Raw genomic sequence first — 70,404 nt, forward strand, 5'->3', positions numbered from 1 at the left:
CATTTGTCCCTGTCTCTCAGGAATGACTGTCCTTCGTTGCCAGGTGCCCAGTGTCTTGAAAGCTGTTGTTTCACATATTTTATATGTTTGTTTTTTGGTTGTTTCAGCTAGAAGGCAGGAGAGTAAATCCAACCCCTATTACTCCATGTTGGCCAGACTTAAAGTCAAAGCTAGTGAACTCTGAAAGCTCTTTAAAAATTGCCTTTCCTTTTTCTCGTTAGCCTCTGATATTTCTCTGAAGCTTCCAGGAAGAGTCTGTGGGGGAGATAAAATGAAATTTGGAGGGGTGGGATGTTTACCAGCTGGCTTTAACACTGGGGAATAGCCATGACTTTGCTAACACAGCCCTGGTCAGACACCCAGGAAAGGCCCAGACATTCCAGTGCCAGATGTGCAGTGAGCTTGGGGAGCCATGGGCTGCGTGTCCTGTGTCTGAACCTCCCTCTGGCCCGGTCTCTGAGTGGCAACTCTTGTCCAGAGAGCCTGACTCCTGACTTCGGGGGCCAGAAGCTAGAAGCAGTGGCCAGGAATGGCCAGTACAAAGAAGATTTTCTTGGCATGAGAGGGAGACTTGGTTTTCTGAGCCTGCTTCTTTTAAAATCTTGACCCTTTTCAGAATGGACAGTGACCCCTCGGAGCAGATTGAGAGCATGTCATCCTAGGAGTGAGGGGGTGGGTAGTGGAGAGAGCTGAGCCAGCCTGGCTCAGGACCCTTGCTCAGAGACTAGGGGACTCTCTGATGTCTGACGCTGGTCCCATCCTTCTCTGGACCCTGGCAACACTCCCAGCCTGGGACACGTGTATGTGCAGGGTTCTCAGGGTATATGGCCATGTACTATTCTCCAAACAATAATTTTAATTCTCTCATAATTGTCCTTCAAACATTAATTATAATACTAATAGTACTGAGGCTTCACAAAGCCCTCTTTTTTTCCAATGATACAATATATTTTGTGTTTGTGGTAAAATACACATAAAATTTTCTATTGTAACCATTTTAAATTGCACAACTCAGTGACATTAAGTACATTCACAGTGTTATGCAACTATCACCACCAGTTACACTTTTTCATCACCCCAAACGGAAGCCCAGTACCCATCTGCCTCTCTTGATGCCCTGCAGGGAGGCCCCCGCAGTCATTCCTTCTAGCAGGTGGAATTGTGGCTGTCTGTGTGGCATGAGTTTGAGCACCCTTGGCACAAAATGCTCTCCTCCACTGCTGTTGGTGCCAGAAGTCCCCCCGCCGATCTTCAGTCAAATGTTGCTCCTTTCCTGTTTCTTCCGTGAGGGCTCTAGGCCCTTGGAGGGGGCTCTGGAAGATAAGGCACGAGGGATCTTCACTGAGGCATGCAGGATCTTCTGCTGCGGCACGCGGCCTTCTCTCTAGTTGTGGCACACAGGTTCCAGAGTGCATGGGGTATGTAGCTTGTGGCACACAGTCTCTCTAGTTGAGGCATGTGGGCTCAGCAGTTGTGGTGCAAGGGTTTAGTTGCCCCGGGGGCATGTGGGATCTTAGTTCCCCGACAAGGGTGACAAGAGTTCGACCAGGGATGGAACCCGAGTCCCTTGCATTGCAGAACGGATTCTTTACCACTGGACCACCAGGAAGGTCCCGCACCTCCCCACTACTTGAGCACACTCTCTTCTTGGTGTCCAAGACAACAGATGCCTGTTCAGAACATCTGGGTCTCCTCTTGCTCTGAGACAGGCTGGGACCTGGGACCCTTTGCTGCAGTGCTGCAATGCTCGCAGTTGGACCAACAAAATACAAAGAAACTGTATGGGACTAAACATAACTGCCAGCATGCGCAGCTGGGGCAAATTATGGACAAAAAGATACAAAAGACCAAAAAACCCCCCTACTGCCACTTTTGAAGAGGCCGGAGCAAAAACAGGGTGTTGGGAGCAAAAGCAGGGTACAGCACATGCCCCCTGTACTCAACACCACCAGAGGACTGGGCAAAACACCTAAGCCACCCCTCCGGCCTGATCCCTGGATACACGCCTACCCTCACCCCACGTAAGGAACAAGCTCAACACCCCCTCCACTCAGGGAGCCAGAGAGCAAGGGAACCTGCTGCTTGTTCTCCATCCTCCGCCCTACCTCGAGGCCCCAGTAAAGCTTTGCCTGAATTTCTTGTCTGGCGTATAGTCAATTTCTATCGCTTGGGGAAGATCAAGAACCCTGGTTCATATCAGCTCTTCTCTGGGTGAACTCTTCCTCTGTCTTCTCACTCCTCACCTCACCTTCCCCAAGGGCTGCAGCTCCCAGGCAAGCCCATGACTCCCACCGGCTCTGCGCAGCCTCAGCTGTAGGCCACACCTGCATGGCCAGATGCCCATCAGTCTTCACATCTGGATGTTGCAGTGGCCCTTTAAGTACCCAGGTTCTAAAATGAACTCACTGGTCAGCCTGTAGGAGCATCAGCCACCATCTATCTACCCAGCCTCTCAGCACCGTGGGTGGGGACTCCCAGAGTCCTTCCGCCCTCCCCGCAGGCATCCCGTTTCTGAAGAGTCCCCCTCTGGAATGTCCCTGCCCTTTCTGCCTTCCCCTCTCCTGCCTCCTTTCAGCCCACCTCCACCAGTCTTTTCCCAACGACTCCAAATCCCACGCTGATACCTACCCCTCAAAGCCCTTCACTGGCCCCGGTCGCCTACGAAGTAAGTTCCCACTCCTTAAGCCGAGCTGCAACGTGATTCACAAATCTGGGGAAAGGAAGAATGGGTTTCTCTGGTTTTGACCCCTTGGAGGATAAATGGCCCAGTGCCCGTGGGACCCTATTATGGGGTTTTCTTTCGGAGTTTGGACATGCTCAACCATTAGGAGAAGGTCCGGTTGTCGTGATGAGGGCTGGCTTTCCAAAGCCACCTTGCTCCCCTCCCCCCACCCCCGCCCGCCAAACACACACAAACCCGATCTGAGATTGCCCGGCTAGCTTCTCTAAGGAGCCCTGGAGAGTTCAGGGAAATCCTGCTACCTTTAGGACCTGGAGGATCCCAGTGGGGGGGCGCCCCTCCCCGCCCCCCGCGGAGCCGGCACCGGAACTGCCTAATGGGAACCCGCCGAGCCGCGCTCCAGGAGGGCTCGCGGCCGGGGGCGTGGGATTCCTGCAGAGACCTCGGGGGACCGTCAGAGGCGCGCGCCAAGCCTGGGGGCGCGGGGCGCTCCCCCTCCCCCTGCGGGACTCCTTTAGGATTCGGGGTGTGCACGTGATTCCCCCGCGAGGGCGGACTAAGGGCGCTCTCCAACAAGGAGGACCGACCCCAAGTCCCCCGAGAGTCCCTCTGGCAGGGTCCTTAGGAGTGGGAGCCTGGAAGGGGCCGACCTGCCGCGGGCCCGAGTGAGTTCCCAGCGTGCGCGTCCCCCCAGCCCGGACCCTGCCGTCCACCTCCCCCTCCTCCTCCTCCTCGTCCCGGCCTTTGGTCCTGGCGCGGGTGGCAGAGGGCGGGAACCCAGAGGCGCAGGCCGGGCCGCCGCGGAGCCTCGCGCACCCAGCGGTCCGCAGCATCCCCGGGGCGGGCGCGGGGACCGTGGGCTGAGGTCGGTCCCGAGAGACCCGGGGCGGGGTGGGGGTGGGGCTGCGGGAGCGCAGGCCCGAAAAGTGGGAGGGGACAGATTGGGGGGTGGTCTCTGAGGAGGAGCCAGGCGGGACTGTATTGTTCGCCGCTCCGCCGCCGGGAGCGCGGAGCGCTCCCCCTCCCGGTTTCCCCCGGTTCCCGGCGCTCGGCGAAGAGATCGGCTTTCCCGCGCGCCCCGAGACGCCTCTGCTCAGGCGGGGTGCGGGTCTTCCCCGGGGGCGCGGTGGAGGGAGGCGTTCCGCGCCGGGGGGGCTGGGACTGCTGCACCCGGGGCCGGGGAGCCCCGAGGGGCCGCCCCCCGCGGCGCAGCCCCCGCGGCGTCGGCGGGCGGGAAGGCCGGGTGGGCGCCTGGGAGCGAGGGTCCCCCGCCTCACCCGCGCCCCGTGCCTCCACAGGAGCCGGGCGCCGGGGCCCCCGCGATGGCCGCGGGACGCAGCCGCAGGGAGCCGCCGCGAGGATACCGGGGCGCCCCTCGCTAGCGGGGCGCAGCCTCCTCCTCGTCCCCCGCCCCACCGGCGGGATGGGGGGCGGAGGGTCTGCCCTGAGGGTCTGCGCCGACCACCGCGGCGGCATCAACTGGCTCAGCCTGAGCCCCGACGGGCAGCGCCTGCTGACGGGCAGCGAGGACGGCACGGCCCGGCTCTGGAGCACCGCGGACGGCCAGTGCTGCGCCCTCCTGCAAGGTAGACCCTCCTGCAAAGGTAGACCCTCCTGCAATAGACCCGCCTGGCCGCGTCCTCCGACCTCTCGCTCTGTCCTCCTCTCCGCCGCTCGCCAGCCTGAGACGTGGGCGCTTCTCCGCACACCCCTTGCCCGAAGCCCAGCCCGCACCCACCGCGGACCCTCGTGGAAGAGCGCGGGGTGGGGTGGGCGTGCAGAGAGGGCTGCGATCGGGGCCAGTGAGCCGAGGGGCGCCGCTGCGAGGGCGCAGATCACCTGTCAACCGCTGCGTGAAATTAATTCCTTCACAGCAGTTTTAACAAACAAAAAGAAATCGCACCTTGCAGCTAAGCAGCGCCGTCCCTCCCCTCTCACTGGCTTTGTGACCTGTGGCCGGACATTTCCTCTCCCTCGGGGCCATTGTGTTTGCAACGGGGGCTTGTGACGCAGCCTGGGCAGTACGGTGTGCAGTCCTCACGCTGTAGGACTGTTATCCCACTCGTGCAGGCAGGGAAACTGAGGCATGGAGTTAAGTAGCTTGCCAGAGGTTTACCCGGGGTGTGTGGGGGGGCAGCGTTGAAAACCCCCTTCTGCATTCGCCCACCCTGCCCTGCTCTCTCCCTGCCTCATTTCCTCTGCAATTTGGCACATTTGGAAACTCCGTGAAATAGCAGGAGGTACACATAGGCGTAAATATTGTTTTATAAAAGAGTCCTACCAATACACCCGTACTGATTTATTTGTGTGTACTTACTCATGGGGAGGTGGGTGTTTTCCTTACCCTGTGTCCCTGTCACGTGCCTGCAGCGCAGGACGGTGAGGTCCCTCTGTTGCCTGAGTGGCCCCGCAGCCCCTTGTGGAGGCACCAGTCTGCCTGCGCTGTGTGCACAGTTGTTTGTCACTGCCGGGTTTTCCACCATAATCAGCAAATCCTGGGTGGCCTGCCCCAGGCCTCCCAGCTCATGTAGGCACGGCGAGTAAATTAGCTTCAGTATTGGCTGATCCTGACCCTGTTGGTTTTAAATAAAATCCGTGAGAGTAGATATTTCAGAGCTCAGCAGGGATGCATTTTGGACTGATCGTGGGGAGTTGGCCCCCTCTCACAGATTGTCACACACGCTGCCAGGCATAGATCTGTTCGAACATGTAAATCCAGTGTGTATTGCTTCCCAAACATGACACTTGTATCTGGAGGGCTTTCAGAAATGCAGGTTCCCAGGTCCGGGTCTCACTGAGCCTTTGGGGTAGAACTCTAGAAGTGGCATTTCTGACAAGCTGTGAGGTGGCTCTGATGATCGGCTGTCCCGGGGAGCCCTGGGCCTGGGACCCCTTGTGGGAGCCCAATTTGTAGGCAAGTTTCCGCCCCAGGAAGCTCCAGTCCTTTCTCGGGTGGTTCTGGCCTGGGGGGCACCTGGCTCTACCCCCAGGGCCCACCGTCCTGCCCTCCTTACCCAGCCCTGTGCCTAGCAAGTCGCCTCCACACCCACTTTAGTGACCCTCACAGCGCCTCGTCCCTGCAGGACGCCAGCACCTGCTTCCTAGCGGGGCCACGCCGGACCCTCCGGTGCCCTAGCTGGGGGCCTTCCCACTCCCCGGGAAAACGCTCTTGAATGGAAAACTGCTGCCTGTTTCTACCAGGATCGTTTCTTCTGTTACAAGGGTTTGCACTTTAAGAAGTTTCAAGGACAGAGGGGACCAACGTAACCTTTCCTTATCCTGAAATTGCACTAAGAGACTAGTGAGAGAGGTATTTTGGGGGTGTGATAATCCGTGTGTGGCCCCCATGGAAAGCCAGCTGCTCCTCTGTAGGAATTTTCCTATCAGCAAAATGTTAATAAAATGTCTTGACATTTCGGTGCCCTGTATTTTACAAATACCCTTCTAAGTACATATTTCTATGTTATTAATCCTTGCAACTGTGAGGTGGATAGAATTGACAGCAGTTTAGGTAATTCCCTGGTGGTCCAGTGGTCAGGACTCCGCACTTTCACTGCTGAAGGTCCGGGTGCAATCCCCAGTCAGGGAACTAAGATCCCACAAGCTGCATGGCGTGGCAAAAAAAAAAAAAAATTAATAACAATTGACAGCACTTTATTTATTTTAAAAACTTTAATGAAGTATAGTTGGCTTACGATGTCATGTTGTATTAATTTCTTCTGTACAGCAAAGTGACTCAGTCATACATATATATTTATTTATATATATATTCTTTTTCATATTCTTTTCCATTAGGTTTTGTCACAGAATGTTGAATATAGTTCCCTGTGCTCTACAGTAGGACCTTGTTTATCCATTCTGTGTATAATAGTTTGCCTCTGCTAATCCCAAACTCCCATTTTTCCCTCCCCCCACCGCCCCCCACAACCATAAGTCTGTTCTCTATGTCTGTGAGTCTGCTTTTGTTTCTTGGATGTATTGATTTGTACCATATTTTAGATTCCACATATGTGATATCACATGGTATTTGTCTTTCTTTCTGACTTACTTCACTTAGTATGATAATCTCTAGGTCCATCCATGTTGCTGCAAATGGCATTATTTCATTCTTTTTGATGGCCTAGTAATATTCCATTGTATAAATATACCACATCTTCTTTATCCATTCCCGTGTCGATGGACGTTCAGGTTGCTTCCATTTCTTGGCTATTGTGAATAGTGCTGCTGTAAACACCAGTTTATAGATGAGAACAGGAGGTGCAGATATTTACTAAGTGCAGCACATTCTAAGTGTTTTCTAGACACTCACCTTGTGAGGCAGGTGCTGTTGTCAGCATCCCTGGTGCATAGTGTGGCTGCAGGGCTTGTGCAGGGTCACACAGCCGGTCAGTGGCAGAAAGGGCATCTCACCCACTATGTGGCTCCTGCTCTTGCCAAGACAGAGCTGCAGAGAAGCTGTGCTCCCCCCGGGCCACACGGCTGATCAGCGGCAGCCCAATCCCTGCAGGTCTCCTGACTCCAGCTCCAGGCTCTTTCTGCTCCCATCGTGGAAACTGCTACCTCGAGGTGAGTGCCAGCTGCTTGTGCAGCTCGGGGCCCACAGAAGGCTTCGAAGGAGAGGCTGCTGCTGAGTCAGGCCTGGATTTCGTCGGCAGAGCTGCGTCGGTCGGTTGGCAGCTCCTGCCATGTGTTTTCCTTCTGCAGACTAGTTCATGGTGGCAAAAGCAATTGGGGGCCAGAGACTTTTCTGTGAATCTTGCAGGGTTTAGGAAGTCTGTGCCCAGGGGTGGGATGGAGAGGAAGAGCCCAGCAGTTCCTTGTGGTGGAGGCTTGGCGGGCAAGTTGTCGCCCTTGGGGATTCCTGGAGAAGAGGCTGTGTAACCAGGGCCCCGAGCTCTGCGCCTGAGGAACTGTGAACCAGTGAACTTTTTTTAGTAAATGGAACTGGCTTTCAAATGTGATTGGTGCTCGCGGTGAAAAAGAAGCCTTAATTGCCTTCTGTAAAGGGAAATGTTGCTTTTCATGTAATTCTTCCCTTCCCCCTCTTTTTCTCTTTTATCCTTTGGGTACCTGCTTATTCAAGGTACCTCATCGGATCAGTGGCATAAGCAGCCTTCCCCCAAATGGCAGTTCCTGTCCCAGTCTGTTCCCATGTAGTTAGGGACCAGCCTGAGGTTCCAGCCCACTGTGGCTGTTCCCTGCAAGCTTCCTTCTAACAGCATCTTCTAACGTGATGGGGGTGGTGATTGTTTTCCATTCCGTGTGGACAAACCACCCTCCTACCCACTAGAAGCCTGGCAGGTGCCTGCCCATCCGGATCACCCCCTACTTGCTACCAGGGAGCAGGAAGGACCATTAATGGTCAAGAGCCTGAGCTCTGGAGCCTGGCTGCTTGGGCTGGAGTCCCGTTACATAACTTTTCAGGCCTCAGTTGCTTTTTTTGTTTGTTTGTTTGTTTGTATTTATTTATTTATTTTGGCTGCGCCAGGTCTCAGTTGTGACACACAGGATCTGCATTGCAGCCTGTGGGCTTCTTAGTTGCAGCGTGCATGCAGGCTCTAGTTCTCCAACCAGGGATTGAACCCGGGCTCCCTGCATTGAGAGTTTGGAGTCTTACCCACTGGACCACCAGGAAAGGCATGTGCCTCAGTTTCTGTATCTGTGAGCTGGGGGTGATGACAAAAGTAACCTAACCTCATAAGGTCATGGGGGGCATCAAGCCAGTTAATAAAGAGTTCCTAGCTCACCGTATTCGCTGTCTCATCCTTCATCCCTGAAACGAGAACAGCATCCCTGGGCACTGTGCTGTGCCAGCTCCAAGGCTCTTCCTCATTTGCTTCTCACAACGCTTTATCCTCCCATTATGTAGATGAGGAAACTGAGGCTTGCCAGCCCTCTGCGCTCCTCCCTCTGGGTGCAGAGCCCTTTCCCCCGTCACCTGCCTGTTGCCTTGACTGTGCTGGGTGCCTGTGTCAGGTTCAAAGGTACACGAGTCTCGGATCCCGCCCCAGGAAATCTGCAGATTGGATTGAGAGAATGATTGCCAAATAGAGGGGCTGTGTGCACTTGAACTTCAGATGAGCAGGAACTCGGTGGGCTGAGATAGTCAGGGTTCACCTCTTGGCCCAGCACTGAGACAGTTTTTAATTGTTATAAAAAACACATAACATGGGACTTCCCTGATGGTCCAGTGGTTGAGATTTTGCCTTCCAATGCAAGGGTTTCGGTTCCGATCTCTGATCATCCCTGGTTGGGGAGCTAAACTCCACATGCCTCAGGGGCCAAAAAACCAAAAACATAAAACAGAAGCAACACTGTAACAAATTCAATAAAGACTTAAAAGAAAGAGGCACACTAGGAAATAAATACATTAAAAAAAAACCCCACATAACATAAAACTTACTGACTTAACCATTTTTCATATACAGTTCAGAGATACTAAACATCCAAAATGTTGTGCAACTGTCACCACCACCACCTGCAGGACTTTTCCATCTTGTAAAACTGAAACCGTCCCCATTGAACGATAACCCCATTCCTCCCTCCCCCAGCCCCTGGCACCCACTGCTCTACTTTCTGCCTCTAGGAACCTGACTCCTCTGGGCGCCTGGTATAAGTGCAATGATATATTATTTCTCTTTGTGTGAGTGGCTCCTTTCACTCAGCACAGTGTCCCCAAGGTTGTAGCATGGGCCACGATGGCCTTCCTTTTGAGAGCTGAATACTGCTCTGCCCTGTGGATCTGATACACCTCCTCTAGTCACCATCCGTCGGGGACACTTGGACTGCTTCCACTTCTTGACCGTCGTGAGCGGTGCCGCTGTGAACATGGCTGTGCAACTATCTCTTCCAGGCCCTGCTTTCCATTCTTTAGAGTCTAGACCCAGAAGTGGGATTTCTGAACCGTCTCATACATATTTTTAAAAGGGCACGTGGGAGTCAGGGAGGGCTCTCAGGCATATACAAATCATTATGAACTTTGTCCCGTTCAAGGAAGAATGCCTTCAAAAAGCAGTTTGTTTTGAGTTCAGGTGTGAAGGAAGCCCACGCTGGCAACTCACTCTTCAGCTCTGCGGAGACCACCTCTGGGGGAGGTGAGCGCCCCTGTGGGTGAGGATTAAGGAGAACGGGGATGGAGGCAGGAGAGCAGTCTGGTCAAGGTCGTGGGGCGAGAGGAGCCGGGCTGAGGACAAGCCCTGTGGTGGCAGCAGTGACGCCGCATCAGCCGGGCTGGGAGCTGGGGGGCGGGTGGCCCCAGGCTGCATCCCCAGTGGCTCTGCCAGACACTGTCCATTCCAGGCAGGGCTTCCGTGCTCAGATAACAGCAGGAAACACATGGCATCTCGATGAAAGTTTAGCTAAGGGACGCTTGCAGAATGTGGACCGAGTGCGGGGAACCACAGTACCTACGGTGAGGAGCAGCGGGGCTGTCACAAGGCCTGAAGGAGGGAGGGTAGGGGCTGACTCCCGCCAGAAATGGCTGGGGAGGTGTGACTGTGGTTGGAGGGCCTCGGCCAACATATCCTGCACTAGAGACCCCTCCTGGGGCTCCAGGCTCTCTGAACCCTGCAGGCAGCAGGGGGACAGGGAGCCCACAGGGGGTGGGGGGCCGCAGGGAGCAGGCTGCAGAAGGGGAAGGGAACCCACGGGGGCAGATGGAAGACTCCAGGGGCAGCTGGGGCAGAGGAGGCTCCACTTTCCATGCTGAGGTGACGGCGTGTTCAGCTGGGCCGTGCCCACTCCGGGCCTCCCTGCCCCGCAGACCCTGGTCTCCTGCACGGGGAGGGGTCTCTTTGCCTCCAGCAAGCCCAAGGGCATGCGAGCCGGGAGGCGGGGAGGGCCGGCTACCTTGGCAGGAAACCCTGAGCCTCAGCCTATTCTTTTGAACAGAATAACCACATTTTATCTGCATTCTACATCCTTTCAAAAGTATTTATTTTTAGTTTGGCTTTCTTGCTTATTCTGCACAATTCCAACAGCTCATGGCCGAGGCCCTGCGGTCCCTGGAGATGTGATGGGCTCCCCCCTCCTCCGAGCCCTCCCCTGCCCATCCCCGGTGACCCTGCGGGGCGGTGCAGCCCTGTCCTTGGCGTGTGGATTATAGTCTGGAGATTACAGTCAGGGGTGCTCTCTGCAGTCCTCACGGCCCCTGTGCCGCAGGGCTCTGAGCCCAGATCTCTGGCTTGGGTTGTCAGATGTGAGATGGGCGTCTAGCTCCGGAGAAGCGGCTTGTGCAGGGGAGAGCCTTGACCACTGTAGGGACCGCCCCCTCCCCCACCCCTGCCAGTTTGGCCAGACCCCGGAGGGGGCAGAGGGTCAGCCTGGCCTCGCTTCAGAGATGAGTTTTTTTACATTGAAAAACTTCTTTTTATTATCACCTCGTTTCTTCAAGTCTTTGTTTATATTTCTGTTGATTTGCAATCAGTGAATATATCTTTTTTTTTTTTTTTTTTCTTTTACACATCAGAAAAGCTGTCCCACCCTCATGGTCTTGGTCAATGCTACAGTTTCGTGGAGTCAAGGTGCCACGCTTGGGTTTTCAGTGCTGTTTTGGCCTGGTTGGTGGGTCCACGTGGCACTCTGCCTTCCTGTCGTCAGGTGCTGTTGAGATGGGATGGAAGGAGGCGGAGTGGAGGTGGCACCCTGAGGGAGCCTCTCCTGGCCTTGGTCAGCGCCCGGGTCTCTTCTCATGGTGCCCAGCCCTCCCGACTCCTCCTAATGGTGGATCCGGTCTCAGGGGAAGCTCGTTGACAATCCTCAAATATTTTGTAAACATTTGGGGATTGGCAAAAAGCTGGGCTGTGTTTTACCAAACACGTTTGCCCTCGACTTTTAAACTGTCGTGCACTTTGAGGGAAACAGCCTGCAACCTCTTCCAGTGTTTACTTAATTCACACAAACGTTGTTTCCTAGAGGCCTGGTACGTGCTATCCAAGAAGATGGGAAACGTTTCTTTCTTACTTTTTAAAACAATCCTGTTTCTTAGAACCCAGGAAGTTGGGTTCTTCCAAGAGGAACTAAGCTTGAACCCTGGGCCAAAAAAAAAATGTGAATCAGCTTGAAACTGCCCAGGAGATTTGAAATCCCCATCTACTGGGTACCAGATATCTAGGTGAAATTTTAAAATCCGATCAAAATCCTTAATGTAGTAAATATGTCACACGCATGCGTTATTATTTGAATTCATCAGCCTCCTCACCTATGAAATGGCTCTTAGATCTAACAAACATTCCTTTGCTTCCTTTGATTTTCTGGTCCCTGAATTCTCCTCCAATAGAGTCAGCTTCAGTTTGCCGTCGGAAGTGGTTATATCCAACATGGAAACACTTTTACCTGAAAAACAGGCCCTATTGTGTTTGGGAGGGAGCTTCTGGGACCACATAATAGTGCCCAAGGTATAAACATCGACCCCACAGCCAGGATGAGAGTCAAAAGATCTAACAACCGCCCCATAAGAGGGATGACCAGGTGCCCTTGGCCGAGACCCCAGACTGAGGGGCCCTCCTTCTGTCCCAGACCTCCACCCTCGCTGTGTCTGCTTCAGCCACCGTTTCTGCCAAACACCTGAATTCTGGCCTTGGGCCTCTCCTGCTTTGGTGAGTGCCGGATCCTCTCCCAGATGCTCCTCCTCTTTAGCTGACAGACACAGGTACCACGTAGACCCTTCCTCGCCTGCCACAGCCGGGCTTCTGCTCTGTTGACCCTTGTCACTCTCTGTCCCAGCACGTGTCACACTCGGATGACTGTCCCTCCTTCTGGGCTGGCGGCTCTCTTTGAAGGCAGAGGATGTGTCTTAATTATCTCTGTATCTGTATTTGAGTCCTGCGGATGCTGTGACCAGTGATCGCACTGGGTTGCCTTCAGACAAGTTCATTCTGGCACAAGTCTGGAGCCCGGAAGTCCAAAATCAGTGTCACTGGGACAAAATCAAGGCGCCGTGAGGGCTGTGTTCCCTCTGAAACCTGTAGGGGAGGGTGCGGTTGCCTTTCCGGCTTTTGGTGGCTGCTGCACCCATTGGCTCGTGGTCACATCGCTCAGGGCTTCAGGGCCAGCACTTGCAAGTCTCAGCTCTGTCTTCACAGCTCCTTCTCTGTGTCCTCAGATCTCCTTTTGCCTCCTTTATGTATATATATATATATATATATATATATAAAGGAAGCAGGTATTTATTTATTTATTTATTTGGCTGTGCTGGGTCTTAGTTGCAGCACGTGGGATCTTCATTCATTGTGTGGCATGCGGAATCTTTTACTTGTGGGAAGGGGGTTCTTTAGTTGTGGCATGCGGGATCTTAGTTGCGGCATACAGGATCCCCTGACCAGGGATTGAGCCCGTGCCCCCTGCATTGGGAGCTCGGAGGCGTACCCGCTGGACCACCAGGGACGTCCCTCTGCCTCCTGATAAGGATGCTTGTGATGGCGTGTAGGACCCACCCTGATATCCAGGACGATCTCCCCATCGCAAGATCCTTAATTAATTGCATCTGTAAATGTGTCTTTTTCCAAGAAAGGTAGCATTTCTAGATTCCAGCAATTAGGACCTGCTCTCTTTGGGGCCAGTATTCTACCTACCACTGTGTCTCTCCCCAACGTAAGAACAGCTCACACCTAGCATCTATACAGCCTGCACAGCAGCCCTGTGAGATAGGCATCGTCTCTCTCCCCATCTCAGGTGAGGAAATCGAGGCACAGAGAGGTGAAATAACTTGCCCACGGGCAGCCAGTAGCAGCACCAGGCTGCTGGCCCAGGCATCCTGGTTCCAAAGACCATGTCCTTGGCCTCTGTATGTCCTGCCTCTGTAACATGGGTTTTGTTGAATGACTGAGTGAATACAAACAGCTGAAAAGTTTGAAGAAGACTAAAAGGAGATGATTAAGAAGCCCCGGGGGCGGGGAGGGGGGGGTGCGGGGGAGGGCAGGGCAGGGATTTCCCTGGCGGTCCAGTGGTAAGGACTCCTCACTCCCACTGCAGGGGCCGTGGGTTCAATCCCTGGTCTGGGGGGGAGGGGTGGGGGGAAAGAGGAGGAGGGAGGAGGGATTCCGGGGCAGGCTGCGTGCCCCTGCATTGCTCCCACCTCCCCATGGTTCCTGAGACGCTCCTAGACTCAAAGCATCATTTCAGAGCGCTAGTCACATCCAGACTTGTCTCAAACACTCCCCGCCCCCTGTCTTCTTCCTTCCTCCCCATCTCAAACATTCTCAAAGAAAAAACAGGAGCTGCCAGGCCCTGCTATGATCATGTCTCCTCCCCTTCTCTGCAGGACACGAAAGCTACGTGACCTTCTGCCAACTGGAGGATGAAGCTGCCTTCACGTGCAGCGCTGACTGCACCATCAGGAAGTGGGATGTGCTGACCGGGCAGTGTCTGCAGGTGTTCCGGGGACACACATCCATTGTGAACAGGTTAGCGTGGGCGGCAGGCGGTGAGGACTCGGCCTCCCCTCATGGTACCCAGGGGACAGAGATGTAGGCTGTGGGGCCCCTGCCCTGGCGGTGCTTAGCTTCCCTGGGGAACACACGTGGCTGTGTGGGGAGGTGGTCAGGAGCACGTAGCAATGGAAGGCCCAGCACAGACGTGTCCCTGATGTGATGTGACAAGTGCTAACTGCCCAGGGCTGCAGGTGGGGGGCAGGGAGGCACCACCAACACTTAGACGAGTGCCTGGAAGCGCTCCCGTGGCCCTGGCAGCACAGGTGCCCCCAGCTGGGCACAGGGAAAGGCGCTGAAGGCTGCAGCTCCTACCGATGGGAACAGATTCCAGAGGAAATGGCTTAATTGGTACCTGGTGGTGGACGGAGGGGGGGGGTGGGGGGGGTTTGGGGAGGAGCAGAACGGGGGTTGTTCCGAAGAGGGAGTCAAAGGTATTTTTAAACCTCTCCTTTCTGTGTTGCTGTTGAAAATATCCCAGCCCCTCCCTGTCACGGAGGTTTGCGTTTTTCTGAAAATGGATTGAGTTTGGGTCTGAGCTGAGCCATGGGAATTGCTTGCAGATCAGGTCAATTGGACACTACTTCTGTAACTTGGGGCCCCTCTCAAACTCCCGAGGGAACGCCTGGTATGTGCAGGAGTCTGGGCACCAGGGCCCTCGTGACCTCACTGGCCAGGACGGGCCCCTGCCTGGAGAGCGAACTGAGCAGGGAAAGGGCCCAGGGCGGGCAGGCGTTTGGCGGGGGTGGGTGGGGGCGTGGAGAGGGAAGGGAGTTCTCAGCCAGAGGGGGCGCTGGCAGCGTGGGCTCTGTGGAGCCCGGGTCCACGTGGGGCCCACCTGGCCTCGTGGTCCAGCGCATGGTGGGTGGAAATGACCGATCATTAACTGCCTGGGGAGCAAGGGCGCATCCCTGAGCGGAAAGGCAGACGCGTCGTGTTGACTCAGGACGGTTCTGAGTGGAGAAGGACCCCAGCGGGGACCCCAGCAGAGCTCCGGCCCAGCCCCCGCCTCCTGCAGCTGAACTTTTATCCCCCACCCACCCCCACCCCTTAGTGAGAGGCCCGGGGACCTGGGCCACCAGTCCGCACCCCCCCGGCGGGCAGGGGTGGAGGAGGGCTGGGACTAGGACCCCGGTCTCAGCTCCTGCTGGCCTCTTCCCAGCAGTCTTTCTTGAGAAAGCAGCCTGTGACTGAGGAAAAGTGTGGGCCTCTGGGCACCTCCTCCTGTGAGGCTGTGAGCGGCTGGAAGGGCTGGCAGGATGCGGTGGGTGGGATACGGCCACATCTCAGGTGACCAGCCGGCCCGCAGGTTGTACCTGGAAGCTCATCAGCTGCTCCTCAAGAGTAAATCTGGACAATTAAGGCTGGAAGTGATGCTCGGCCAGGTGTAGACTCTCCCAGGCTCGTACACAACACACACATGTTCACACAAGTAGACACACACACACACACACAACTACTTCCGAGCAGTTGGCAGTTCTCAACACTAGCTCTGGGTGCATGTGTGCATTACTGAGTAGCGGTGCTCACAGATGTGCCAAGTCTCTGGGTGAGGACATGGACTTCGCTGCTTCTCGTGTTTTCAGAGGTGTGTGAGCCTCTGGGGACATGGGCCTGGCCTGGCGTCCCTGCCGTCACAGGCCACACCTGGCAGGACTCGGACCCCCAGAACATCACCCAGGGTGCCACGTCGTCACTTCCCTTTGGAAACACACACATCATGAAAACCGTACCACCTGGCATTAAGGGAGAAGCCGTCAGCAGTAGAGAGTGTGCTTTCCTGCCCTGCTTCCTTAATGACTTGTGGGAAGTGAGAACCGCCTGGAGGTGAGAGGCCGGTGGAAGGTCTGCTCTGTTCCGTGTTCATCTCCCTCCTGCCCTCGCTAGGCTCACAGGCAAGACTTTTTAAGAGGGGGCACCGGATGCCTCTGACACTGAGATGGGGGTCCTGACCCCTCTGTCCCCACACGGACAACACGCCCCATTCCAGCTTAAGGCCGCTGCCCTTTGCGGGTGGTGTGTAAATTAGGGTCCGCCCTAATGCCCTCTGAAGTTATACGCAGAGTTCTGTGCTAAAGGCAGATGTGTATTTTCCCCGGAGAAGTTCTTAGCATATATCGAAATGAGAATAAGAATCATGGTATTTACTGCCTGGGAGGCTCTGCTCCCCGTGGGCCCTGCCAGCCCCCTCACCGCCCCCCGAAGCAGGGGGCCCGAGATTCCTCAGCCTTGAGATCTTCTCAGACTCGCGTCTCCCAGTCACTGGGATCATCTTACGTTTCTCGTGCGTCGCGTGGGCTCACTGAGCGTGTGAGACGCCAGCCTGCCGGGCAGCCCTGTGTGCTCTGACCCCTGACCCTTCCCCTGTTGCCACCAGAATCCTGGTCTCCAACAACCAGCTCTTCAGCAGCTCCTATGACCGGACAGCTCGCGCCTGGAGTGTGGACAAGGGGCAGGTGGCCCGGGAGTTCCGGGGCCACCGCAACTGTGTGCTGACTCTAGCCTACTCTGCCCCCCGGGACCTCCCCGGGGCTCCCTGCGTGGAGGAGGCCGTGGCCGGGGGGCTGCTGGTGACGGGCAGCACGGATGGCACGGCCAAGGTGTGGCAGGTGGCCAGCGGCTGCTGCCACCATACTCTGCGGGGCCACACGGGCGCCGTGCTCTGCCTGGTGCTGGACACGCCTGGCGACACGGCCTTCACTGGCAGCACGGATGCCACCATCCGAGCCTGGGACATCCAGAGCGGACAGCAGCTGCGCGTGTTCCGGGAGCACCAGGGCTCCGTCATCTGTCTGGAGGTGAGAGCTGCCTGGCTGCCAGGGAGGCCCCTGGCTCATCCTCTGCGCTGCTGCCCCACCCCAGTGTACTCGTCAGCTCAGGCTGTGTAACAAGGTACCGCAGACTGGGCGGCTTAAACAGCAGAGATTGATTGGCTCACGGTTCTGGAGGCTGGAAGTCCAAGATCAAGGTGTTGGCAGGGTTGGTTTCTTCTGAGGCCTCTCTCCTTGGCTTGTAGACGGCCGTTCCTGCTGTGTCCTCACACAGTCTTCCCTCCGTGTCCAGATTTCCTCTTCTTGTAAGGACACCAGTCATACTGGATGAGGTTCTACCCTAATGCCCTCCTTTTAACTTTATTACCTCTTTAAAGGCCCTATTTCCAGGTACAGTTATATTCACAGATACCAGGGTTCGGGCTATCGTCAGTACATGAATTTTGTTTTCCTTCCGTGTGAGGTGAGGATTATGTCTACCACGAACTGTGGTCCATAGTTCCTAAATCCAGTTCTCCAAAATGAAGGTTTTTTTCTTAGACTTGGTATCAAAACTCATTTGGTGGCAGAGCCTGGCCTGAGCAGATATGAGGCTGGTTGTAGTTCAGTTTAATCCCACTTCCTGGGGATACATGTACCTTTGCAGTGGAAACACGAGTGTGTTCCTCAAATCCCCAAACTCCTGAAACGCATCGGCCCCGAGGTTCGGATGAGGGATTACAGACGTGCCCACGCCAGGGTTGTCGTGAGGATTTAGTGAGTTGAGAGCGGACACAGTGCCTGCTGCAGAGCCTGTTGTCCATGCCAGTCACCCTGTGATACTGTTGCTAGGAAGCACCTGGGATGGGCAGCCTGCCCTTGGTGGGCGTGTCTGCGGGATATGGTCCTTCCCTCTGACTGGACATTAGGGTCTGGATGTTCCTGGCCGGGGTTGTGGCCATAGCCCTTCTCCAGGCCAGTTCCCACCCCCGAGGTGAACAGGTTGGGGTGCAGTGCTCAGCAGCGCCACGGCTCTGGGGGAGTCACCAGTGAAGTGGTGTGCTGCAGGCCCCTGGAGAGCCAGGCCAGGGGACCCATTGTGGCTTCTGGGGGTGAAGGGCAGCCCCAGGGCCCCAGGACCAGTGGAGTGGAGAAGGGCTCCACTTTGCTTGGATAGAATGACCTCTGGCCCCTGGCAAACCCAGAGGGGCCATATTTGTTTGGTTGTATAAATTGCATTTTTCTAACTCAAACCCTGCTTAAGGACAGGGTGATGGGGGACAAGGTGGGGGGGTTGTTACTGAGCTGAGAATTGGTTTCTTTTTCCTTTTTCTTTTGTAACTTCGATTTTTTAAAATTTTTATTGGAGTATCGTTGATTTACAACGTTGTGTTAGTTTCAGGTGTACAGCAAAGTGAATCAGTTACGTGTATACATATATCCACTCTTTTTTAGATTCTTTTCCCATATAGGGCATTACAGAGTATTGAGTGTAATTCCCCGTGCTGTAGAGTAGGTCCTTAGGCCACCTGATATCTGATCCCGGGATCTGGGGAGATGGGAGCATGAAGGCGGGACCGGGAGGCACCTGGGAGGCAGCATTGTGTGTGATGGGGAAGAGACGCGCAGGGAGCCGTGGGCATGCGTCCTGGGTGGGGCGTGGAGGGTCGGCTCTGAACTCCTGAGGTTGGGCGGGCTCTCCGGGCTCCGTCTCCTGGTGCCAGCCAGGAGCAGGTCTGTCTCCAGGGTTGGAGTCAGCCTGCAGGGCGTGGAGCCCAGTGTCCGGCGCAGCAGTGGGGAGTGAATGAGCCTGGGAGCAGAGCTGGTGGGAGCCTGGCCATCTGCAGGTTTCCCCGTGGGAACCACGGGGGCAAGGCCAACTCCTGGGGTGGGATGGGGCGCTCCCAGGGAGGAGTCAGTCTTGTTCCCCGGAGCACACACCGGAGTCTGTCCAGGATGGGTCCCAGTCAGGGAGTGGGGGGTGGGGGAGTGCGGAGAAGGCCTTGCTGGGCGGTGGATGGGGGCAGGGTGACGGTGGGCACAGGGCAGCGTGTGGAGGCCCCGGGGCAGGGTGACAGTGGGCACAGGGCAGTGTGTGGAGGCCCCGGGGCAGGGTGAAGGTGGGCACAGGGCAGCGTGTGGAGGCCCCGGGGGTCCAAGTCGGGAGGAGGCAGGGAGAGTTGCCCCCGGCGTGAGGGGCTGCAGGCTGCGCCGTAGAGGCCAGTCTGACAGTGGAGCCTGAAGAGACGGGCACAGAGGCGGGCGCTCTGGCGCCGGGACAGGAGTAGTCCTTGCCTCAGGACACATGCGGTTCTTTGGTTCGTTGGTTCGTTGCTTCCTTAGCTGTTAAGTCACAGCCTGCTTCGCCCCACAGTGGGACCGAGGCAGAAAAGCCCCCACTTTCCAGAGTAGTTGGAGGATAAAGTTCTGTCTGACGGGGTCCAGGGCCACCATCCCTGCAGCGGACAGCCTGGTGCCTTCCTGAGAAACGGAGGCTCCTCCGACACCCACCGGCCCCGGCTTCCTTTGCTTTAACATGACGTCCCTCTCACTGGGGAGGGGCCGGGCCCCAAGGAAGCAGGCGGGCCGGGGCACGGAGGGCGCGGACAGGTGGGCTGCCTCCCTGTAGTGTGGGCACCGCATCAGTGAGTCTCCCTGCCGCGGTCCCCTGGTACAGACTCAGATCTAGGTGTGCCGCGACTTGGGAGATGCAGGTTCAGGTGACCTTCGGGTGTGACGGCTTTGCCCACTTTTCACGGTCCCTCTTTCTCCCCATCACAGGGTCAGGAAGACCCTTTCTCTCCTCTCCTGATCTGCCTCCTTTAACAGAAAGGCTCCCCCACATCACCCCTGCGATCAGAACCTTTCGGGCCACCAGCCAGTTTCGGCCCCGGCCAGTGAGACCCTGGCCATGTGGGGCCATCCCTCGGACCCTGCTGTCACCTGCGGGCTGAGTGTGAAACACAGCGCGGAGTCGGGGGTGTCCCTCTCACTCACCTTACCTTCTCCGAACACGAGGTGACCCTCGGCTCAGGTCTCTTTCCTTCCTCTGTCCTTCCCTGCACGTCTGCACGCAGGTCGAGCCACCTGAGCCAGGGAAGGATCTTTCCTTGGGGACCTCACTGAATCCCGACCCTCCCAGGTGGGCGAGGTGTGGGCTGCCTTCCCAGACCCCCTGCAGAGACAGGCGGGGGTTCCCGGGTGTCTGGAGACCCAGGGTGGTTTTGTGAGCCCTGCGGCCTGGCCTCTGGCGTCGTTTGGGGAGGAAGCAGTCATGCTGGCAGGTAGAGAGTGAGGGAGTGTCCTGTTGGGCTGAGTGAGAGGTGACCACGGGGATCCCGGGGGGAGCCTGTTCCCTGTTCTGTGGAGCTGCACTGTTTACACTGTCCCTGGGAGACAGGTCAGGCCCTTGTGTGTTGAGATAAACTTGTGGGCAGCCTTTTCAGAGTTGGGGAGAAGAGAGGAAGTTTACAGAGCTATACAGCCTCCCATGCCTGCCTCTGAACCATCGGCCGTGTGGATGAGGTCCCCACCACAGCGTCCTCCCGCCTCCTTGCAGGCTGTGGCCCACTCCGAACTTTCCGGGAGTAGAGGCGAGGCCCGAGAAATCCACCCAGCCCTGAGGGGCCTCTGCCTTTTCCCTTCACTATGGGATGTGTATCCAGGGTCAAGCACACCAACCCCAGAGGGTTCCAGAAGCCAGGCGGGGGTGGAGCCAGGAGGGCACAACCTCCCACGGAGAAGGTGGGCCAGAGCTGAGGCGAGGGCTGACTTCCAAGTAACAAACTCAAGGTCAAGCCCACTGACCACCGGCGGGGGGACTGCTCCCTTACCCCCCGCTCTTCAGAGAAGCTCCCAGGGGCTGAGCTCAACTCAGCTGGGTGGTTCTTGTGAAGAAAGGGAAAGTGGAGACTCTTTCCTGTCCCTTCATATTTTTATGTTTATGGTTTTTAAAATTTTAGTTATGAACTATTTCAAACATAAAATATAACAACAAACTGTAAAACAGACACCTGTGTACCCACCTTTGAAATGAGATATTAATGTCGTGTCATGCTTACTTCAGATCTTTCTAAAGACATAAACGTTTCAAATGCAGCCAGAGAGGGACAGGAAAGGCGCCGTCAGGTGTGGGGCGGCCTGAGGGCGAGGGGCGCACCCCTGCCCGTCTGCGGCAACCTCGGGGTGCTCTGTTCTTTTCCTACAAAAGCACTGTCCTGCCAAAGCCAGAGGGGCTGGGGCAGACACTGCTGTTGCCCTTTTAGGGACACGTACCGGCTCCCAGGTGAGGCCGGTCCGCGTGCATTACTGAATCCATCCTCACGGCCACCTCTCAGGGCGGCGTCTCTCATTTTGAACCTGAGAAGACGGAGGCTCAGGATGGGTGAGCTGCTTGCCCAGGGTCTCACAGCGGGTAAAGGACAGAGAGAGGATTTGAACCCAGGACTGGACACGTAAGCTGTGCTTTTAACAAGCAGCTTTCCATGGCGTGTCGGGGCCCAGACCATGCTGGAGTCGGGGAGCCTCTGCCGACAGGAGGCAGAGGGCCGGAGCCCGGCTGTGCTCTGCGCCTGGCCCTGCTCGCCGCCTGGCCCAGCTGCTTCTCTCCCGCCGCCCCGGGGCCTGGCCTGTCGTGAGCGGCGGGGAGGGTGAGGCGTGCCCCCCTGGGGCCGCGGCTGCAGAGCCCCGGGCCTGCCCTCTCCTCGGGCGGATCACACGCGGGGAGGTGGCCCGCGAGCCCCCTCCCCTCGGAGCTGCCTCGGCTGCTGGGAGGGAGTCCCGCCCGTCCTGCCTTCCCCATCTGCCTCCAGCCTCTCCGGTCTCCCCGGGCCGCCCTGCTGCTCCCCGCGGGTGTCCTTGCAGGAAACCAGCCAAAGTCAGCAGTGAGGTGTCCGCCCGCTTGTCAGCCCCTGGGCTCGGGATTTGTGCTTTGAAAGTGTGCTGCTTGGTGGCTTTTAGGCAGACGTGCCAGGCCCTGCGTCCTCGGGACACCCGCTGTGAGCAGAAGGCATCTTCCTTTCACCTCGGGAGCTGGGCAGTCAGGAAGCACGGGGCCAGGGGGGATCCGCCAGGGGGGCAGCGGTGATCTGCCTGGGGGGCAGGGGTGATCCGCCAGGAGGGCAGGCGTGATCCGCCAGGAGGGCAGGCGTGATCTGCCTAGGGGCAGGATGCAGACAGTGCAGGGCAGCATGAGCAGGGGCCCGGGGGGAGCTTTTCCACAAAAGATGGGGGGGGGGGGAGGGTCAGCACAGAGGGGCCTTGTAAAGGGGAGGACAGTGTGAGCCCAGCGTGCTCAGGGGACAGCGAGAACACACGCGCCTGGGAAGCCGGGCCACATCCAGGCTCCAGGTGCAGGGCTGGGGGGCCCTGAAGGCCGAGAGCAGGTCAGGGTGCCAAGCAGGTAGCCCTGCTCTCGTCGACGGTGGTGCAGACAGAGGGGCCTGGGTGATGTCCCGAGCCCTGCTGGAGCCCTCGGGTATACAGGCATCCCACGTGGCCCTGTCCTCGGGGAGTGGACCCTCAGTAGGAGAGGCCAGAAGCCAGGTTCCATTGGCTGGGCCAGCTGTAACCCCCAGCAGGACCGTAGGGCAGGGCCTGGGAGATGCAGGTCAGGCCTGTTGCCCACTCGGTCCGCAGGAAACCACCACAGCCTCTGCCTCCAGGAGGCCAGACGTGCTCCACAAGATTCCACCCCCTCTGCCTTAGCGATTGGTCCAGGCCAAGTTTGACCTATGCCGTGGCCACGGTAGGTGGAAAGATGTGCTGGGCTAGAGTCTTGTTCTCCGGGGTTTAAACTGGGAAATAATATGGGGAAACTGAGTCAGCTGTGGGAATTGGAGTGGAAAGTGGCGAGACAGGAGGTGTGTACGCGAGCTAGGAGGACTCGGGACGTGTCAAGGATGCCCGTTCCGGGCCCCAGCAGGGTCCTGGATGGCTGTCTCCGGGGCTTGTAGCCTGCCCTCCTCTTCCCGGGCCCTGCGAAGCGGGGGGAGGCCGGGTGCCATCAGCCAGCTGGCCTTTGGTTCTCCTCTGTGTCTCTGATAACCAGAGGTGCGGCGCTGGCCTGGCGCTCTCTGGGGTGCGTGGTGTTTCTTCCAGGGAAATTTGCAGAATTACTTCAATAGTCTTTGGGCTTCTCTCGGGCTAGTACACTGTCTCTCTTGGCAGGGGTGCTCCTGGGAGGGGAGCCTCCTCATGCCCTCCCCTGTCTCTTGGGCTCCTTCCTTACCTCCTGCGACACCAAGCAGGGGTGTGAATGCCGCTCCAGCTGGCAGGGGCGAGCGGGAAGTGGGGGAGCCTGACTCCAGGGGCAGGCGTCGGGACCCCATGACGGCCCCTGGGTGTCCAGCTCCGGGCCCAGCAGAGGGCTACCTCACACACATCACAGCCAGTCAGCTTGCTTCTAGACCTTTCTCTCTCCTATCTGCCCTTCCTCAAGCAGAAGTCCAGTGTGAAAGCTCTGCCCTGGGCACCCTTTTCTCAGCTGGGACGATACCAGGGAACAGCAGTAGCTACAGGTGGAGTCACACTGACCTTCCCGAGGGCCACGCTGTTCTTCAGCAGGAAACTGCTAAAGAGAGATGCCTGGCAGTAACCGTGGCTGTGCCGGCTGACATCTTCTGGTCCTTGCTCTTAGGTGTTGAGCGCTGTGTGGTCGTGTCTGAGCCCCATGACGGAGGGGCTGGCGTGATCCTCATCCGCGGGTAGAGCCGCTGAGAGCAGAGTCAGTGACGTGACCAAGGGCCAGTCAGGATGTGAAGCCGGGCCTGCCTGACCCACACTGCCCTGCGGGCAAGGGGGTAGCAGCGTGACCTTGGGTGCCAGAGTGGGCGGTTGGGTGGGACCCACGGGCAGAGGCACTTCAGGCTCGCGCGCGGTTTCCCCGCTGGGACCTCCACGTGCCCCTCCCCATCACACAGAGAGAGGTTTGGAGGGGCCTCTGAGCCACCCCCACCCTGCGGCCCGCAGTACCCTGTCCAGTGCTGACCCTCCCCCCTCCCCTCCCCCCCCAGCTGGTGAACCGGCACGTGTACTCGGGCAGCGCTGACAGGACGGTCAAGTGCTGGCTGGCAGACACGGGCGAGCGCGTGCGCACGTTCGCGGCCCACAGACACAGCGTGAGCGCCCTCAAGTACCACGCGGGCACCTGTAAGTGACCCCCGCGCTCCCTGTAGCCCCAGCCTGCCTGTCCCCTTCGCGCCCTGCCACCCTTGCCCAGGCCTGTCTGCCTCTTCCTTCCTTGAGCCTCAGCTGCCAGTCAGTGTGGTCAGTGGCCAAGGGCGGCCTTTGTGCACTTGTTCATTCCTCCAGTGAAAGAAGTTCCAAATAAGGGTGTGGGGCTTCTCCCCTTGTCTACCCCACTAGGACGCGCAGTGACCTGCGGGTTCAGAGGACCTCAGGTCCAGAGCAGGTCCCAAGGACATTCTCTAATTCTCAAGAGAGACAGTGACACCACTTAACTCCAGCCAGCCTTGAGGACTGTGTGGGTTTGGCTTCACTTGGCATAGGTTTGACTACAGATAAGAGAAAGTCCAGATAACAGGGATTTAAATGAAATAGCGGTTTATTCTCTCAGGCAGAAGAATTTCCGAGGCTGGCAGTCTAGGCTGGAATGGATGGCTCCACAAAGTTGTTAGGCACCCAGGTTCCTTCTGTCTTTAAGGGAGCTTCATGGTTCAAGATAGCTGCTGGAGCTCCAGCCATCATATGTTTTAGGCAGGCAGGAAGAAGAGGAGGGAAGGGCAAAAGGAAGTGCCTCCTTGATGAGTAGGCCCCTTTGAAGATCTTTCCTGGAAACTCCACCCATAGACTTTTGCATACATTTCTCTCACCACTGCCTGCAAAAGAGACAGAATAATAAAATCTCTTATCTGGGGACACTGCTGCCAGGATCAGTCAGGGTTATTTTGGAAAGAAAGAAGGGCAGAGTGCCTTAGTGGATAGTCAGCAAGCTCTCTGTCTCAAATTGTCACACATCTGGGCTTTCCTGGCTCTGTCGAACTGGCTCACCACCGGTTGTTTACACCCAAGGCACACCCAGAAGACAGGCACTGTTCTGGGGAAGCAAAACCCACAACCTCACCACACCTATGTGGGCGTGGGGCTCCCAGGTTCCTGGACATCTCTTTCCTAAAACGATCCCCGATGTTACATTTTGCCATCAGCATCCTCTCCCCCCCTCCCCCCCCCACAACTGCAGCAAGAAGCCAGCCCCACACGGAGCTGAACCTGACAGTCATCTTCCTAGTACAGGACTGAGGGAGCAGACTCGGGTGGGGGAGGAGCCACAGTGGAAAATTCAAGTTCACAGCACAGTTGTTAGATGAAGATACAATGGATTTCCGAAAATAGAGTCTGAGATGCCCTAAGGATTTAGGTGTCTGACGCAAAAAAAAAATTCTTTTTTCCCTTGTTCCTGCGTCCAAGCCTGTAAGTGTGACTGTGACCCCCGCTCCTGCCGGGGACCTCTAATTTAAAAAGAAGAATGTTGCCCCGAGCGCCTCCCCGTGGCGGCGGCTGGGATGGAACCTGCCGCGGCCGCAAATCCCACAGGCCCTGCCTGCGGCCCGCCGTTAAGGAGCTTGGTCCTCGGTCTTTGCCAACAGGCTCCAGGATGACCAGACCTAATTCTGGACCCTCTTCCCACCCTCAGGGTGCCCAGCAACCGCACTGCATTGCTGGGGGGGAAGGCAGGAGAGGAGCTGAGGAGGCCGGGACACGAAGCTTCCCCTCCACGGCCACAGGCGCTAGTGGCTTTAGCAGAAAACCCGGGAATAGGCAGGGGACACAGGAAATGGGAGAAGGAATAGACACCCCTAGGACAGGATGCCCCCAGGGGGTTAGGGTTAGGGTGGGGGGAGGGATGACCCCCTGAGGCAGGGGCTGCAGAGCTGCCGGAAACACCCGGCAGAGAAGCTAAGCCTCGCCAGAGGCTTCCACCCAACGGCCTGAGCGTGGGAAGCTGGGCGCAGGTGGTCCTCCGGAGGGACAGGGCAGGCCGACCCGCAGGGCGGTGGGGCAGCCGCTGTCGCCTCCGGGCCCCGGTCGTCACCCTGCACTCACGGGAACGTACCGAGTGAAGGTGCCGCCTCCTTCCTTCCAAGGGGCTTCTGCCGGTTCCCGTTTGCTTTATGGCATCCCTGTGATGGGTGGATGGGCCCGGGAGAGGGTCCCTGGCATTCTCCCCGCCGCGGCCCTGCGGCGTCCCGAGGGGACGAGGGCTCTCGGCGGGAGGCCAGCGGCGCCGTGTGTTCACAGTGTTCACGGGCAGCGGGGACGCCCGCGCGCGCGCCTTCGACGCCCAGTCCGGGGCGCTGCGGAGGGTGTTCCGCGGCCACGCCTTCATCATCAACTGCATCCAGGTAGGCGCCCCCGCCCTCTCCCCGGCCCGGGGGCTTGGTTGGCTGAGCGAGGGCGAGCCCGCCTGCGCGTCCGCTCGCTCGGAGGGGAGAGGGGGAGGGGGCCGGGCGGCCGCGCGCCCCGGCGGGCAGAGCCTCCCCGGGGCCGAGCCTTCCCCATCGGGCGTCCTGGGCGGTGGCGGGGCCCGCGCGCACGCGGCCGGGGGGGCGGGGCGCCCCCTGCAGCGCCGCCCACGCCCCGCGCCCGCAGGTGCACGGCCAGGTGCTCTACACGGCCTCGCACGACGGCGCGCTGCGCCTCTGGGACGTGCGCGGCCTCCCGCGCGCCCCGCCGCCGCCGCCGCGCGCCGCCGCCCGCAAGCGCAGCCTTTCGCGCCTCTTCAGCAACAAGGTGGGCTGCGCCGCCGCCGCCGCCGCCGCCGCCGCGCCCCTGCCGCCGGCCTGAGACGCCCCGGCCGCGCCCCCCGCCCCGGGCACCCGCGGGCTGCCGCCTGCCGAAGCCCTCGCCGAGCCGCCCGGGGGAGGCCGGCCTGCCCCCGCCCCCTCGGCCGGAGCCCCCGCCCCCTCGGCCGGAGCCCCCGCGGAGCCCAGCGGTCAGCCTGCCCTCCGGCCCTCCCCGGACCCGCCCGGCTCTCAGGGCCTCCAGCCCCACGGCCCGGCCCGGGCGCCCGTGGCCCCCAGAGGCCAAGCCTTTCCTGCTGAGCGAAATGGACGCTTCCAAACGCCAGACTGTCGTTATTTTGGCCAATTGTCTACTTGCGAAGACCCGAAATACAGGTCCTTAAAAGTGCTGTGCGACACGTCATCTTTTGCTCTGCACGCTGAGTCCCAGCTCCGTCTCGGAGGGAGGAGGGGTGCCGGGAAGCAGGGGCCTCACGCCCGCCTGGGCCTGGCCCCCTGGGGTGAAGTGCGGGGCTAAGGCCTCACGGCCCCTCCAGTGTCACTCCAGTGTCACTCGTGTGGGGGGTGGCATGGGCGAGGCCAGGGAGCAAGGAACCGGCTCCTCCGCCTGCCTGGGTGACAGCGGGGACCCGCTGCTACTCCCGCCCGAATCGAGGAGCCTCCTCCCAGGTGGGGAGTAGAAAGGACCCCGCAGAGGAGGCAGCTGGAGTACCTGCCAGGTGGGGATGAAGGCGGGATGGGGCTCAGGCTCTCAGAGGCCCTGAGGGGAGGCACCCCCGGCAGCTCCTCCTCTCACATGGTGCGCGCACTCTTACATCCCCCGGCTGGTGCCCATGTTCCGCATCCGCAGTGCCCTCCATGCCAGGCCCTGGCTGGCCCCTGGTGCAGGAAGAGGAAACGCTGCAGGAGACAGTGTCCACCCTTGAGAGCTCAGCATCTTGCCAAGGACAGGCCTCCCGGGGCAGAGGCAGCCCTTGACGCAGAGAGGTGGGTGCGCCAGTGTCTTTGTGCAGGCTCCCGGGGTGCCCAGGTCCTCGCCTGGTGGGTGAAGCCCTCCTCTTCGGGCCAGACGAACAGATACAATATTGACGTCGGGGATGGTAGAAAGGGTCGCATACTTTTGTGTAGTGCTCTAGCCAGAACCCAAAACCTTGGGAACCCAGGGGCCTCCCCAGGAAAACAGGACTGCTGATGAGAAGAACCTGCAGCACACAGGTTCTTTGGGTGGGACTCAGCACATAGCACAGGTGGAGGGTTCCACGTGCGCTGCCTGCCAGGTCTGGGAGCGTGCACTTCCTAGCAGTTCTTCTCCAGAGCCCCAGGCTGTGGCTACAAGGGCAGGCCCATCCCTAGGGGCTTTCTGGGAAGCTGAAGTTCATTTCAGGGAGGGCAGGCAGAGAGAGCCACCTTGAGCACCTGCGCAGGTATTTAGTCACCTGCTCAGACTGCTTTGCTGATAGAGGCAGCTGGAGTAACCAGACGCCCGCTTGTTGTACTGATAGCTGATGCTGGCACCTTATCCAGCCACCTCCTTCTCTCCCTCTACCCCGAGGAATAGCCACTGGGTGCACATCTAAAACAGGCAGCTGCATTCGCTTTCTCCAGCTTGCCTCTCCCAGAGAAAGAGTAAGAAATGGAAAACCAGTTTTGCATTTATATAGCATGACATATTTGGGTAAATTTTATTTCAGTAATTTTCCTTTTTTGTGCTGTCTTTGTTTCGGTATCAGGGTGATGGTGGACTCAAAATGAGTTTGGAAGTGTTCCTTCCTCTGCAATTTTTTGGAATCGTTTCAGAAGGATAGGTGTTAACTCTCCTTTAAATGTTTGGTAGAATTCGCCTCTGAAGCCAGCTGGTCCTGGACTTTTGTTGGGAATTATTTTTTTTAATCACGGATTCAATTTCAGTACTTGTAATTGGTCTGTTCATTTTCTCTATTTCTTCCTGGTTCAGTTTTGGGAGATTGTACCTAAGAATTTGTTTCTTCTAGGTTGTCCATTTTGTTGCTGTATAATTCTTGTAGTAGTCTCTTATGGTCCTTTGTATTTCTGTAACTTTTCCTTCTTCGTTTGTAATTTTACTGATTTGGGCCCTCTGTCTTTTTTTCTTGATGAGTCTGGCTAAAGGTTTATCAGTTTTGTTGGTAATCTTTATTTCAGCAGCATAGAGGGCTTTGCTAGATGTTGAGGAGGACATAAAGACCAGATAACCATGAGCTGTTTCTTTGCCTTTGATGATATATTCTTGCCTCTGATAAATACCTTCAGCTGGGGAGGGGAAGGACAGGGAGTACTTATAAGACATATGGGCAGGAAAACAAGGACAGGACATGGCAGTGTCACCAGAGCCAAGAGCAGACAGAATTTCATAAGAAAAGTGATGGGCATCGGATCTGACCGCGTGCAGCAGGCTCTGGCCACAGCCTCCAGTCAACCCCATCGGCCCCACAGACCTGTGCATCCCGGAGCCCCCTCACGGTCCCGGTATCACCACTCAAGTCTAGACCCCTGCCTGCCCTTCAGGGTGCCCTGTAGTTGGACTTGGCAGTCTTTCCAACCTCGATCTCTGCCCACAACACACATCCTCTGGTGGGTCTAGAACAGCCCCTGGGACCCCATGAGCCTGTACAACTGAGCCTGTGCCACTCCCACTGTTACCTCATTTGTCCCAGGTCTGGAATGTCCTTTCCCTCTGATGCTCCAAGGAGAACCCCCACCTCCCCCACCTCAAAGCCCATCTCCCCTGTGACTTCAGGCTCAGCACACTTCCTCCTGTTCAACAGCATTTTCATCACAAATGTCCTTTGCTCCTTCCCTTGCACTCCAGAGCAGGGAGTGATTCCAGAGCAGGGAGTGACGCTCAGTTGCCGCCTGTCAAGTGTCACCCAGCCAGCTAGAGGACCAAAGCCCTTCTCCCAATGCACGAGATGGGCAGCCCTGCTTGTGGAGTACCCCGCACTGTCCCAAGCTCAGGAACTGGGTTCTCTGTGTCTCTTCACAGGAAAATGGAGCACCAGGCCTGCTAGTGTGGCCCGGCTTCCTAGCCTTTTCCGTGGTCATTAAGAAGCAATTTGGGAAGCCAGAAGCCACACCTGGCCAAGCCCAGGACATAACCTATTAGCCAAAAGCTGCAACCCAGGCCCTGAATCCAAGTCTGACATGGTCTCAAATGAGGCTGAGAGACCCCTCATCGCCTCTTACAACACTGAGGAAGCAAACCCTGCTTCCCCGCTTCAGCTAGTCACCACAGGCCCAGAGCCGTTGTACACTCCATCTTTTAATAACAGACGTGCATGATGCTTCTGAGGGCATACTTCCTCACAGAAGTCAATGGAAGCAAATGTCTCGAATCTACATGAAGCTCTAGACCATCCAGACATTTTCAACACTTGCGACAGTTTTAGGAGTTTGAGTAACTTATTGCAAAGTTAGGCTGACAATTTTTGAATATATTTTCCACCTTTTATTTCCAGCTGCAGCATCCATTTTAAAAGAATCATAAGATTTCCACCCATTCAAACTGGACTACTGTCCAAGCTTTATGAAAATGATTACTGAAAAAGTTGAAGCATTTCAGCCGGCAACGTGACCCATCTGCCCTCAGTCACTGGAGCCTCCGGTGACTTCTCGAAGGACAGGAAGAGTCTTCAGAACACATCTGGCACTTGATTCACCCAGCCCAGGCTGCTGCCAGCTGTGTCGTGGTGCTGGAGAGGGTTTTCATTTAATACCGGTTTACAGAGGAATGCAGGGTGCATTGAGAACGGCTGAGTCGTTAAGAGGCTAACTACATGCCAGAAAGTCTTCTGTAATAGACCCAAAAAAACCCCCACAAAAACATGGAGAAAATATATCTTAATCTCTGATAGGTATCTTAGCCAACAGTGAATTTCATGTGACAGCACTGTGTCTAAATATGCTAATTAAAAATAAGTTGCTTTGGTTAGCACTTAAGACTTTTTTTTCCCATTTAGTATAAGATTTTATTTTTGTAAAGAATGTTGAATACATATACATTCTGAGCTTCACCTGGAATTTCCAGTGCCTACTTTACTAAGCTAAGCAGGATACACCGATGTTTCAGGCTGAGGGCAGCTGCGCGATTTGGTGTGGCTGCTGCGGCCCGTGCCTCATCTTTTGCCCCCAAAGCACTCGGAATGACTGAGGAGCTAAAGGACATTTTCGGGACAGGGCAGGAGGGTGAGGCGGGAAGGCAGAGCTACATCACAGGAAGGAGGGGACGACCCAGCAGTGGGCTCAGGCGGGCAGGAGCACAGGGCAGGACAAAGAGGAGGAGACAGGGCTGGCTTTCCCTCCCCGTGAGCTCTTCCTGGATCCCTTCCCCAGAAGCCACCCTATTCTCCAGTCCTTCCCATTTCTGGGTGGGAAGAAAACAAGCAGGGAGGGTGACATTAGGGCTGCAGAACCTGAAGGCAACTGAGAACAGCAAGATCAGGCCAGAGGCAGCTCATTTCCCCAGATCGCCCCTAGGGACCGGACCCCACCCCCGCCCCAAGTCTCTCACTCTTTACATCCCCGTTCCCTGCCTGCCCCCTCCCCCCCCCCCCCCCGCCACGACACCCAAGAAGGAAGCACTCAGGAGCAAAATCAGGTGAAAAGGAAGAAAAAAGACCTGCATTACACTTTTCATAACGATAGAATTTATAAGCAGAAACTTAGTACTTATTTCTGTTTGTTATTTAGTTTTTCTTTGTTGCTGATTTTATATTTTCTACATAGGATAAGTACTCTGCAATAATAATTTCTTCATCTTCCAGAGTTGAGTCAAGGTAATCCTCTTCATGTTCTGGAATATCTTCCAATATTTCGTTGACAGCCTCTGTCTCCATATCTTCATCTGTTGAGGCACTAGAGGTCCCTGCAGTAAAGAATTGTGGCAACAAGTGAGCTAAGGAAGAAGAGAGAGAGAAACATCCACGGAGAGACTGGATGGACCCCATCAGCTCCAGCTCGGCCTTCCCTGGCCACGGCGCCTGAGCAGCCCTCGCGTCAGCCCCCGAGAAGGCACACCCTCCACCTGCCCGCTTCCACTCGCGCAGAATACTCGGCTCCCAGTAGGACTTCAGAGCCCTCAGACCCACCTGCAGAATCGGAGGGGGACGTGGATGGCGTTGATGAAGAATCTTCCACCGAGAGCTGCAGGTCAGGAGGAAGAGTTCCTCCGTTGTGAGCGAGGGTCTGGGCCGCCAGCTGGATGTTTCCCCTGAACACCCTCAGGGCTACTTCAGCCGCCCCCGCATCGAAGCCCATGTACACCAGCTGGGAGAACAGGGAGGCGGTGGCACTGCCCAGGGCCCCGGCCAACACTCCCGCCCCCCACGCAGAGCCCGGAGCGCCTGACCGTGGAAGGAGTATCTTTTTAAAACCCCCTGCACGCGTGCACACCAGCCTTCCTGCACTAATGTGCACGTGAAGCCAACTGGGAAAGTCAGGAGGGAGACTTGAGCCAACGATGTCAGTGCCCAGTCAGCTCAGAAAGGCAGTCAGCTGGCGGGTCAGGGAAGCGCCGTGTGTACAGACCTGGTGACCAGTGCTGTTAGTCACGTGTCGGCAGTGTACCAGGCAGGCTAACGTGATGGGGCAGACGTGCAGGCCCCACAGTGACAGCCTCCTAGGTCACAGGCAGGGAAACGGGCTGACAGAAACAGGGGTCGATGCATACAGAGGTGTGTGTAGAAAAGAGGAGAAAAGCCTCCCAGTGCTTCCCTGTGTTTCCTAGTCTGAAGGAAGGCCTGTCTCCGCTCCCACCCACTGGCACTGCTGCACGCGAGGCTGCCCCCTCGGGCGTGCCTGGTCACACCTGGAGCCCAGGGAGCCAAGGACTCGGCCCTGCCCTGTCTGCCACCATCCTTGTCGCCCCAGCCAATGCCACATGCCCTGGACAGGTGGAGAGGGGCGCAATGACTCACTCACTTGGTCAATGTTTTCCCGAGAAGGACTTTCTTGATGGCTGTTGGTCTCCGGATCGGAATCATTTAACCACCACATATGAGGATTGCTGAGAAGAATCTGAAAACGTACAGGAGTGCCCCTTACCCATCACTACTCCTGCTCAGTCACTCGGGCAGAGACGAGCACCTGTGACGCGCGAGGCAGACACAGCTGCAGGACACAGAAACAGGTGTAGGATGTTGTGGTGACCCAGGCCAGGGGTGCTGGGGATGCAGAGGAAAGAGACCCCTCACCACGCTGGGGCTGGGGAGGCTGCTGTTCAGAGACGGCTCCTGCCAAAGGTCATGTCCAAGTTGAGGTCTGAGGGGTGAGCAAGATTATGCAGGCAAAAAGATCACATCTGAGGAAGCAGGAAAGGATTTAGAGAGCAGATAGAAGGAGTCCAAGAAAACAAGCTTTGTTAGAGCTTAGCCTTAGGGGTGACAAGGTCATTAGAAGCTACACACAGAAAGCTGTAAGTGGTCCAGGGCTGCCCCACGTGACTTCTCTCTGGAAGGTGACATGCTCTAGGCTCTAGGCGTGCAACGTCAAGGGAGAGAGCAGAGTTCTTTGGACCCTTGATTTCTCTGTCACGTGATACTTTTAACCTTGCAAAGCCCTTTTGGGGAATTTCTTTTTTAACACTAAATACTTCTATATTGAACAAATGTATTTATGTACTATTTGTATAATTAAAAACTGCTTTTGGGCCCAGAGTCCCTCTGCATATTCAGAATTTCTTTTACTTCTCTGAGAAATAAGATTAGATATTCAAATAACATTTCTGAATTAAAAACAACAACAACAAAAAAACGAGGGTGAGTCAAAAATTATCCGCACTCCGGTTAAAGTAAAACCTCTGAATGCTACAGCCAGAGTGCGGGTAATTTTTGACTCATGCTCGTATATTAGTACATATGTTTGAAAATTCAGTCGACGCCTTGCACGACACAGGGGTAACGGGAGCTGCCCCTCGTGGCACTGGAGAATCCGAGTATAACGTATTGTGGACCCTCGGTGTCCACAGCTGCTCCGTACCCGCAGATCGTGTAGTACCGTATATAGTATTTACTACTGAAAAAAATCCACGCACGAGTGGACCCACAGTGTTTGAACCCATGTTGTCCAAGGGCCAGGCGGACTGACTCCTGGGGACTTGTGGAGAATGGGATGGGGGGGTCTTGAGAATACAAGGCAAAGGCAGGGCGGGCTCCCCACTGCCTGCAGGACCCAGGGTGCCCTCCTTAGCAGGGCAACAAGAGGACACCACCCACCTGGACCCTGCCTACCTGCCCAGCCCCATCTCTGACCACTCCCCACCCCCACTGCCCCCCTCCAGCAAGCACGTAACCCAGGCCTCAGCAGTTCTGTGGCTGAACTCCCCAGGGGGTCACGCTCAGCCCTTCACGCTGCCCCTGCGTCTCTGTCTGCCGGGCCCCCTCCCGTGATGCCCCCACAGCTCAGCGTGCAGACCCTGCTCCCCCAGTATGCTGTGCTCCCACCTGGCAAGCCCTCACCCCACTGTGCTCTGTGTCTGTCTCCCCACTACTCCGGGGGCTCCCAGAGGGCAGGAGTCATCTCTGCTGAGATTCAGCACAGTGCCTGCCTCATTAAGTAATGTGTTCCTTGAACAAAAACTGAAAAGGACGTGGCCCAGGCAGTCACCACTAACCTGGATCTCGACATGTTTAGTCACTTCCGAGGATTTCTTTAAAAAGCTTCTTTGCCAATATGCATTACAAATAATAAAACTAGATATTCAAATAAAACATTTTAATTCAAAAAAATTATACTAGGGCTTCCCTGGTGGCGCAGTGGTTAAGAATCCACCTGCCAATGCAGGGGACACGGGTTCGAGCCCTGATCTGGAAAGATTCCACATGCTGCAGAGCAACAAAGCCCATGCACCACAACTACCTGAGCCTGCACTCTAAAGCCTGTAAGCCACAACTATTGAGCCTGTGTGCCACAACTACTGAGCCCATGTGCCACAACTACTGAAGTACATGTGCCTAGAGCCCGTGCTCTGCAACAAGAGAGGCCACTGCAATAAGAAGCCTGCACACTGCAATGAAGAGTAGCCCCCGGGCTTCCCTGGTGGCGCAGAGGTTAAGAATCCGCCTGCCAATGCAGGGGGCAGAGGTTCGAGCCCTGATCAGGGAAGATCCCACATGCCACAGAGCAACTAAGCCCGTGCACCACAACTAACAGCCTGTGCTCTAGAGCCTGAGCCACAACTATTGAGCCTGTATGCCACAACTACTGAAGCCTGCACCTAGAGCCGTGCTCTGCAACAACAGAAGCCACCACAATGAGAAGCCTGCGCACCACAATGAAGAGTAGCCCCTGCTCACTGCAACTAGAGAAAGCCCATGCACAGCAACAAAGACCCAACACGGCCAATAAATAAATAAATTTATAAAAAAAAAATTATAGTAAAACTTCAATCGCCTTTCTTTTCTTCCGTGTTACTGTTAAACTCCTTCTGTTGCAAACAGAAACCTCAGCAAGGTTCTTGCCCTGTGAGCCCTGCCAGATGGTGGACGGCCACTTGGGTGGACGGGGCTCACAGTTCTGGCTCCACCACTGGGCTCAGGAACAAGACAGCTCTGACCCCGAGACCCAAGCCAGGAATGAGGAGGAAGGCCCACAGCAGCAGGGCTGCTGGCACCACAGAGGACAGGAGAACAGCTTAAACGAAGACATGGAGGAAGTGGCACTTGGGTTGGGAGCAGCGCTGCTCAGGGCAGCCAGAGGCTGGGGAGGGGTTACCTTCAGGGCCTCCTCCAGGTTCCCGCTGGCCTGATGGAGCGCGTGCTTGGCTGCGCGGGCAGAGTAGCCCATTCCTTTCAAACAGTTTATGTTCTCCAGGCGGCGTCTTTTCTTCTCTTTTTCCTCCTTCCTTATTTGGGCCAATTCCTTTAGGAAAACAACAAAGTCAGCACGTTGGGGATTGCAATTCTGTAGAAAGGCTTCTCAATCCATGCTCTACAGGACTCTCAGGGTCACCAGGCAAAGTGAGAACTGCAGGGAGAGGTGACCTCTCTCTACCTGCCCCGCCCAGTCAACAGCAGGAGGGCCACTAGGGCAGAGACTGTGCACGCTGCTCGTGGGGCAGCCCAGCGGGAGCCAGAGACGCGAGTCCAGGGTGGGAAGAGGGCGCCTGCTACCACCACCTGGCACCAGAAGAGGCCACTGGGAACCAGCGAGCACATCATGTGGGCCCCACGGAGAGGTGGACGGGCCTTCTTCTAGGGAGGGGGTGGAGGAGCTTCCGGCATGGGTGGGAGGGCTTCTCAGCCTCGGCAGAATCACCTGGGATCCTGCGACTCTGAATGTGGGGGCCGTGCTGGGGGTGGGTGGGTGCTGGGTGCACTCAGGCTGCTGATGCACCCACCACTCTCTGGGTAGCAAGCACTTGTCCTACTTGTCCTCTTACAGCCCCCAGAATGCACGACACCACGGTCACCTAACGCCATGGTTCTCGACCCTGAGTCTCAGAGGCGCCTGGTGTTGCTGCAGGAGCCTGAGAAAGGCCGCAGAAGGTTCAGTCTCTTCTCTTCCCACCCCAGCCCTGACAGGAGAGTTCTGAACTTGTTTTGAAAACAAGTACCATTTTTAAAATTTATTTTATTTATTTATTTGTTTGCTTGTTCCCTGATCAGGGACTGAACCTGGCCCTGGCAGTGGAAGCACAGAGTCCTGACCACTGGACCGCCAGGGAATTCCCACAAGTGTCATTTTTTTGGTGCTTTAAAAAATAAAACTAAAACAAGTTCAAAAACCACTGACTGGATCCAACCTCACCATCTTGCCAATAAGAAGATGAAAATCTCTCAAGACAGTTACGTGACCTGGTCAAGGTCATCACCGACAGCAGAGCTGGGATCAGGCTTCCGCACATTCTGGAAATGGTCAGTCCGTGGCCTGACACAGGGAGAACAGCAGAGAAAACAGCTTTCTCTCCTTTGATGTAGCTATTCCTACCCCCATGGCTCAGCCCTGGCAACAAGGGTCCCCTCTGTGTTCTTACAGCAAGAACATGGCCTCACCTCTCCGCAAAAGAAAGGAATCCTTGCCATGGAAGCAAACATCCCCAGTTGGCAGTAGGCTAGGCAGCCGGATTGTCTACCCAAAACATTTCCAGGGATGAAGGCAACCTCAGCCTGTCGCTTCCTGTCTACAACACTGCAGAGCCTCCCTGGAAGTAACCTGAACGGACGAGGGCACCGCAGCTCTGCCGGCCAGCTCCCCTGCCCCCACCTCACCTGGACCACTATCTGCACCCCCACCACGTCCGTCCTCTCGCTGCTTCCTTGAGGCCAGTCTCCCCTACGAGTAACATTCAGGCAGAGACAGACGCTGCCAGCTGGCCAGCAGACACAGGCCTGGGCATCACCCAACTCAGAGCTGACACAAGAACACTGGGGCCTCAAAGAACACATTTTTTTCTTAATCACAAATGTCTAAGTTAGTTTTCTCTGAATCATGTAGATACACATATTTCTCTTTATACCAGAATTAGGAAAATATAATAAACCAAGGAAATGACAATGAGTATTGCACTGCAGTATTTTATGGACACAGTAGAGTCAAACGTTATGAGAGAGAACTGGGTTCTCAAGTCACAGCTGGGACTTCCCTGGTGGTCAAGTGGTTAAGGCTTCGCACTCCCAATGCAGGGGACCCAGGTTCCATCCCTGATCAGGGAACTAGATCCCGCATGCCACAATTAAGTCTGCATGCCACAACTAAAGATCCTGCACGCTGCAACTAAGACCCGATGCAGCCAAATACACAAATAGTAAAAAAAAAAAAAAAAAAAGTCACAGCTATGCACAGGCAAAATGAGTGAACGTCTCTCAGGAAGGCTTCCATGCTGCCTCTCATGGCCCCTTAACACTTCAGCACAACTGTTAAGTGACCTGGGTTTCATCAGTCTGGTTTTTTTTTGCCAGATGAGCAACTGGCCTGTACTCAGGGCCAGGAAGTACAAAGTCAAACTTTTAGGAATCACGTATTACCCCTGACTCAGTGAGATGCTCAAACCCAGAACTTTAGGAACTGAGAGGGCAGCAGATTCATGGGAGCTCACATTCTGTGGGACTCAGAGCTGGTCTTCCCAGCAGCCACCCCATCCCTGTGGGAGGCCCTGACCAGCCTAAGCTAAGGAGACAGGTGCAAGCAGGTCAGGTCTGGGCATTCCCCTGGCCATGGCGACCGGCTCAAGGGTGGCCAATCCGTGAGCAGCTCGGGATGTCTCTGAGGACTCTGGGACCCAGACCATGTTCTTGGTGGGATGGGATGACCCCGATAACACAGAGGAGGCAGAGAGAGAGACCAGAACTCGGTGACAGGGCCGAGCCACTGCATCAATAACCCAAGACCCAGCCCGCCTCTGGGCTCTTTACAATTAAGTAGACCAGGAAATTCCTCCCCCACCCTCTTTATGGGGTGTTTAAGCCAGTTTGAATTTGGCTTTTTGCTGCCTTCTACCAAAAGCATCCTAACTACACATCCACTGAAGAGTGAGCAGGGTCAACTGCACTATATACACACTCTTGTTTTTCCTTTATTTTTTCCAAGGGCTTATAGTTAATTCATTAAATGCACATCTGATAGGATGCCATTATTTTTTTAAAAAACATTTTTGCTACTTATAAGAAGTTAGGAAGTGAAGTAGTAACTTTTACCACTTGATAATCTCTCTTGGCTTTTCAGAACCTTCTGTAAAAACTCAAAATGCTATTCTCAGATGGCACTTAGAAAGTACAGGAAAAAAACAGAGCCTTCATTCATGTTTTATCACTGATTTGACCCATGATCCTGGAAAAGTCAACCTCTGAGGCTGTTTTCCTCATTTGTAAAAGCAGCATATTAGATATGGTAATATTCCTTCCAACTCCAAAATTCTACAGTTTTCTTTTTGCTGTACTTATTTCTAATTGTTTCATTTTTTTTAATGTATTTATTTTTTTCTAATTGTTTCATTTAAAAAAATTTTTTTTCTTAAAAAAAATGTGGACCATTCTTTAAAAATGATGTGGAGACTTCCCTGGTGGCACAGTGGTTAAGAATCCACCTGCCAATGCACAGGACATGCGTTTGGTCCCTGGTCCAGGAAGATCCCACATTTCTCGGAGCAGCTAAGCCTGTGCACCACAACTACTGAGCCCACACTCCACAGCTATTAAAGCCCCTCTGCTCTAGGGCCTATGCTCCACAACAAGAGAAGCCACCACACTGAGAAGCCAGTGCACCACAACGAACAGTAGCACCCACGCGCCACAACTAGAGAAAGCCTGCACGAAGCAATGAAGACCCAATGCAGCCAAAATTAAAATAAAAATTAAAAATGATATGGGCCATTTTTAAAATCTTTATTGAATTTGTTACAATATTGCTTCTGTTTTATGTTTTGTTTTTTTGGCCCTGAGGCATGTGGGATCTTAGCCCCCCAACCAAGGATCAAACCCCCATCCTCTGCATTAGAAGGTGAAGTCTTAACCACTGGAACTCCAGGGAAGTCCCTCTTTTTTTTTGTTTTTAAATTAATTTATTAGTTTATTTATTTATTGGCTGCATTGGGTCTTTGTTGCTGCGTGCAGGCTTTCTCTAGTTGCAGAAAGTGGGGGCTACTCTTTGTTGCAGTGCATGGCCTTCTCACTGCGGTGGCTTCTCTTGTTGCGGAGCACAGGTTCTAGGCACGTGAGCTTTGTAGTTGCAGCGCATGGGCTCAGTAGTTGTGAGTTGCAGGCCCTAGAGCGCAGGCTCAGTAGTTGTGGCACATGGGCTTAGCTGCTCCGTGGCATGTGGGATCTTTCCAGACCAAGGATCAAACTCGTATTTCCTGCGCTGGCAGGAGGATTCTTAACCATTGCGCCACCAGGTAAGCCCCATCTAATTGTTTTAAACAATTATAGTTTTGTACCTTGCTTTTCATAATATAATGTTAACTGTTCCTATGATTTGACTCATGTTTCTAGACAAGAATGACATCCTGAAGTATAACAATGGCTCTGTAGAAAACACAGCCCCCTTTAAAATGGTTTCCACAAATAAACTATGATAAAAGAGAAGATGGGGGCGGGGGGGACGACTGCCTGGATAACTGTACTTATCCTGCTGCCACAGCAAGAATAAAACGAAGAAAACTGTGCTGTCTGAAAACTGCTGGAATTAAAAAAGACAAGTTTTTCTCTCAACTTCCCAGTCTGAAGTGAGAAAGGGTTCCCTGTTAATAATACCTACTACGGAATTGTCTTTTTCTGTTTTTTCACATCCAAGAGCTAAGGCACTTGGAAATAAGCTTGCTATTGCCTCAAGTTTCACACCTACTCAAAGGTGCAGGCCTCAATCAAGCGTCACCAAGACCACATTAAGGTACCTCTCTGCGGTTGGTGATGTGGGCAGCTGCGTGGTCCACGTTCCCGTCACAGGCCCGCAGGCCCAGCCGAGCTTCCTGGGCAGTAAATCCCAACTGCATCAGGTTGTGAACTTTTGACGGATCAATATATAGCTCTTTAAAGAGCTGACACGCCTACAGACAGAGAACAATGTCAGAGTCATGTAAGCACAGCAGCCTTAGAGCACAGCACAAAGCTAAAGCCTGAAGGAAACTGGACTGCACCCAATGGGAATCAGGGTGTGTCAGATTTTAGATAAAAACTCTAAACATGACCTATCATCAACCAGTGCACATGCAAACAGACAACACCCTCTCTGCTCGCACGACTGATAAGCAGTGTAACAGGAGAAAACGGGCTGTGTATTGTGGGAGAAACTGGTATCCATTATCTCCCCCTTTTTGGTAACAGAGTCCCCTGAATTTGAGCTGGGTGTAGCCAGGTGGTCTAGGCGAATGGCCTCTAGCAGAAGTGATGGGAGCACCTCCTGGGTCCCCTCTCTAAAGAGCCTTGCCCTGGACTCTCCTGCCCCCTCTGCTGGCTGGAAGAGGCACTGACAGGAGCCGCCTAGGCTGTCCCACCAGCTGCCCCACGGCCCTGGCTGCTCACCTCTACAGCCAGGTGAGAGAAACGGAAACTTCTAGCCAATTAAAGCCACCGCCTTTCTGAGGCTTCCTTATCACAGCACCTTGCCTGTACTCCAACAAACACAAATATGTTCACAGGCTATGGAAAGGAGAGGGAATAGGAGGGAGACGCACGCTCCTCACAGGCCACACACCCCCGAGTCTATGAAATACTTAACTCCTGGGGATTAAAAACAGAGTAGGTGGAAATGGTTACAACTTTGGAGCATTTTTCTTACCTTGTTGAGATACTCACAAGCCTCTTCACCATTTCCACTGTGATAATTTCGGATACCTTGAAGCAAGTAAAGTCTTAAAAACAAGACTTTCTCTTTTCCACAATTTCCCTAAAATTATTGGGGGAAAAAAGGATAAAACTGTCTTATTTCTCATTACAGGTCTATAATACTCACATTTATAATTCCCTGCATCTCCACAGGGACAAAATGGCATTACTAAAATGTTCCTATCTTCACTACTGCTGACGGCAAAGGTGAAGCTCACAGGGTAGGATGGCATCGCCTGTCCCAAACAGAACACCTGTCTCCAGGTGCCCAGGACAGCGGCCCAGCTGGTCAGGAGGGAAGTATGCAAAAACCCAAACCAGGAGTATTTTATGTTGCCCTGCAATTCCTAAGCAGAATTCTGATGCCTGTGGAAATCACCTGAGAAAAATCCTTATACAAAGCCAAGGTCAAGAGCTGTGACTCACACTCATGTGACCTGTCACTGTTCAAAATCTCTACTTTTTGCATTTAAATCTTTCATTAGACTCTACTGAATACAGTCACCAGCTCTCGGTCAGGGTGGTCAGTGGGGTTCTGTGACTAGACAACTGTGTTCCTCTGGTCACAGGCTAACTTATAAAACATTTAACAATCCCCTTAAAATATAGCTTTAAAAGAGCACCCTGCATACTACTCTCCAAATAAATCACCTTTGGCAGCAGTCTAAATACTTTCACAGGAATAAACTCAAATTCTGGAAATGGGCTCAGTAATACCTAAAACTAATTACAGCGACGTACTTTTATGTGGACCAGTCTCTGATGATTTTCTCCATAACAATTTTTAAAGCATTTCTGGGCCATGTTTAATTTCTTCTCTGCATCGTCCAGGCACTCCAGCTGTCCCAAGCGGAAGTAGCACCACACGATGTCCAGCTGGAGCACCGCGTAGTTGTCCACTGTGTCCAGCAGTTCTCTGCAGCACTCGCTGCCAAAGAGACAGGAAATGACATCACTGACAAGTAGCATTAAACCCCTTTTTGTAAATTACTGGAATTTTTTCCCCCCAGTTTTTGGTATATTTCCAAAGACTAAGACAGAAATCCCAGTGTTTATGAAGGGAACTGTATTTATAATCTGAATCCTTCCAATGAGAAATAAAAAAGCAATTAGGGCTCAGGACTAGAAGCTCAACACCATTTGCCCTGGGAGGGGGAGAGACACACACCCCCCCTGACCCTTGCTACTGTAGACACCTTCCATTTCTAGGAGAGAAGCCCACCCCGCCATCCTCAGGAAAGCAGCGGAGACGTAGCCACAGTTTTCAGTCTTACACGTATGAACAGGCTCATTCGTATCTAACAAGCATCAAGAGCAAGGACAGAAACTTTCTCCTTTCCGTTAAAATAAAATCACGCGTACAAGTTTGACCCAGAATCGAGTATTTGTGCAGCCAAAACCAAAAACAAAACACAAGCACAGGTCTCATATTAAAGAGGATCATTTCATTCTTCTAAAAAAAAATAACACTTTTTATTCATATACAGGCCTATAAAGAGATCATGACATCACCGGTATATAATAATTTTGAAACTTTTAGGACTACATTTGAACCTGATCATGTCACTCAGAAAAAAATTTAAAGCCTATATAGAATTGTGTCTTAGAGTATATTTTTATTGATTTTGCTTTAGTAGCCTTAAAAGTCAACAGTCAGTAAGTTTTCACGTTAAAAACATTAATTAAAATCAATGTATAACATTTCTTTAAATAAAATACACTGAGCCTAGCTTTAGAAAAATTAAATCCCATTTGGGCTTAAGTCAGTTATTTAACAGAAATTTATTACATTTGCCTTATGAATTTTATATTTTTATAGAAAATGATATTAATTTCAAGAAAGGTAAGCTAAGCTTAGGTATCTGCCTTTTTTAAAAGGAAAGTTGGCGAAAAAGCCATTTTCAGTTTTATTACTGGCTGTAAGGAACTGGATTATGTGTAGTTTTTTTCGTATTTCTTGTACTTGGGTTCACTAAATATCATTAAGTGTTGCTTGGGATGTAGTTAAAAACATGTTACTTGAAAACAGTGGTGTGACTGTTTCAAGGCTTACTTTAAGCTTTGTTAGGTGGGACCAGAGCAGCCTGTAGGGCAAAATTAGCCCTTCTTCCTCCGAGGCCACACCCTACTGAATCCTCTGTCAGAGGCCCATTTCCCACAGGTTGTTACAGGTTGTTATCGGCCCTCTGTGAACTCTGCTTCTCTGAGGTGGTGCTTTCCCAGCCTGGGGGTGGGGCTGGGGGTGGGAGGGAAGGTAGGGAGTGGGGGGCGGTCCTCACAGGTGTGTTGACTGTCACTCAGTAGAAGACTCTAGGGGCACTCCCTCCCCTCCCACTGTGGCCTCCCTGGACTCTGAGCTCCACCTCTTCTGCTCAGGGGAGACCAGCAGGCTCTGCCCAGAGGCATCAGCCCTTGTTCTGGTTGCTTCCGGCTTTGTCCCCTCCTCCCAAATATTTTAGACAATAAATTCCCCTTTTTGTTTAAGTTTAAGTTTGTCCACTTAAAACGCAAGGGTGCTGCCAATACGCTGGCAAACTCTAAATACTTATTTATCTTCTTGAAGTGTACTGTGTATACTGGGAACTCCTAAAAATGGAAAAGAAAATAACACTACATTCGTTACTCTGACTATTTGAAATGTCAAGTCTATTTCTCAAATATTTCATCTGCCTGGATTACAGCTTCTCAGTACTGTTTTTCATTAAGAGGAACCAGGAGCCCCAGAAACCCTTGCTGCTCTGGGGCAGGAAGCATCCAGGATGAGTCTGGACCAGCTCTGGGCACCAGAGAGCAGAGACTACAAAGACTCCCAGGATCAGGCAAAGGGCCAGGAACGCCTGCCAGCTGAACATGGCCAATTTAAGCTCTGAGGTGTGAAATTCGGCAAATGCGTTAAAATCCATGAGCTCATACTTATAATTCAAAAAAAAAAAAAGGAAACCTCACCACTGATGTTATCTCTGGAAGATGCTAGGGAAGCAACTTATTCTGAAAACAAGAAAATAAGGAGAAAGAACCTAGCATTTTATTCTGTCTTTCTGCACAAACCGTACCTCAGGAGAACCAAAGAGCTGATGAGGAAAAATATTTTTCAAATGAATTCCAGCAACAAATGCAGAAGTAAGAGTAAGTTATCACCATTTTGGAGCCCCTAAGGGAATCTACACCAGAACATTAGGTGAAAAAAGCTGACGGGGACCGTATAGCGGGCAGTTCAGGCTGACGACATGTCATAAGAAACAGACATGATACCCTACACGCGTGTTGTAAAAAAGTAAGTGTATATGTTTATAAAATTCTTCACAGGGAAGAGAGATCAATTAGAAACACGACGGGCAGAGACAGTGCACAGATCAGTCGACACCACAACTCCTCTCTCACATTAACCATCTTGGGGGAAAACCTGAAGTCTGAAGTGCACGGGGGCAGGGAGGGTGCTGTGTATAACTGCCATCCTCCCTCAAACTGGCATCACCAAGTACAAAAGTGCCTACCAGAAATATTTGTCAGCGTCCAACAGACATGGCAAGGCTATTCCATATTCCTTTCTTTTCAGGAAAGCTCTGCCCTTCTCATGATATCCCATAGCTAACATAAGGGCCTAGGAAAAAATAAGGATTTAAAAAAACATCACTTTATAATAAAACAACCTATATTAAAAGCATATTAAGTCTAACGAAATCAAATAATGTGAAAACAAACAAAAACTCAAGATCACAACTAAATCTAAAAGCCAAAATTAAGGAAAACAGAATTAAAGCTTCGTTTCATTTAAACTCTGAAACCAAGAACTCAATTTAATATGGCTGAAATGGTCAGACCCAGCCCTGCCCCTTCATTTCCATCACTTTATTTTAGTAGCTGCTGATATAGATCTATTTCTAGTATCCATGAGACTAAACATATCAAAAAAACCCCAGCCAATAACGACTGTATCCTTTTTAAAAAGAGCGTTCATTTCACTTTCACTTTCTCTTCTTAATCAGGTTTTTTCTGCAGTGTCTGTCAACAATTTTTGCAAGGTGACCCAAATTTCTTTAAAGTTCATTCATATTTTTAGATTGAATTTGTATATAATTCGATTTTGTAAAGGTTTCCTCCAAAGATCTAAATATCATCACTTAGTAAAAGAATATAATATTTGCAGTGGGCAAATAATTGCCATAAAAAATCAATTAAATGAGAACTACAAAGTTCTCTTATTAACACTTAACTCTACTCCCTAATTTTAAACAACAATTCATATAGTGAAACCTACTCAAAAGTGTCCTTTAAAGACCAAAAAATTAAACTTAACTTGACCCATAGTCACTAAAGCTTCTCATATAAGAAGCCACTGGACTCCTCCAGCTCAGAGATTGAGCCGAGTTGTAGGCGCTGCTAGAAAGACTCCCTCGGATATGTTCAAAGGTAAAACCACTTCCCACTTATTCCAAATTGGAGAACAGGGCTGTAGGGAGACAGGCAAGAGATGGCAGAACCGTCTGTCACACTTTTCCCAAACTACACAGCCCCCTAGCCTCCTCTTCTGATCCATCCCTGAGGGAATGTGGCCCTCAAGGAAAATAAACTATAGCAACACAAGCCCTGCCACAGGAAGCCACCGTTCCAGGCCGGGAAGGCTGTGCCGTTCCGACCTCCTGCACTGAAACTCACAGGGGGAGCCGGGGATGCAGTGCCCAACATACGGTCCCGTGCGCTGTTTACAAGCTGGCGACAGAAAGCTGTTTCTAACAAAACAAGTAGAAAACCACGTATGTTCTGACAAAAACCCACTTTTGTTCAAATCAAAGAACAAGCCACACATTTCGGACAGTACTTACCTTCCTTTCTGACGGAGGGATTCTGATGGACCTGCCCGTCTGGTTGGCTATGTCTAAGTATGGGGTGGTCTCTGGATCCACCACCATCTCAGCTGCAACAAAACCAGAAAGAGCTCTGTTAGTTCAATATGAAAAAGCAGTGAGGGTGACATTAGAAATGTTAGAGTGCTGGGCAAGAAAGGCCAACAAGAAAGGTGATACTCCCCCAGGCCCTGCCCCCCAGCCCGTGTGTGTAATTCGCTGCCACCTTCGGGGACTGGCGCGAAAGGTCGGAAACGCCCGGTACCTCTCTCTGCCAGTATCTCCAGGCCTCTCTTAGTCCTCTGAATTCTTTTCTCTTTTAGTTTGGCTTCATTTTGCTCTTCTTCTTCAACCTGGGAGTCTTTTCTCACATCCTCTTCAGACTGCTTCAGTTCAAGCACCATAGCTTTTACGTTGTGGGTCACTCCCTGTTCCTCAAGTGTTTTCCCTGTCCAAGTCAGAAATGCATGTTATAAAAAGTCATTAACTTTACTGAGTAATAGGCGATTTTCTATGTTAAATGGCATTCTTAAGCCTGTGTCAGCATGTGCAAACCACCATGCCACCTGACTGGTACAAATACGTTTAAATTTGGTTGTGCAACTATGTTACTGTTAAGCACTGGTTAAAACCAGCCAGTGAAAATGAGCTGACTAAATTAATCCTTTTACATTTTCTTTATTCTCATCGTAAAATCAAATTAAAGCAATCACTGTTCGCGAATCTACTGCAGGGAGAGCACTGTGCTGGGCAACATCAGAGGAAGACGAGGAGGCGCTCGACGTGGACGCTCCTGCCCTCCCAGCTCCCCGCAACGAGATGGAACAGCAGTGCGGCAGCAAGTGCGAGAGCTAATTCACTGAGGCGGGTAAAAACAAACACCTCGGGTTCCACCCTTCCTAACTCTGCAGCCCTGAGTAAACCACTTACTGCCCGTGTCCCCACACACAACATGGGAATAAGCACAGGTAGACGTCAACGGAGCAGAAGGAAAGAGAATATTAACAAAATCGAAAGCTGGCTTTACGGGAAAAAAATCAATCAAATACACAAGCCTAACAAAAATTCAAAGATGCAAGTAAAATGAAAAAGGGTAAATGCAGATTGCAAACACTATAAAATAACAAAATAATATTATGAACTGTAACATATAAGTTTGAACACATTTCTGGAAAACTCTAGTTGGACATACATTCATATACATCTATACATACATAGATGTATTTAGAAACCCGATAACCATTCTCACATTTACACTGAAAAGCAAAGATCCATCGATGGCCAAGTTACCTTGTAAAGAACAGCCAAAAGGGAGACTCACCTTACTAGATTTTAAAACTACAACAAAGCCACAATGATTAAAAATAAATAAATAAATAATAATTGTATGGTTCTAGCTCAGGAATAAACCTATAGGTAAGTGAAAAGAACAGAAAGTACAGAAACACAGCCCTAATAAAGAGGACACCAAAAATACCAAAAATCAGCGTGCAAAGAGCACATTTACTAGGAGGTATTGAAAGAAAACCAAAGCTGGATCCTAGCTTCTACACATAGACAAGGGCTCTGAATACATTAAAGACTTCATACAAGAAAATGTAGAAGACCACCTGTGCGGTCCCGGGGTTGAGGAAAGAACTTCTTAAAACACAAACAGTAAGGTGAAAAACTGACGGATTTGATAACATCAAAACCAAGGATTCCTGCCCAATGAAGGGTACCACAAACAGACTTAACACGGAGATGAGATGACAAATGGTGAAAAGATATCTAAAATAGGTAACAGGAAATGGCCAGAAGTGGTGCTGGAAAGGAAGACGAGGGTTAGGCTGTGAAGGCTGCATTACATCAGGGCTGGGATGTGAACCTGACTCTCTGTAAGCCACAGGAACCTACTGGAAACCAAACAGACTACAGCTCTTGCCTGCACTGAGGCAACAGCTAACTGGGCTCCCAAGTCCATTCATGTCTCCCTCAAGCCCATTCTCCCACGGCAGCCAAAGTGACCTCTGAAACACAAATATAACTGCGTGTCCTCCCAGCATCACTGGCTTCCCACCTCTCCAGAGAGAAACACTCTAATACTGAATACGGCTCAAGTCCAGGGCGTCTCAGCAGCATCACTGATACCATGGGCGCGGCAAGTCTTCGTTGTGGGGGCTGTTCTGTGCCTTGATGCTCAGCACCATCCCTGGTCTCTTCCCACTAACTGCTATGAGCACAACCGCCCTTGGTCCCCTGCTACAAGTCATGACAACCAAAAATGTCTCCAGACACGGCCAAACGTCCCCTGGGTGGCAAAATCACCCTTGGTTAAGAACTGACACTATAACCTTTACAATGTGCCCTCTGCCTGGCCCTCCATCCTTAAAAAGCACCACCCTCGGCTCCCCTTCCACACTCGGCCGCACCAGACCTTTCCCACCCCTGATTCACATGCAGGAGCTCTAGCAGAGGCTCTCTGTCTGCAACACTTCTCCCACAGCCTCCCCACCGCCCTCACTCAACTTTAGCTCTTCTTCCTCAGGGAGAATTTTCTGGAAACTCTATTTCACTTTCAGCACACCTGGACTTCCATTCTGTAACATTTCATCAGACCTCTACTGGGTATCTTTGGAAAAGGTGCTTTCTGCTTTATATTTTTATTTTAGTAAACTCTAAAATCATCGGTTTTGCATTATATATATGATAAATCCACACAAAATTTTTGAAGAGAGGAAGAGAAAAAAAGATACAGTCATTATTTCTCTATTAACTTGATTTAAAAATTCTGCATACTTTGTCATAACATACCTAGTTGAAGTTGTTTCTTATTTATGACAATTTTGATATAATTTTCTTGAAATCCAAAGGTTTCAGCTATTCTGTAAAATAAGCCAGAAAACTATAGGTAACCAAATTTGTTATTTATTATCCATTAAATAGATGTTAATCACGACTGCTATTTTATACATTCTTCTCAGAAACACCCAGTATTCCAACTTACTGACTCACAACATTACTTCAGATAAAGCCAGCTCACTAGATGGTTATTTGAAACTGTGTCAGAGACAATGTCCCTTTGTAAACTATCTTTTACTACTTGGTTCCCTGTGAAGTGGCGACCACTGGTGCCGTGTATCAGTTTGAACAAGAGACCCTAGCTGCTCGTCAGAAGAAAATTCATCCTCTATACCTTCGGAAGTCTCCTTGGAGGAGCCCACAATAAGGGGGTTGTTCACAATCTTCTGCTCGTTGTGTGCTGAATGAATGATGCTTCCTGAATCCACCCTAACAGCCCTGATGTAGACCAAAGAAGATGAGAACAGTCGGCTTAAGAAACACGGATCAGCTAGCCCTGGAGGTATTCAAAACACTTGCCATTTAAAAATACACAAGTAGGTAAAGTAACTGACCAGGTCTCAAAAGTTAGACTTTCACTAAAATGTGACGGGCAGGTGTTTTCTTTTTTCTTTTTCTTTTTTACAGATGGGCCAACAGCCTGAAACTGGCTGAAATACTTCACTGAACATCACAGCAAGCTATCAGTGCAGTAAGGAATAAAATTCAAAACTAACGATCAGGCCAATATCAGGCTGTCTCCTATTTCTGTTGCTCATTCATTGATTCTAACATGTATCAAGTACATGCATCTGGAGTTCCCACCTGATCTCCAGTTAAAGCAGGAAGTAAAGGAGACTGGTACAAGTCCTGAGTTCTCTCCCTGCCCTTAAATGCCAGTGTGAGCCTGAATAAGTCCTGCAGCCTCAAAGCCTCAAATTTCCCTTCCATTCAGAGAAGAGAGTCATACCCACCCCACCTCTCTTATGGGATGGCCAGGGAGGATCAAATGAGCAGGTGTGAAAGAGCCCAGAGCACCTGGGGCACGGCACACACAGATACTTACTTAGACCTTAGTTCCCTGCCAGTGATGTGCAGTCGGGTCTCCAGCAAGTTCTTCCTGTCCTATTTAAAAACAAGACAAATAAAACGCACTTGAATTTGACACTTTTTGGAGCTGTTACTCTACCTATGAAACCAGACAGGTTGGTATCAGACGATGTAAATACTCAGGTCTCTGGTTAAGGACTAAAATGACACATGCCTAGCACCAAGCTATTGCACAAAACCTGACGTGTGCTGAACCTGTGACCCAGAAGCCCTCAAGGGGGCAGCAGTGTGCACCACAGGCAGGGCTTCAACTTCTGGGGGGAAGTCAGCAGCTCAGCGGGGTTTGTCCTGTCTCCTCAAGGGAGCTGGCCTCTGCTCCACAAGGAGCCGTCCCACAACCTCTGGCACTAGGGCAACTCAGTGAGCAAAAAAGACATCGCTCAGCGCACCCACTGCAGCCACTGAGGAAGGCGCGGAAGACACAGCTGGGAACCTTGCCTTCCCCGATGGTTGGGCTTCAGAGGAAAACACGGCATCAGCAGGGACGCCTACGAGACCACACAAATCACCTGTTCGGATTGCATACTCACCAATCAGCTTTCTGACCAGTAGTCTGGTTTCCCGGGAACTTGATACTAGCAAAGAGGAGTCCTGTGTATACACACTGCTCTTTAAATTCATGAACTGCCATTCTGAGACAGATACATACATAATTTCCTTTTTCTCATAAAGCTCTTTATTTTTTCTAGAAATTTTTAACAGCTTTATAGAGCTGTAACTTACATATCTTAAAGTTCCCTGTTTAAAGTGTAAGAGTCAGTGGTTTCTACTATATTTACAGTTATACAACCGTTATCATAATCAAATTTCAGAACACTTTCACCACCTCCCCAACCAAACACGTCCCATACCTCCTACTCCCTCCCCTTCCCCACCCCAGACAACAAAAACACGAACGTATTTTCTGTCTCTAAGGATCTGCCTATTCTAGATATTTCATATGAACGGAAGCGCACAACACATGGCCTCGGGTGTCTGGCCTCTGTCACAACGTTTCTGAGGTTTGCTCATGCTGCAGAGTATCGGTACTCCACTCCTTTTCGCGGCTGCATAACAGTCACCGTACGAGGGCACCCCTTCGTCCACCCACAGACATCTGGGTTGTTTCCGCCTCTGGCTGCTGTGAACAGAGCTGCTACAAACGCCCGTGCCCGAGCTTCTGCGCAGACACAGTCTCCATTTCTCTTGGCGTAAAACAGCTGGGTCACCTGGTAACTCTGATATAGATTTCTTTTCTTCTCTTCTGAGAATAACTAACGTTGGTCAGTCTGAAAAGGCAGCCACCCTTGGGTGCCCTGCCTCAGTAACATTTCTGGACTTCAACTACTGAGGACGTGGCCCTGACACAAGGTGGCCCCAGGTCACGGTGGCCCTGCTTGGGCGCTCAGCGGATCACCCTCTGGCTTCCGTCAGCACAGAAACAAAAGATAAACTCCTTTGTGATGAGTCCTGCTACACACAGTTCTGGAAAACCTGAATTCATCTTTTATTCCCCATTTTTGCTACATGTTCATTCCAACTCTAGAAAAGGTAAGAATGTGACACACAGCTCTGTGAAGCCTGCAGGCCACACTATCTTGGAAATGTTCCAGTTTAAGAACCCATAAAATTAATTTTTGCGTTTGTAAATGTTCAACATGTAAGGTAACTTAAAAGAATTTTATCTTTGGATTGAATCTTCAAAAAGAACTCATAATTTATTTAATCACCACTAAGTTAACTAAGCATTAGTAACTATGTGAATTTGGGGAAACTACTCACCTTTTTTAACCGCGGGGGTAAAAAGACCTCAATTGTAGCAATTCCGGTTGTTTTATAGTGCTCATTTCCTGTGCCGCGCTGGATAGCTTTGCAACGGATTTCTTCTATTATCTTTTCTACTTCATTTTCACAACATTCTAGCTTGTCAGAGTACTTCTTAGCAAGGTCCTATAAAGAAAAATTTAAAAACACTGATCAATACAGTACCAACTCAAAAAAAGAAAAAAAGAAAATACAGAACAGTGTATACGCAGGATTCTAGGCAAAACACTGATGAGTGGTGGTCACCCTTATTATATTGAAATCCAGACCGTGGCCTGACATCTTGAGAGGTGTAGAGTTTAGAGAGGACCCAGGGAAAAATAAAAATAAATAAAGGATAGGAACATAGACCCAAGAAAGAAAGTGAAACTAACTGGGATTACACTAGGCGGAAAAGAAAGGTGGGCTGTGACTTACATGACTGCAGCACATACAAAATTATTTTAAGGAGTAGTGAACTGTTCAACACCACTACAGGGTGGGGGCAAAAAACAAAACAAAACCAAAAATGGAGAAAACATTCTACTTTTTCTAACCTGTGAGAACAAGTCAGGTTAGATGATGGCATAAGTATATATTTATAATACGGGAGATGGTCATGATATAAATGTTACAAAACAGATCAGGGTATCTTTTTTTAAGACTAATACAAACTTATTTATAATACATATTAAAAAAATAATCACATAGGAAGAGACTGGAAGAATGTACCAACATTGGTGATATGTATAATGGATTTTTTTAAAAACAAAAATTCTTTATAACTTTTGCAGTTGATTATATACATAGTTTTTTCTTAAACCCAAGAGTATATATTATTTTTATCTCTGGAAAATATGAAAGTTTTTTCCATAAAATACTTAAAAAAAAACTTTCTACAATTCTCTAGAAAACAAATTACCTAATAAAGGTTTTTCCCCTCCTGACACCAACTGGATGTCCTAGAATTCAATTCAATTCTGTCACTAACGATCTGGAGTTAGAGACAGACTTCACAGGCTAAAGGCTCAATCCTACAAGTCTGCCCTCATTTCAGGCACCAGGTCCCCAGTTTACCCGCACTTCTGTCTGCCATGGCTACAAAGTCAAGGGTTCCTACAACCCCCGCCTCTTCAGGCTTGGTAATTTGCTAGAACAACTCCACAGAATTCAGGAAAATGCTCTATTTCTTATTATAGTTTATTATAAAGAGAACAAATGAACATCTAGATGGAGGGGTACGTATGGCAAGGTCTGGAAGGGTCCAGAGTGCAGGAGCTTCTGTCCCTGTGGAGCTGGGGTGTGCTACTCTGGCACATGGACATGTCTGCTAATCTGGAAGCTCCCCAAATCCATCATTTAAGGGTTTTTATGGAGGCTCCATTATGCAGGCACAGTTGATTAAACCACTGGCCACTGGTGAGTAGCCTAACCTCCAACCCTCTGCCCTCCTCAGAGGTTGGAGGGTAGGGCTGAAAGTTCCAAGCTTCTAATCAAAGTCTGGTCTTTTGGGCGACCAGCCCCACCCTGAAGCTCTCTCCAAGAGCCGCCTCGTTAGAACAAAAGATGCTCCTATCACCCTTACCACTTGGGAAATTTCAAGGGTTTTATTTTATTTTATTTTTTTTGGCCTCGCAGCACTTCATGTGGGATCTTAGTTCCCTGGCCAGGGATCGAACCTGCGTCCCCTGCAGTGGAAGCTCAGAGTCTTAACCACGGGACCACCAGGGAAGTCCTGGGAAACTGCAAGGGTTTTAGGAGCTCTGTGCCAGGAACTGGGGACAGAAAACAGCTCTCTCATTACGCCACACCTAGTCTCTAACCCAAGAGATCATAACAAGCAAATTCAGAAGGAAGGTCAGAAGGTTTGCAAAAACTAAAAAGTGAGTCCTGTCACGAACAGGAGAGACAGGAAAACTCTACGACCCTAACACAGTTGTCACCTCCCAAGCACATCGCTGTGTCACAACACTGGACAATTTGATGCCCGCGTGACAATCCCCGGTCCCTGACAAACGTTACACCGTTTACCTCAATATACTCAGACTGAGAAAACAGAGATGTACATTCTAGAATATTCCAATATAACAGATTTCTACCAAAAATGATTAATGTTCCTTAGCTTAGAAAGGCAGGCAAACTTCAATTTCTAGAAATTTCACTTACATAAAATGATGCCATTTCCGATGATGCCATAAAAAAACTGAGGCACAATTATTAGGAAAATATATTTTGCAAAAATGAACAGATAGCCACTGTGTAGACAAAGCTGGGGGAGGAAAGCACTGTTTTGCAGCAGACCACGCTCGCGAGGGCGGCTTAGAACCCACCAGGACGTTAACCCTGAACACGTCGCACACTAACCTTCTGTCACTGGAACTGCCCCGCTAGCAGGAACAACAGATTAATAAATTTAGGTAACACTGTGAAGGTATCAGACATGATATATGCCAAAATAATTAGGTAACATTCTCACATAAATAAAATCTTTTTAAACAAAAATAAGCTTGTCAACTGCTAATAAAATGTGGGAACCTGCTTACCACTAATATTTCGGGTTACACCAAAGGTTTACCTGGTCACCCCTGGCAATTTCTGTGACTTCAATTTCTTACTTACCAAGGAGACTTACAACACTGCTAATTATTAATGTCTTAAAAATACCTTCAATGCCAAACCAACTTCTTTATTTTCATCTGTATATGGAGGTTTCCAAAGCTGAATTCTGTCTTCCCTTAAAAACTGGGTCAGTTTTGCTTGGAGGTATTTCTTTTGTGCCATCCTTGAAAGCAAAACAGTACATCAATGATACCCCACACCACATTTCAAAGTGTTTCATAACTTACCTAATACATTGATGTGTTTTGCAGAGTAAGCAGAGGTCTCCTCCACTCCTCCCTCTCCAGTTTAAACTAAATTACTTTTAGATTAGGTTTTAACTAGCTCCAGCCTTCTCTAAAAGATATACATAGTACGCATAGACTAAAATATATATTATATATCCGATTATATATATATTACATAAAAATATATACTTCAAAGTTGCTAATATGTAGCAAGGTTTATTACACTTTTCTATTTCTTAACCTACTATTATTCTCTAAGAGAAAAGATAAGATAAATCCCTAAAGCAGTGAATATAACTCAACACAGAGCTGATCAACTCTCCTGTATGTTGGCTATTTTAACACAAAAGACCAATCACCCTGGCAGGGAAACATGAAGAAAAGCTAGGTTGAACCACGAGCTATCAGTAATAAAGACTTTCTATATCTGAATTTTTAACATTAAAGATTTAGTGTTTATAATACTAGAAAAGTATTGCATATTTTGTGATACAAGCATAAAAGCATATCTACATGTACTATTCAAATCAGTCTAGCTGGGTCATCATTTTACAGCTGAGAAACCCAAGGCCCAAGTTTGTAAAAGGACTCAATCAAGGGTGCAACATTAGGAAACACCGTAACTAGCCCTGGGACTTCTGCCTACAACACTGGACCACTGGATTCTAGCTTCTATCACAAAATCCCTTGCTGCTTCTGTCCTGTGCATGTAACTATTCTCTCCCAAAGAAGCACACGCAGCAATAGTGTTGTCTACTCATCCTTCACTAGCACAGCAACTCAAAGGGGTGGGTGAGGCTGCTAGAGAATGAACCAGCTGACAGGTGCAGTGCAGCCAAATCAGATAATCAGTAAGAAAAGTCCAAAGTTATTAGCTCCTCAAGGATGAACACATGTTCTAAAGAGTGACAAACTAGGTAAGAGTTAATGTAACCTAGGTAAGTAACTTTCTTTTTCCTATTCAGGGCCTGTATTCCACACTCCCCAACACTTAATTCACCTGATTTTTAAATCAAGTTTGACAACTTAAGTGTATTCCATAAACAAGCGTTAAAAGAAAGTTCAAATCTATTTTATATTAATTTGGGGGCAAGAAAGAGGGTAACCAGGATAGTGGGGAGAAAAGGGATAAAGAAAAAAACACATCAAAGAAGGGGTTCTGTACATCCAGGTAACCTACGAAAAAACCCCAGATTTTCAAGCACTACTAAACTGCTTCTCACACAGAAAAGCATATTAGTACTTACATGCATTAGCTTTTCAAATGCAAATAACTTACAAGACCACCACACACAGTTCCCTACTCACAAATGTTCAGAAATTCCCAAAAAAGTATCACTGTGTGTGGGGGGGACCATTTCATGGGACATTTACTGGCGCCAAGCTATCTGAAAGGCTGAATGCACAGCCCTCTGCGATCCAACTACCTGACCAAAGCGTCAAGGGGTTTCCTAACTCTAGTGTGTGGCCCACACTCCACCCATCAGCAAATAAACAGCAACGAGGGTCTATGGCCCACCAGTTAATGTTTGAAAAAAGATTAAACCACTGTCTTGAAACTTAACAAAACTTTACTTACAGACAACAAAATAAACGAGGATACATATTTTAAATCAAATCAAAAGGCAAAAAGGTTTAATAAATCAGTTTTCGATTTTAACTGGAGAACTGACAGTTTCATGCGTGCCCTCCAATGTTCGGCATCACAGCGGCCCCCCCCTAAAAAGCAGAAATTCATTAATGCTACTGCTCTAAACTGAAAGTGAAAGGCTACAAACCATTCCTTTAAAATTTCACTTTCATTTTTGTAATAAATCGATCAACGCTGCCTTTACCCAGAGCTTTTCAAATATATATATATATATTTCTCATTCAAAATACATTAATTTTTCTTTAGGCAGATTATTACAAGAATCTTGTATTAAAAAATAAAGAGTATGGGAAGGAGTCGGGAAACACAGACTCAGATCGTCGTGGCTGGAGAAAATAAGCCGTGCTTTCTCATTAAATCGCAAAGAAAATGTCTCTGATTGCAAAAAAATCCCAAATGACATATCTGGCATAACAGCGTTATGACTCAAGCTTTTTGTATGGCTAATTAGATTAATTTTAATACATACATATATTTCCCTGTCTCCCTCCGAAAACAATATTCAATCTCTTTTTTAAAATACCCCCACCCCCGCCCGGCCCAGAGCAAACCCAGGACCCGGCGAACGGCCGGCGCGTCCGGAAGCCCCGGTCCGCCGCCCCCGGTCCCGGCCGAGCCTCGGCGCAGGGAGCCCACCTCCCGCCGCGGCGGTCGCGCCCGACCCGGGCCGGGTCAGCGTCGGGATCGCGCCGGGGGAGCGGGGGCGCCAGGCAGCGCGGCTGAGACCCGGGCCGGGGACTGGACGCTCGGCCGCCGTCTCCTCACCTGCGCCACCGCCGCGCCCGCCGCGCCCCGCCGAGTGCCCGGATGCGGCGGCGGCCGCCGTTTATTTTCATTCCGGGTGAGGCCGGCCCCGCCCCCCGCCGCCGCCGCCGCCGCCGCCGCCGCCGCCGCCGCTGCCGCTGCCGCCTTCGGGCCGCCCTGTCCCCGCGCGGCCGAGAAGCCGGGGTGTGGGCGGGGCGAAGGTGGGGGCGGGTCGTGGGCGGGGTTGTGGGGGTAGGGTGTGGGCGGGGCTAAGACGGAGCGGGGGGCCAGGCGGGAGGGCGGGACAAGGATGGGGCGGGGCTGGGGGGCTCCGGGAAGAGGTGGGCGGGGCAGAGGTGAGGGCGCGAAGGAGGCGGGACCGCGGGGGCGGGGGGAGACAGGGGTGGGGGCGGGGCTGGCGGGAAGACCCGGTTCGCGAGCGGCGGGAGGACTCCGCCCGGAGCTGTGGAGACCGCGGGCCGCGCCCCTGAGGGCCGAGGCGCGGTCGGGGCGGGGCCGCTGGCCCGTCCCAGGTGCCCTGATTTCAGAGGAACTGAGCCTGGTTTCGTTCCTCCAGAAGCCTGGAGAGAGGCCGGAGCACCTGGCAGGAAGCCCCTTTTCCCCCGGAGGGAGGGTCTGGGCCTTTCGCAGCCGGGTCCGCCCGCACCCTCCCACCCCAGGCTGGGCGGAAAGGGACGTCGCCCCTCCCGTCGGGCGTTTCAGCCCGCCGTCCATCGCCCCGCCGGGGCCTCCCCTCGGGGGACTTCCCGGCCCCTCGCCCTCGCGCCTCTCTGCCGGGTGCCGGCCGTGCCGGCCGGGTCTGCACACGCGGTGGACGGCGACCTGTGTGGAGGCCCGCCCGGCCCCGGAGCGCTCTGCCGTCGGCTGTGGGCGGCACCCGCACGGCTCCGGCCCGGCGCGTGTCGGGTGTCTGGGGGAGGAAGTGAGGCAGGGTGCGCAGGGCGTCCCCGGCGGCCCAGCGCTCAGGGCTCCGCGCTGCCACTGCGGGAGGCACGGGTCCCGTCCCTGCTCGGGGAGCTAAGACAGGGAGGCGCGGCCCCCCCCCCCCAAAAAAAGGCAGGAGTGCATAAAAATGTGTGAAACGCTCTGCGATCGAGCGCAGAGCCCCGGTGGTTGAGCACACGTCGTGGCACAGCTTTGAGAGATTGGTTAGACCCACCCCTGGTAGGACCCGGGAATGGAAGATAGAGTCCATCGCAGTCAGACCCCAGAAGGTTTGTTCGGATGAGGCTGTTGGTCCTTCCATTCCAGATCCCAAGGTCTATTCTTGGACCCGCTGTAGCACTGTCGTGGGCTGGGGCTTGAGAGCGTGGGTCCGGCCCTGGGTACCCGGGCAAGCTACCCAGCCCCCAACCTCACCGCGGATGGTAATAGCACTGCCCACCAGGGCACGGTGGAGAAACCTTACGCTCGGATCTGTCCCTCTCACTACCCCCGCACAACCCCCAGGACACGATTACCCCAGCATCACATCTCCCCAAACGAATGTATTGGGTCTAGGATCACGCGAGGAGCCGCAGACTGTCTGAAAGATGCTTCACACACGCTCTGACACCGTCCACCAGGAGAGAGAGGCAGGACCTCTCCTCCTGGTGCCCTTCCACTCTCTGGAGGAAGCCTTGGGTGGGATGTGCGCCTAAATCCATTTTAAGGGAGAGAAACGTGTTCCCTAAGGTGCCCTGAGTGCCAGTGTTCCTGGCCCCCACCGGGAGGACTCTGCACACACGGTGCGAGCAACTTCTGTTTCCTTTTTTCCTCCGCTGACTTGCAGGCGTTGCCCACGGGCCGAGCACTGCATAGGAAAAGTGGAGATTTCTGGGTCTTTCCAAATAAGAGTCTTCTAGCTCGGCAGCCTCCTACAGGTAAACTTGGGCCAACTCAACTTCTTAGTCAAGGAAAAGACAGATGGCAAAACGGGAGAAAATATTGCCAGTTTACACCAAAGACGAATCTCTTTAGTACATAAAGAACTCTTACAATTTGATAGGAAAAACACCAAAATAGAAAACCGGTCAAAAGCTACTAAAATGTGATTCACTGAAAAGGAAATGTAAATGATTTGTAAGCATACAAAAAATTACTAATCTTATTCATGATGAGATACTAAATATAAAGCTACACCAAAATACTACTTTCTACCTCTCAGACTGAAAAAAATTTGATACCGTGCTATGATGGCAAGGCTATGTGGAAATAGCAACCCTCACACCTTACTTGTGGAAGGTTAAATTGGTACAACTCTTAAGAGGGCAATATAGCAGTATGTATCAAGATGAAAATGCATGTTCTCTTCAACCCAATAATTCAACTTTTATTGTTCTTACTGTATTTTATTAACCTGCCTCCTTTCTGTTATTCCTAATACTGACATTTAGTGGCTTCCACTGCAGTTTCTTGAGATGAGGAATTCTTGTTAATTTGTGTATATGTTTTGGTTGCTATGGGTTTTGTGGTCATAAAAAGTCAGGGGACTTCTGCATAGCTGATCTTACTTCCCATGGAGTAAAACCGGAAAATCCTTAAACATCCTTTGCATAACAGTGAAATTGAATGCTAAATGTTACCAATTCTTGCTAGAAAACCCCAAAAAGAAACAGGAAGTTTTGACAGTTCAGCTTTATTTATAGCTGCTTGTAACAGAACAACATGCATTGGGTTAAGCTGTGTCCTAAACTAATTTTTTTTTACAGATGAAGAAATGGATTTAACAAGAAAATAACTTCATTCTTGATTTTTCTATTCATAAATGGGAATTTCCGAGGAGTGCTTATAAACTAGAATTTTGGGGGGAATTTGAATGATGATTCATACTTTCAGTCTGGTAGCTTTTCAGTTTCACCGATATTAGGAGACATGGTCATTTTCTTCAGCATCTTGGCTGGATGAGAAGAATGTGGAAGGAACAGAGAAAACAAGCAGGTGTAGAGGGAGGTGTGTTCCCATCTCGTTGGGAATACATAATTTCAATCACCCTTGAAAATGATAGAAGCTGAAAGAAGTTATGAAAAGATCAGATAAGAGAGTTACTCTGAGGCTTGGGAAACATGGGCTGGGAGGATGGATCTCAGATACTAGCAGAAAGGGCTTGACCTGCTCAACTGTGACTTGGGTAGAATCATTCTAGAAGCATTTAGCCCTCATGTTCTGTGTCCTGGTTTTGAATCTCTGGCATATCCTGGTCCCAAATGTTTAACACAATTACTCCATTCATCTGTCTCCCAAAAGATGCTTAGGCAGTGTGCTAATTGAATAAATAAATAAAAAACAAACAAATAAATAAGGGCAGAGATGATGAAGTAAGTCAATACTATTGAATTAAGTTCCAGATAATCTGCGTTCTACTGTTCCACCCATTTTTTTTTCTTCTTCCACCCATTTTTTTTTTTAAGAACTTTTATTGAGATAGTTAACATACAATAAACTGCATGTATTTAGAGTGTACGGTTTGGTATCCCAATCTCCCAGTTCATTCCCCCCCAACCCTCCCCGCTTTCCCCACTTGTGTTTAACCCATTTTTAGTGTTCAAAAGAATTCTATATACAATATTTGTTTAGTGATTTTAAATTTAGGGCTGAATTAAGACTGAGGTGAATATGGAGGCAAGAAAGTAGCTAATCATTGCTGTAGGCTTACAGTTTGAGAAACTTCTATGGAATGCTAGAATACTTTTTTTTAAATTTAATTCCAGATAATTTACGTCACATATTATGCAAGATAATTAAAAAGATAAAATCAGAGGGGACTTCCCTGGCAGTCTGGTAGTTCAGATTCTGAACTTCTAAGGCAGGGGGTGCAGGTTCCATTCCTGGTTGAGAAATTACGATCCTACATGCTATGTGGTGAGGCAAAAAAAAAAAAAAGGAAAAAAAAAAGATAAAATCAGAAACCTTCACCATCCTATTTTCTAAATAAAACCTATTGCCTAAAACTTTGGGGAATGATTATCAGGCTTATTTTCTTTCATCCCATTAAAGATGCCATTTCCATTGTCTTCTGGCTTTATTGTTTCTAAAGTCAACCAACAATCTTCAAAGAACTGTATCTTTTTGTTTGTTTGTTTCTGGATCCTCTTAACATTTTATATTTATCTCTGGTTTTCAGCAGTCCTGCTGTGATGTGCTGGGTATGGCTGGCTTTGTGTTTATCTTGCTTTGGAGTCAGAGCTTCTTGAATCTATGATTTGATGTCTCTCATCAGTTTGGGAAACTCTTGGCTTTAGTCTCTTTCAGTATTGCCCCCATTCTCTTTCTTTTTGGGGGAAACCAATTGCATATATGTTTCACTATCTCATAGTGTCTCACATGTCTCTAGTGCTTGTTTCTGTATTTTTTCCATTCTTTCCTTCTGTGCCTCAATTAGTGTATTCTCTATTGATTTGTCCCCGGTTCACTAACCCTGTCTTCTGTCGTGTCTAATATACTGAATTCATAATTTTATTTAATGTACTTTCTAGCTCTAGAGCTTCCTTTTGATTTATTGTTCCAGATTTCAATACTCAAGTAAAATTCTCCATCTTTTCCTCTATCTTCTTGAACATGTTAACCGTAGTAATCTTAAAGTCAGGTAACTTCAGTATCTGGCTTAACTGTGGGTCTGTTTGTATTGTCTTTTTTCTCTTGTTTTTCATATATCTAGTAATTTTTTATTAGATGCCAAATTTTTCTTGCAAAAAGTTGTAGAGGCTTCAAATGTTGTTATCCTCCAGAGAGGGTTTACCCTTTACTCCACCAGACCAGTGAGAAGAGTAGCCAATCTGCTTAATCTAATCAGAGACTGTACTGAGTCAAGGCTGCGTTGCGGTCCTGGTAGGGCTCAGTCTATCTCTGTGTCTCCAACTTCTACCTGGGAGCCTGGGGTTTGCTCTGTAGTGACCCTACCCCATCAGCACCCCAGCAGGTCTCAAACACAAATCTTCATCTTCCAAGTCTGTCAAAAACTTCCTCTGCCTTTCTGAGGCTTTCCACTTAAATTTCAGTTTCTTGAAATACAGAGCTGCCCAGAATTTGGCACATGTCCTTGGAATTCGCCACTCAGTCTCTGCCAAACACTCTGCTGTTTGTCCCCAGCAGTAGTCAGAATTGGTAGATGCCTTCAAGGTAAAAGTGGTTGCAGACATTAGCTCACCCTCTGGGGTTCTCTGCCCTCTGGAGTCTTAACTCCTCCAGTTATTGTCACCTCAGCAGCTTTTTACTGCCTTCAAGAAATGGTTTCTGCATTTCTTTCTGGCTTTTCTAGCTGTTGTTAGTGGGGTCCTTGGTCTGCTGCAAGCTGCTTCATCACCCCTGAGAATGGACATTCAATTTATTGATGGACTACTATGTAAATTAAAAGTAAAAGTGAAACTAATTATTTTTGTCACTCATTGCAGAGAAAGACCTCAAAAAAACTATGTCAGAAAAGACTGTGTTTGCCATCCCTCTATCTTGCCGCAATTATTTAATATAACCTGCAGTTTCCTAAGGCTTAAAATTCTTGAACACTTTACCAATAACTGAATTATGTAAAATTAAGCAGCATCTATTAGGATTGTGGCCAGGTGCATTTAGCAGAAACCAACAATTATCACTTAAGAAAACAGGGTTTATTTTTCTCCCTTGAAAGGAGTCCAGAGGTCTGTAGTCCAGAGCTGATGCCGTCACTGAAGTTTCCTTTCATCTTCCTTCTGGAGAAAAACATTTGTACTTTGATGGGAAAGTACCCACTCTCTGTAGTGCACCCTTCCACCTGATCACATCCAGGCAGCTATTTCACAACTCTAACTAATCGTAGGTAACTAATAGCGATGCAAAATTCTGGTCTGTAACTAAGCAGGTTCTGTTCATTCCGGTAGAGGTTCAAGTGTCTTCCCTCCTGCCCTGCGGAAAACCAATTTTACCTCCATTTTCCATTCATTTCAACTTTGCTTTATTCCATATGAATTTGTGCTTCTTGGCTCCTTATGACATCTGCCTAGTTCCCTCATGAGTTCAATAAAATCTTTAATATATGTTCATTTTTATATCTGAATGTGAGTCATGATTTTACTTTTTTTCCTGAAACCTACCTATTAACACTTTATATACCATCGACGAAAGATGCAGCTGCACCTCCAGGCATTGTGTTTGTGGTCCAGATGAGAAGAAGGGGGAAGGGCTAAGAACGAAAAGTATGTCAACTAACTCTGTCCATTTTTATCTGGAAAACCATAGCTTGTCCAGAAGCCCCGCCTCTAAACTTCCTCTCACTCTGACTAATTAGAAAAAAATGTCTCTTAGTCACTGCTAGTTGCGAGGAATGATGGGAAATTACTGCTCACCCTCACCAAAAAAAAAAAAATTGTAATCTATTAATAAGGAAGAAGGGGAGAATGGACATTGGGCAGACAGCCAGCAGCATCTGGTCACCAAGAACTCACTTAAGCAAAGCTTAAGTTTGATGACATCTATCTCTGGATGTTTCCCACTTTCCCCTTCTTCTCCATCTGCCTCCTCACCCCCCAACCACGCCCACTTATTGCACAAGCATTAATTACCAAGCTGTTCCAGCCTGTTAAGTGACTCATCCCAACGTATCAGATATTTAGTGTGTTACCTCAAGGGGGGATAAAATACCAGCCGAAGAACTTAATAAAGAAGAGCGTGTTAATAATGGAATTGCTATCATCGCAGATGGTCTTGGGAGGGAGCCTTTGATGGGCGCGTCTTCCCAATGTTTCCTATAACATTGGGTGATGCATGTATTACCCGCGTGTAAGGCTTAGCCTAAGGCAACCAATCCCAATATCCGGAATATCCTAGGAATACTATTTAACTATTTTTTCTTATTTTTTTCTTACTTTTTCATTTTAAAAAAATTTTATATAAAGTGAGAGAAGAAAAAATATAGACCCCTCATGCTTTATCACCTAAAATATAACCTTATTAACATTTCAATGTAAAATTTCCAATTTTTTTTCTAATAAGAGCTTTTCTTAGATATAATCATCAATCCAAAAGTACATTTTTCATCCTACTTTTAAAAATTAATACATCTTAAGAATTTTTATTATTTCATACCTTCATCAATTAATTTCAGCAGCTACCTAACATCTCACCAAGTGGACACACAATAGATCAGTCCACCATCTCCTCTTGATTTATGTGTGTTTTAGCTAGACACAGACCTGCCTGCTGGAGCAGAGACTCAAAATAACAAAGGGAGGAATTCCCTGGTTGTCCAGTGGTTAAGACTCCATGCTTTCACTGCCGGTCCCGTGTTCAATCCCTCGGCTGGGAACTAAGGTCCTGTAAGCTGAGAGGTACGGCCAAAAGACAAACAAAGGGAAATTGGAATTTATAGTTATCTAAACAGACCAGCTCTAGTATGGTGGCTCCATGGTGCAGAGAAAGAGGCTCTTTCCATCTCATCCCCAGGGTGCTGCCCACATCAGCACACTCCCAGGTGGCTCACAACTACCTCCACATTCTAGGCAGAGAGAAGGGAAAAGGTGAAGGGGAGCCTCAGTTAGAAGCCACACCCTCACTATAGCTTGTATCTCCATTGGCCAGCACTTAGTCACATGGTCACCTGGGTGCAAGGGAGGCTGGGAAATGCAGTCATAAATTTAGACAGCCATGTGTTGACCTAGGTCAGGGATTCCATCAGAATTAGAGAGCAAGGAGTAGGAAGTTAGTGCATAACATAGGGAGATAAACTCGATGATGGGTGATGACTTAGAGGGCTAGGATAGGGAGGGTGGGAGGGAGTCTCCGGAGGGAGGGGATATGGGGATATATGTATAAAAATAGCTGATTCACTTTGGTGTACCTCAAAAACCGGCACAACAGCATAAAGCAATTATATTCCAATAAAGAGCTTGAAAAAAAAAGAATTAGAGAGTAAGGAAAATGGACATAGATTGCAGACAACTAGTCACAAGGTTTTTCTTTTTTTTAATAAATTTAATTATGTATTTATTGGCTGTGTTGGGTCTTTGTTGCTGCACATGGGCTTTCTCTAGTTGCAGGGGGGGAGAGGCGGCAGAGGCCTACTCTTCATTGTGGTGCGCGGGCTCCTCATTGCCGAGGCTTCTCTTGTTGCGGAGCATGGGCTCTACGCACGTGGGCTTCAATAGTTGTGGCGCACGGGCTCAATAGTTGTGGCTCATGGGCTTAGTTGCTCTGCGTCATGTGGGATCTCCCTGGAGCAGGATTGAACCCGTGTCCCCTGCATTGGCAGGTGGATTCTTAACCACTGCGCCACCAGGGAAGTCCCAAGGTTGTTTCTAATGACTCACTGTTTACAATGGTGAAGGTCATCTTTGATGTAAAGATTTTTCTATACTTAGGTTTTTCGTTGTGGTTGTTGGTTGCTCTGTTTTGTTTTGTTTCGTTCGGTGACATTCTCAGAAGTACAATGAGTAGATCAAAGGGTACAGATTTTGGACTCTCCATACTTACTGATACATTCTCTTTACTCCCTCACCAGAATTGGCTACTATGATTTTTTATTGAGCAAATTTGACATATCACATTGGGTACAGCATGTTACATTGATATTTATGTATTGTAATATGATTGCCATTGTCACACTATTCATCACATTACGTAATTATTGTACAATACTCTTATCTATATTCACTATACTGTGCATTAGATCCCCGTAACTTATTTACTACTTATTGCAAGTTTGTAACATACTATAATATTTTTTTAATCTGCCTTTTTCAAGGGAAAAAGGAGGAGGAAGAGGAGGAGAGGTGAAGAGAAGGAAAAGAGTATTTTATGGTTCTTATGATATTAGCACGTGTTTCATATTAGCAGGGTGAATGCCTTCCTGTGTTTGTCTACTGGTTATTATTCTTTTTTATGGAACAATTTGCTAGTGTCTGAGTTCGACTCTGAGGTCAAGGATCAGACTTAGGAATCTCAAATAATGGAGGATTTACTGTAATGGTTCATATGGAAGTAGGAACAGCAGAAACTTCAGCCACACGTCTGGCCTCGTGGTGACACAGTTGGACTTCGTGGATACTAGATTATAATTCTCAACTAGAAGGATCTGGGGCAGCCCCAAGACCTTGTTGATCTACTGCCTTCTTAGCAACGTGAGTTTGTTTACCTGTTCACTTCCGTCTCTGCTTCTCCTGGTTGTACACCAACAGACCTCCTCACCCTTGCTACAAAGGCCACCCTCCCACCCCATATTAGCAGCTGTGAGACTGGTATAATTAGCACTGTTACTGGGGAGACCCAAAGCACGAGGCAGGCTCAGCCCAGTGTCTCTGGGTTTATTTAAACACATCCATAAAGATACCTTTAAGTTTTGTTATATCATATCACACTATTTATAGTGACTGTTCAGATTATTTGTAATTGTACCATTGCCTGGCTCTAAAGCTCAGTCAAAAAAAAGGCAGGGAACTTCCCTGGTGACGCAATGGTTAAGAATCTGCCTGCCAATGCAGGGGACACGGGTTTGAGCCCTGGTCCGGGAAGGTCCCACATGCTGCGGAGCAACTTAGTCCTTGCGCCACAACTACTGAGCCTGCGCTCTGGAGCCTGCAAGCCACAACTACTGAAGCCCATGGGCCTAGAGCCTGTGCTCTGAAACAAGAGAAGCCACTACAATGCGAAGCCTGCGCACCACGACGAAGACTATGCCCCACTTGTCATTAGAGAAAGCCTGCTCACAGCAACAAAGATCCAACGCAGCCAAAAAAAAAAAAAAAAAAAGAATGATAGTTAACATTTATTTAGTACTCCCTATGTGCCAGGAGCTATTCTAAGTGCATTGCACATGTTAATCATTTAAGCCTTGTAAGAACCCAATGAGATAAGCACCATATTACCTCCATTTTCCAAATGAGGAAGAGAGGCACAGAGATGTCAAGTAACTTGCCCAAGATCACACAGCTAGTAAGTGGCAGAGAACGATTTGAATCTGGTAGTCTGGCTCCAGAGCTCATGTTCTTCACCACTCACGCTTAGTCATTGTTTTTACTGCTTCATTGTTCCTGTGTTTGTCTTTGCTGTTTGCTGAACACATAGTTGAATTTATACGTTGTTTTTTTATACATGTGACTCAAATAAGGAAAAACTGGAACTAAACTAAATGTCCATCAATAGACAAGGTTAAATGAATGATAGTATGTCCTTATTATCAACATGATAATAAGGCCACTGAAAAGAATGATGTGGATCTACATGCATGTAGGACACAGGAAGGTGTAAAACTGTAAAAAGCAAGTTACAGAACAATATGTCCAGCATAGTCCCATTAAAAACCCAGTGTATGTGTGTATGTGCATTTACAGGTGCATGTGTATTTATCTCTAAGAACATTGGGAAGAGTTTGGAAAGATCTCACCAAGAGGGACTGAGAAAGGGGTAAATAGGGACTTCCACTTTTACTCTTTATACTTCAAAGTAAGTATACTTTATACTTAATTTTGACAACAAGCACGTATTACTTCTTTGAGGGAAGAGAGACTCTATCCTAAAGTTACATTTCTCCCACCAGTGCCTTGCACACTGATGAACAAAACAGGTGCTTAGTAAATATTGGCTAATTTGTAATAATTCCCTAGGAACACTTATTAGAAGTTTCTGTCCTCTGATTGCTCCATGGATTTCAAGATGAATCTATTTCGGACACATTATATGAATACAGAAATATCCATTGTCTTTGCAAGGAACCATATATGCCCTTCCTGTAATACGAAGACAGCAGCAGACAGGAAGGGACCACCTCTCCTGGAGAGGGAGAGGGTCTGACCAAGAGGGACAGCCCCTTAGTCCAAAGAGGCTGCAGTGTGGGAGTGAGCTAGGTGGGAGAGGCCGCCGGACCGGAAGGCTGCTGGAAGAAGGCAGGTCTGGGATGCTTAGAGTACAGAGACAGGAGCCCTGAACAACAGCCATAGAAATCTAGACTTCGCAGAAAGAGAAAGACAAATACCATGTGACATCACTTATACATGGAAGCTAAATGAACCTGACACAAATGAACCTACCTATGAAACAGAAACAGAGTCAGGGTCATAAAGAACAGACTTGTGGTTGCCAAGGTCAGGGTGGGGGGCACTGGGGAGGGAGGGAGGGATTAGGAGTTTGGGATTAGCAGATGCAAACTGGTATATATAGAATGAATAACAAAGTCCTACTGTAGAGAACAGGGAACTATATTTAATATCCTGGGATAAACCATAATGGAAAAAAATATGGAAGAGAATGTATATATATATGTATAACTGAGTCACTTTGCTGTACAGCAGAAATTAACACAACATTGTAATTCAACTATGCTTCAATAAAAAATAAATTTAGAAAAAGAAATCTAGACTTCATATTCTAGGAGATCTGAAAGTTTGTTGTTTGCAAAAAAGTGGCACGATAGAAGGGACGTAAGTAAGACCACCCTGATGACAATGTGCAGGAAGGACTAGAGGGAGGGGTCTGGAGGGCGTTGCCATGGTTCAGGCAGACAGAGATGCAGACCTGGCTCAGAGTAGTTAATAGAGGGAAAGAAATGCTTTGGGTGGGGAAACATAACTTATGGTTTTGGATGACGACCTGGATGAGGGATAAAGGAACAAGTCAAGTTCTACCTACTTGAAAATTTTATCCTGATGTAATTTCACGAATAGGCAGTATAACTGAATTCATGGACTCTGGTGACACTGACCAGAGGCTTTTACCCAGTCCTATGGCTTTAATTAGCGTCTCAACCTTGATGATTTTTCTGCTGGTGTTTTTAGTTGCAGAGCAGGGAATCGATTCTAGGAATAGAATATTCTAGGAGGAGGGTTTTTACAGTGTATTTGGTAGCTCTTGGGCCTTCAAGAGGTCCAAAGAACAAGGCTAGGATGCTGAACAGCATCAGGAATAAAGCCATCTGGGATGACACAACCAAAAAAAATGCCCAGCAGCAGCGTGGAATTGCTCCACTAGGAAACCACTACCAGTGACGCATGCCACTTAGCTTTTATGGCACTGGACAGCACAAATGCCACCATGGTCACCCTGGAAGAACTCCACGTGTGTGCTGTCCTGCTCGAAGCTTCAGTCTCCCTGTGCACATTCCCATCTTACGCTGGTCTACCACCCAACTCTCCCGTGGATGTGTGTGCATGTGGGTCCTGGGTCACATGCAGAAACCCTAGCTGCAAGAGAGTCAAATAGCCAGCCTCTATAGCCTGAGCAGACCAGCTAAAAGGGTGGTCGGGGAGGGAAGTGATGCTTGAGCAGAGGGCTGAGGATGAGCAGAAGTTAACTAAGCAGAGAAGGGGGTACATTCCAGACCATGCTACCAAGCAAGTGCTCATGTGTCTGTGGGGCAAAAAGCCAAACTCTCACAGCGCGTGTTTGCAGCAAAGTAAGGAATTATTTGCAGGGTGCCATGCTCAAAAGATCCGAACTCCCCAGTTACTTACAGGCAAGGGTTTTAAAGACAGTGTTAGGGGAGAGGGTAGTAGGATAAAGGATCAGCTTGTGGACATTCTTCTGATTGGCTGGTAGTGAGGTACCAGGGTGATGTTTTGGGAATCTCAATCATCATGTTTCTGGTTCCAACCAGTCTGGGGTCTAGTGCTTGTGGTCAGCACGTAGTCACCACCATCCAGTGGGTGGGATCTTAATTTCCGAAGAATAACTCAAAGATACACGTCAGATTGTTATCTACATCCCTTCAGAAAGACCAAGGGGCCCTGTGACACTACTGTTCTGATCATTAACTGCTTGGGCCTACTCTTTGGAACTCAGGGAAGGAAGGCCTAGGAAACTGAAGCCTTTTTTTGACTCTATAAACAAGAAATGGGGGACACGGAGGGGCTTTTGTACTAGGGAAGGCCTTCAGGGTCCTGTCTGGCTTCAGTCCCCTCTTTTCTTTGATACTCCTCAATCCTGAAGGGCAGGAGGGGTGGGACAAGGAAGGGAATAACGTTTTGGACAGAGAGATTAGTCAGAAACTTGGTAACGGAACTTGGTTTTAGGGGGACTCGGTTTCAGCAAAGGGATTAACCTGTGGCAGGAGGAAGCCCCACGAGTAAGACAGTGTGGTCAGAGGAGAGAGAATAAAGGAAAGGTGACATGAGACAAGGTTGGAGGGAGTAGATCCTGCATGCATGCCACAACTAAGAAGCCCAAGCTGCAACTGAGACCAGGTACAGCCTAAATAAACAAATAAATATTAACAAAAATTAGCAATCCATATATATGCTACTTTAATCAAATATATGTTACTAGTAGTGGCAATGATAACCCTAACTGGAAGAAACATTTCAGGACTTAAAGACTTCTGATCATAGGATATGAACTTTCCTTAAATTTTAATTTATATTTTTGTTGCTGAGAAGTGTGATAGGAATAGTCCATGAAAGACTTCCAAACATAACATATATTATATTAGGATAAAATCAGATGTGGGACATGGGTGGAAAGACAAGTTTATGAAGAAAAAGGAAGAGTGAAAAAAGGACTTTTTTATGTATTTTATTTATATATTTTTCTTTTTCTAAATCCCAAGCTCCTAATTTATTTCCCCATCCCTGTCCCCTCTGGTAACTATAAATTTGTTTTTTATGTCTGTGAGTCTGTTTCTGTTTTGTAAATAAGTTCATTTTAGATTCCACAGACAAGTGATACCATGTGATAGGTGTCTTTCTCTGACAATTCACTTAGTGTAATAATCTCTAGGTCCATCCATGTTGCTGCAAGTGGCATTATTTCATTCTTTTCTATGGCT

The 70,404-nt window shown here is 50.3% G+C and overlaps 2 protein-coding genes across 3 annotated transcripts; one reads left to right on the plus strand and one right to left on the minus strand.

Moving 5' to 3' along the window:
• Positions 1-3,072: 3,072 nt before the first annotated feature.
• WDR86 (WD repeat domain 86) lies at positions 3,073-27,000 on the plus strand. Its single transcript, XM_057731140.1, has 8 exons — positions 3,073-3,345; positions 3,979-4,266; positions 13,941-14,082; positions 16,484-16,904; positions 23,870-24,005; positions 26,115-26,218; positions 26,466-26,606; positions 26,716-27,000. The coding sequence occupies exons 2-8, from the start codon at positions 4,104-4,106 to the stop codon at positions 26,998-27,000; spliced, it is 1,392 nt and encodes a 463-aa protein (XP_057587123.1). The 5' UTR covers positions 3,073-3,345; positions 3,979-4,103.
• Positions 27,001-31,263: 4,263 nt separating this feature from the next.
• NUB1 (negative regulator of ubiquitin like proteins 1) lies at positions 31,264-56,826 on the minus strand. 2 transcript variants are annotated; one of them, XM_057732933.1, is made up of 15 exons: positions 56,706-56,826; positions 54,108-54,225; positions 51,423-51,590; positions 49,618-49,676; positions 48,525-48,595; positions 45,997-46,179; positions 45,711-45,802; positions 44,382-44,488; positions 41,629-41,815; positions 40,841-40,948; positions 39,957-40,109; positions 35,342-35,488; positions 32,552-32,647; positions 31,720-31,774; positions 31,264-31,496 (listed from the first exon to the last, which is right to left on the minus strand). In XM_057732933.1, the coding sequence occupies exons 1-15, from the start codon at positions 56,774-56,776 to the stop codon at positions 31,318-31,320; spliced, it is 1,794 nt and encodes a 597-aa protein (XP_057588916.1). In that variant the 5' UTR covers positions 56,777-56,826; the 3' UTR covers positions 31,264-31,317. The 2 variants fall into 2 exon arrangements, with proteins under 2 accessions (XP_057588916.1, XP_057588915.1); XM_057732932.1 differs by having other exon boundaries at positions 31,720-31,897.
• Between the last annotated feature and the right edge of the window lie 13,578 nt (positions 56,827-70,404).

Source organism: Hippopotamus amphibius, chromosome 4, assembly GCF_030028045.1.
Source record: "Hippopotamus amphibius kiboko isolate mHipAmp2 chromosome 4, mHipAmp2.hap2, whole genome shotgun sequence".
NCBI lineage: Eukaryota > Metazoa > Chordata > Mammalia > Artiodactyla > Hippopotamidae > Hippopotamus > Hippopotamus amphibius.

Coding starts and splice junctions, on each gene's coding strand:
- WDR86 (XM_057731140.1), top strand. CDS start 4,104: ATGGGGGGCGGAGGGTCTGCCCTGAGGGTCTGCGCCGACCACCGCGGC. Junction 14,083..16,483: donor CACACATCCATTGTGAACAG/GTTAGCGTGGGC, acceptor TGTTGCCACCAG/AATCCTGGTCTCCAACAACC. Junction 24,006..26,114: donor CAAGTACCACGCGGGCACCT/GTAAGTGACCCC, acceptor GTGTGTTCACAG/TGTTCACGGGCAGCGGGGAC.
- NUB1 (XM_057732932.1), bottom strand. CDS start 56,776: ATGAAAATAAACGGCGGCCGCCGCCGCATCCGGGCACTCGGCGGGGCG. Junction 54,226..56,705: donor CGGGCGCGGCGGTGGCGCAG/GTGAGGAGACGG, acceptor TTTGCTTTCAAG/GATGGCACAAAAGAAATACC. Junction 45,803..45,996: donor GGAGATACTGGCAGAGAGAG/GTACCGGGCGTT, acceptor GTTTTGTTGCAG/CTGAGATGGTGGTGGATCCA.